Source organism: Armigeres subalbatus, chromosome 1, assembly GCF_024139115.2.
Source record: "Armigeres subalbatus isolate Guangzhou_Male chromosome 1, GZ_Asu_2, whole genome shotgun sequence".
NCBI lineage: Eukaryota > Metazoa > Arthropoda > Insecta > Diptera > Culicidae > Armigeres > Armigeres subalbatus.
The window spans coordinates 177,448,509-177,509,456 of record NC_085139.1 but is presented as its reverse complement, the minus strand read 5'-3'; the positions used below and the strand labels follow the sequence as shown (position 1 = coordinate 177,509,456).

The following is a 60,948-nucleotide window of genomic DNA, read 5'->3' as shown; positions in this document are numbered from 1 at the left end:
GTTTTACTCCTAATTGATCCAATTGTAGAAAATAAAATGTAGATTTCAAAATCTCACTCTCCGATGCCACACCACTGAGCCGGAGTGATTCTTTCCACTTTTACAAAACGGTATCATCAAATAAACACCTACCTGAAAATCGTCCTAGTGCTCGTTACAATCATTGCTTCAAGCTTTTAATCACAACACCATAATGCTCCACACACGCACTTCAATCTAATCACTAGAACGTATCACTAGAACTTATTTAAACATAATTAGAATACATTTAAAATGTATTCTCAAACCGAACAAAAAATCACCTCGGCCCAAAACTTCTAGCCGCACCGTGCTGCCAAAAGGCCAGGAGAATGAAAATGATCCTTCATCGTTGATAGGAAAACTGTTTAATATGTTGACGCTATCATGTTATTTATAATTTTCTCGATTTCAAAAGGTGAAAAATATTGTTTTAAGTATTTGGAAAAAAATTGGATGAGTAAATATATCTTCTCAACCAAATAAAATGATTATGAATGATACCATCTGGCATCTTGTTGTCGTGGAACGTGCATATTTTTGTTTACGTCGCATTTTCTACCGTCCCGAGAGATAATGAGAGAAATGTTGAGAGATTGAGTGAAATTTTGCTTAGGCCGGGAACTGGTTTTTGTGATATGCCGAATGGAAATCGCTATGACTGAAATGAGTGCTGCACCTCGTTAATTTAAATCAAATAAAAGCTTTCTTGAACGATATTTAGCACGAATAGCTATTTTTTAAGCAGAAGTGAACCCCAATGCAGTATTATACAGCCCACAAAATTCAGGAAAAGTTGCTTCCTGTCATAAATATCAATTGAATAATGCAGTCGTACGCATGTTAGGCCGGGAATGGGGTAAGAAACCCTATCTTCCTCCAAACACCGCGATATCTCGTGGAGATCTTTCGCACATCTGATCGGTTTAACCTGAGCCTCGGTTGCTCTTGGGAAATCTTTCCATTTGTTCAAGCTTCATTATCGTTGGACTGTACTTAAAAGGTGGTCCAAGATCCCATGGTGATCATTTTCCGATCGAAGTCTTGATTCCTAATGGACGTAATCAATCTTTTTCTATCTACCTCTCATATCACCTCATTGATGGCGTAATGTCCGTAGAACACTTCTCCCGCGAGAAGAATACGAATTCCTAACCCAGTTGATCCAGGACAGCGCTCTGCAGGCACAACGCCGGCCAGTGCCAGGAGCTTTGGTTCATAGGAAATTACGCAGTCTGTGGTGGGATGTCGAGTGTACACAACTTTATCGCGAGAAATCCGCCGCGTTTAAATAATTCCGGAAGCACGGTTCGATCGTACTCCACAAACGGTACATCGCGCTCGAGATCCAGTTCAAGAAGCTGGTCAAAGTAAATAAACATGGATATCGGCGCACTTTTGTTGACGGTTTATCGAGCGAGGCCTCAATGAAAACTCTGGGGACCGTCGGGAGAAGAATGCGCAAGGCGTCGCCCGTAAACAAAGGTCGTGAAAGTTCGTCGCGGTGGATACTCGACTACGCAAAGAAAGTTTTTTCCAGATTCTGTACCGGTGAAGCAAGAGTCACGTGATACTTTTGCTGACAGGGATGAGATGGATCGATCTTTTTCGATGATTGAATTCTCGCTTGCACTCCTTTCATATAATAATTCCGCTCAAGGGATGGATAGAATCAGATTCAATTTGCTCAAAAACATCCCTGACGTTGCGAAGAGGCGCTTATTGAGCTTGTTCAATCAGTTACTGGAGTGCAACATTGTTCAGGATGATTGGAGACAAGTGAGGGTTATAGCCATCCAGAAGCCCGGAAAACCCGCTTCGGATTATAATTCGTATCGTTCAATCGCGATGGTATCCTGTCTTCGGAGGCTATTGGAGAAGATAATTCTCTTCCGGATAGACAAATGGGTTGAATCGAATGATTTTTTGTCAGATACACAATTTGGTTTCCGCAGGGGCAAGGGAACGAATGGCTGTCTTGCGTTACTTTCTTCAGAAACTCAACTAATTTTCACTAAAAAAGAGCAAATGGTCTCAGTGTTTTTGGACATAAAAGGAGCTTTTGATTCAGTTTGCGTCGATGTCTTATCTGACAAACTCCACGCGTGTGGACTTTCACCAATTTTAAACAATTATTTGTACAATCTGTTGTCAGAGAAGCGTATGAGTTTTTCTCATGGTGACTCGACAACTTTACGAACTAGCTACATGGGTCTCCCCTAGGGCTCATGTTTAAGCCCCCTTCCCTTATTTACAATTTTTACGTCAGAGTCATTGATAAATGTTTTATGCCGCTTGCGGATGATTGTGTTGTATCCGTTTCGGGGCCAACCGCAGTTGATCTTCATGGGCCGTTGCAAGATACTCTGGACAATTTGTCTACTTGGACTTTAAAGCTGGGTATCGTATTCTCTCCGGAGAAAAATGAGATGGTTGTCTTTTCAAAACAACATAAACCGGAAAAGTTCCCGCTCCAACTCATAGCATTACTTCTAAACACCTCGGTGTCTTTTTTTTACAAGGGAGAATGCATTTACACACTAACCCAGCACACGTGCATTGTAGTTGCCAAACTACCACACGGAAGTGTGCTGGAGTGTCGGACTCGACCGTACCGGTAATACCGACTAAACTCCCTTGGGCTCCGCCATCGTTTCCCCCAGGAACTATTTCCCAGTACTACTTCTGGGGGATGGCAGTACCTAACGTACTCGCTCATTCTTGCTCACACAGGCACCCGTCCCATACGAGTCTTACTTGGGTGCTCACTCTATCGTACCCTCTAACACACCCTACATGCTCTGTTGCACCTCTATCATGCCGTGTGGGTCTGACTTGTGTGCCCATCCTTCTCATGCCATGTGGGTCTGACTTGTACGCCCACCTTTATCATACCATGTGAGTCTGACTTGTTGACCTCGGTGTCTGGTTCGACTCGAAATGCACCATTGGGAAGTTCATTGTGTATCTGACACAAAAATGCCAGTTAAGAATTAACTTCAGGCGAACGATAACGGGAACTTGGTGGGGAGCGCATCCAGAAGATCTTATCACGCTGTACCGAGCAACCATTCTGTCGGTTCTCGAATACGGTATTTTTTGCTTCCAGTTCGGGGCTAAAACACACATGCTGAAGCTTCAACGAATTCAGTACCGCTGTCTCCGTATCGCGTTAGGTTACATCAGCGGTTCTCAACCTTTTTCTTGACAGGTACCCCTTCAGACTTTTGCGTTAATTGAGGTACCCCCTATTTTTTGGTGTAAATGAAAACAAGCGTAGATAAGATATATGAAAAACGACGAAAACTAACGGGAGCTAATGAAGTTGGCTGAAATTTGCATTATTCCGTGCAAAATTCCAATACAAAGTAAATTTATACATCAAGCTTCATGCAAGACTTTTTTTGTCTATTGGAGACTCCTGAGCCTCTTGAAGGGAGGTTCCCAAGCCTATTATACGGAGGCTTCCGAACCTCTTGAAGGGAGACTTCAGAGCCTCTTAAAAGGCGGTTTTCAAACCCTTGAAATGGGGCTTCAGAGCCTCTTTATAGAAGGCTTCCGATCCTCTTGAAAGGAGGCTTCCGAGTATCTTGAACGGAAGCTTCAGGACCTCAGAGCCTCTTGAAAGCGGCTTTCGATCCACTTGAGAGTACGCTTCCAATCTTCTTTGAAGATAAATTTCGTGCCTCTTTAAAGGGGCTTCATAGCCTTTTGAGAGACGGCTTTCAAGCCACTTAAAAGAAAGCTTCTGAGATTTTTTAAAGTATTCTTCCAAGCCTCTTGAAATAATAATTCTTAGAAGCTTCAAGGGAAGCTTCCGAGCCTCTTGAAGGGAGGCTTCCAAGCTTCATGAACGGAGGCTTTCGGACCTCTTGAACGACGGCTTTCGAGCCCTTAAAAAGGGTCTTCAAAGCAGCTTTCAAGGAGGCTTCTGAGCATCTTGAAAGTACGTTTCCAAGATTCTCGGAAAAAGATTTTCTATTCCTCTCCTGAAGGAATGGTTCCGAGCCTTTTTTATTCCTTTATTTATTTGATAGGCACTCTGTGATACTTAACCGCTACTGTACCAATATCTACTGTGGTATTCTGCTGTACAGAATCACAGAATCACCACACAGAAATTATTTTTAGATTTTTACATTACTCATTTTATTGTTGTCGTTGCCAGTCCATCTCACCGTGGGTCCATTGTGTCCGTTTGTCCATGTCGTGTATCCAATGATCGTTCCATTGTTCGGTTGCCATTCATCCGGGTCACGTTGGAGGAATGCCTCCGAGAAGAACAAGTTGTCAGTCGTCATCAGGCAGCTGTGACGGTTAGGCGCGTACCCCAAAACGCCACCGTATGGGCTGCGGGATCTGGCGACTGACGAGAGTTTGGTGGAAGGGCTGTGAAGCCAACTACGCTACGGGATCCCCCTGGTTTCGAGCCTCTTGAAAGGAGCCACTTGAAGAGAAGCTTCCGAGCCTCTTGAAAAGCGGCTTTCGAGCCACTTTTTTCCTGTTCGGGTGTGCCACTGCGACCAGTTATTAGATCTATTGTAGCGATACCCGTATCCTTAGTGTTTAAGTGCATGTCGAATTGCTCCATTACTTTACCACTTAAAAGAGTATCTTGAATTGACGCCTCTGGGCTCTTGAAAGTATGCTTCCAGTTCATGTATGCTTCGAGCCTTCTGATAGGAGGCTGCCGAACCTCTAGGGAAAGTAGGGCCGCGCCTTTTAAAAAGAGGCTTTCAAGCCACTCTAAGAGAAGCTATCGGTGGCTTTCGAGCCGTTTAAAAGGAGGCATCTGAGCCTCTTGAAAGGAGGTTTACGAGCTTCTTTATAGGAGGCTTCCTAACCTCTTGAAAGAGGTTACCGAACCTCTTGAAAGGAGGTTTCCGAACCTCTTGAAAAGAGGCCTCCGAGCCACTTGAAAGGAGACTTCGAGCTGTTTGGATGGAGGCTTCCGAGAAGCGTAGAATGATGCTTTCAATTCTCTTGCAATGAAGCAAATGAGCTTTTCGGAAAAAAGCCTTCATGTCTCTCAAATGGAGGTTTCCGTACCTTCAGACTTTAATTTTAGTTCCGAAGCATGTTGTTAACATATTCTTCTTCTTATTGGCATTACATCCTCACACTCGGACATTGCCGCCTCGCAGCTTAGTGGTCATTAAGCACTTCCACAGTTATCAACTGCGATAGAAACCTCGCCAATTTACCATTTTTGCATTCGTATATCATAAGGCTAACATGATGATACTTTTATGCCCAGGGAAGTCTAGATAATTTCCAATCCGAAAATTGCCTAGACCAGCAGCGGGAATCGAACCCAGCCACCCTCAGCATGGTCTTGCTTGGTAGCTGCGCGTCTTACCGCACGGCTAAGGAGGGCCCTTATATTATTCATATTATTGTTATATTATTCATAATATCACATATCATTCAATAATTTGTTTCGAATAGGTAGATTGCATTGAAGATTTTTTAAATTTGTTCATTCAACGTTTTGTCCTTTTGATCTTTTGTCGCACAGCCCTTCATACACTGTGCTTGTTTTGGAGGGCAGGATTCAATAGGCTTTGATTTACAAATCGCCATGCATACCATTTTGACTCAAATCACGAACATGACTCATATTCCGAGCACAGGCATTTTAGCGCCCTAAAAATTAAACTTCCATCAGTTTTTCGCACTGAGGATCGAGATTACAAACAAATTCAAGATCCTATTGAGAAAATTAAACAAATAAAACCAAAATGGTCCACAATTGTTCGGAATATGAGTCATGTTCGGAATTTGAGTCAAAAAGGTATTATGTACAAGACAAAGTTTTGAAATAAAAAATTGCATAATTATCAAAACTTGATCAATAAGTTTTGATTGGAATTGTACTGCATCCGCCATTACGCATTTTTGTCCGAGGTACCCCCTGAGGCCAGCGAAGGTACCCCCAGGGGTACATGTACCCCAGGTTGAGAACCGCTGGGTTACATGAATTCGACTCATACGAATAGCCTGAAAGTACTTGCGGCCTCTGACAGATCGTTTCGCGGAACTATCGCTCCGATTCCTCATTCCGTTATGAGGTTCTCAATCCATTGGTCATTGACAACTTCAAGAAGCTGCTCGAACAAAACCCTCAATCTCGATTCATGAGTATTTTTCACTGGTATATGACGCTGGAGGTAAGCCCATCATCGGTTGACACTAATTGTGCTAACTTTATAGACTCTTACAGTTCCTCTGTTACTTTTGATCTGTCCATGAAGCAGGAGGTTCAAGGAATACCATACTTCCTTCGTGCGGATGTAATACCTCCATTATTTGCAAGCAAATACGGGCACGCCAGCGAGGAGAGAAGCTTTTTCACATACGGGTCAAAAATGGATGACTCCACTGGTTTCGGCGTTTTCAACGTTTTTCATAGTGCCTACTTTAAGCTCAAATAGCCCAGTTCCGCTGTACAATATTCTCTCGAGCAAATCGCATCTCTACCTCCTGACCACTTTTTCATCTTCACCTTCAGTCTAAGCTCAATGGCGGCTGTTCGGTCAATGAATCCGGTTAAGCACTCTGCGTATCTTCTGTATGGGATACGGAAAGCTTTGAGTGCCTTATCACAACGATCTTACACAATCCATGGCCTGAGTCCCTTCTTATTGCTCAATGCCGGGAAATGAGAAAGCGGACTCTTTGGCTCTGGTGGGCGCTATGAAAGGTGATGTTTACGATCGGAAAATCACCTTCGATGATTTTTTTACATTAGTTCGTCAGGAAGCCTTGAATAGTTGGCAACATAAATGGACAAATGGGGAGTTGGGTAGATGGCTGTATTCAATTCACCCGCAGGTGCTGAAGCGTCCAGAGTACCATGAAATCCCTCCTCTTCTTTCTATATTATTGTATTCCCTAACCTAGACCAAAGCACGAGTCTTTCGGTTTCCCAAAACTAACACTGTGTTTAAGAATCAAGAAATGTATCGTGGCTCCGTAACGCTTTACGGGCAAATGAGGTTTCCAAATAAACAAAGGATTATAAAAACCGATAATCTTGCTCTATTTTCCTTAATGTGTAACCAAAGGGCTTGAACATCAATAAAAGAGCCACTTGTCCGACTCAAGAGGAACGTTTTGGTAGTAAGAGTTATAGCAAATGAACTAGCAAGTTCTATCTAAAAACGTGTAAATCTTAACAAGGCTGGAGAAAATTTCTGGATTGTCTTCTACTCGCATTTTCAAGAACATCCTTAATACTTACTGCATTAACTGATAAGCATTTACAACAAGGCGAGGTAAGATTCTACATAAAGGTTTCAATGGTCGGTCATCACGAAATAAAATTGAAACCACTAAACTTTGTTGTTCAATTTAGATGTGTTTAATTTATTAAACATCTGTAGTACCTTCCAGTAAAGACAAATTGCATATTTCCTTCGTAGATAAATGTGTTTGTGTTAATTGCAAATGTTGCGTAGATTTTGGATAAATAAAACTATATTTTGATTATATACGTACGGGAGAAACAAAACCGTTGATTTCGGTGAGGTTTAAATACCCATTAGGATTTGCTTATTCAAGTTTAATCTTCAAAATAAGAAAGTTGTCGAGTGGAAAATAACCTAACAGTTTTGAGCTACTTTTCTAAAATTCTGCCATTTGAGTCTATTGTGTTGGTTGGTTCAGGATTCATATACGAATTCGAATGATCAGAAGATTCCAAAAACATTGATTGCGTTTTGTTTCTTCGCACATTGTTCCTTAATCACTACCTTAAAACTCTACTTTTGTAATATTTTTTTTACTTTCACATTTATGCATAAACTAAATCTACATTCAGTTTCATTTTATTAAATTTCTCATTTTACGTGGTAATAGTTGAACAAAAAATAAAACAAAAACGCGAACTACTATTTTAAAAAAATGTACTCTTTGTTGACATTGCTGTTTTCACCGGATCCAGATTCCATTTTTGAAATAATCATGTGAAAGTGTTGTCCATTGTTGGCTGAATTTCCATAATGTATTGTGATTTTCGTGATTTTGAGTCTCACGGGTCTATTATGAAAACAAAGATGATTGGCCGGATAGCTTGATCATCTCGACTTTTATAATAGGCCCTTGAGTTTTATCATATACAATGTAATCAAGGAGAGTGGGAGATGCTGATTATTACAGTAATTAGAGTAGACAGAGCAAAAGATGCCAATTGCTTAAGCACGTTCGCCTCGAATACGGCGGGCCAGCTGAATATCCTTGGGCATAATTGTGACGCGCTTGGCGTGGATGGCGCACAAGTTGGTGTCTTCGAAAAGACCTACCAGGTAGGCCTCACTGGCTTCCTGCAATGTTGAGTAAAGAATTTCAGTATTTGAACTGCACGTGCGTCGCAAGCGCTCCGTTATCTTACCTGCAGGGCACCGATGGCCGCCGACTGGAAACGGAGATCCGTCTTGAAATCTTGGGCAATTTCACGCACCAACCGCTGGAAGGGCAACTTGCGGATCAGCAGCTCGGTGGACTTCTGGTACCGACGGATTTCTCGCAGGGCGACTGTACCGGGACGGTAACGATGGGGCTTCTTGACGCCACCGGTCGACGGAGCGCTCTTACGGGCGGCCTTGGTCGCCAGCTGCTTACGGGGAGCTTTACCTCCGGTGGATTTACGGGCTGTCTGCTTGGTACGGGCCATGCTGGTTTGGAAGAATGTGGCTTAAAGCTGAAATTGATAGAATGAAGAGAATAATGAACTACTGCAGTTGAAGATGTTCTTTCGAATATTTTCGTAACCATGGAGTTTGCTAACTTCAGAAAAAAAATAAACCTAATACTGAGTATCCAAGAAGCGTAACTACTTTTCATTAGAAAATAAGTTCTTTTAGTGGAATGTCTTCACCTGTCATAGTTCCGCCACTTGTACTCTTTGCAGACACGTATTTCGTACTTCTCGTACTTGAATCGAAGATTCAAAAAATAAATAAAAAGTGAGAAAAAGTTAAAAGCTAGCAAGAACTTCGAGTGGAGACTCCGAAGGATTTCGCGTTCCAGAGAATTTCTGGTTGAAATATTATTTTTGAGCGGAAAACGGTCGCATGGCAGGAAGCCATTTGGCCGGAGGCCACAGGGCCGAAAGTTTTTTGATCGCTAATGTCATTTGCTCAACAGATACATACGGCAGAGCAGTTCCTTTGGCTGAAAATATCGGTTGCCTGAATAACTGAATTGGCGGAAAATGCCGGTTCGCATAAGGATCATTTGGTCGAAATGGACATTCGGCTGAAAGTGTCGTTTGTCTGCATTAGTTATTTTGCTAAAAACACAGCTATCAAAATCCGGCGGAACACTTTCCCGATTTTTAAGGCTAGGCAGAACAATCAACTTTAGGGTTCGTAATACAAAAAAAAATCACCACGTCGATGGCTCTACCACCGGTTAAAATTGTAAACCACCACCGCCGACCGAAATTCCGACAAACACCGCTGCCGACTTTGTGGCATGAGTTTATGGTTATTGGAATTCTCGTTAGGCAGTGTGTAATATGCATAATATCCATTGCCGATATTTTACGTCTTACGTGACACGCCATACGCAAATGCGCCAACGCGGCATAATTTGAATTGAGCGTCAGTAGGCCATGACTTACAACACGTTTGCAAAGCAACCAGTTTTTCCCCAGATTAGTTACGGACGACACATTAGTACTATTTTGTCCCCGACAATTACCTTACGTATTCGGCTGGTCCTTTTCCGATGGCACGAGGCCAAACATTTTACAATCCTTGCCGGGCATAATTTAGACTTTACGTGAATTTTTCGATTCACCAGATAACCTGGATGTATCCAAAACGCTAAAACGTTTTGAGCGCGAGTGGTGCTCGCAAAAGTGCTCAATGCGTGTGAAAAATCGCTAAAACATTTTGAGCGCGAATGGTGCTCGCAAAAGTGCTCAGTGCGTATCCAAAACGATAAAAAGTTCCGAACGCGAATGGTGCTCGCAAAAGAGCTCAGTGCGTGTGAAAAATCGCTAAAACATTTTGAGCGCAAGTGGTGCTCGCATAAGTGCTCAGTGCGTATTCAAATCGCTAAAACATTTTGAGCGCAAGTGGTGCTCGCAAAAGTGCTCAGTGCGTATCCAAATCGCTAAAACATTTTGAGTGCGAGTGGTGCTCGCAAAAGTGCTCAGTGCATATCCGAATTGCTAAAACCTTTTTGAGCGCGAATGGTGCTCGCAAAAGTGCTCAGCGCGTATTCAAAATCACTGAAATAGTTTGAGCAATGTTGCTTGCAAATGTGCTCAGTACGTGATGAAATCGCTAAAATGTTTTGAGCGCTAGTGGTGCTCACAAAAGTGCTCGATGCGTATCAAAATCGCTAAAACATTTTAAGCGAGAGTGGTGCTCTGTACGTATTAAAATCGAAAAAAAGTATCAACTTAAACAAAAATACAAACCCCTGTTTGAGCTTCATTGTACCTAGTTTCTGAGACTTGTGACGATGGATGCCAGAGGAAGACACCTCGTTGAAAATAAATTCAGTGGATAATGACACCATGGATGCCAGGGAATGTTTTCAAATGTCTTCACAGCCGAGTAAAAATGTAATCAAATGTCTTCAATATCAAAATTATAATTATAATTTCAAAGTTCAATATGTTTATAATTTCAATCATCTCCTTGTTTATCGTTTATTTTTTAACACTCAAATTGTTAGAATTCAAAAGGATATTTTTTATTCTTCAAGAGTAAGGGCAATCACTTTCCCATGGATTTTTTAAAATGAATTTCTTTAAGAAATTCGACACGGTTGTTTCATAAGGGCCAATGTCGCAAACGTGAACAATTCCTTTTCCTGCAAATTCCTCAACAACAAGGACCGTTCCCAGCTAACAACCACTTGGAACTAGTGGCGCTCCGTGCCTTATATCGAACGGAAGCGGAAAATACCGCCAGAAGTCTCTAATCTTCCTGAAATCAGCAGAAGAAGTCAATGTTTACGTTTGCGACTTTCGCCCTTTTGAAACAACAATGTCGAATTCTTCTGAATTTATTTTTAAAGAACTGTCAGATAAATTTCTGGAGGAACTTCCAGGTGAAATGCTTATGGAACTTCCGGAGGAATTACAGGAGGAATTCCTGAGGGATTTTCTGAAGGATTTTCCTGAAGAATTCCTGGAGGGTTTTCCTGAGCAATTACTGAAAGAGTTTGCAGTGAAGTTCCTGAAGAAATTTCTGAAAAAACTTTCGAAGGAACTTCTGGACAACTTTTTGGAGGAACTTCCTGAGGTATTGCTGCCGTTCCGAAAGAATTCCTGGAGGAAATATCAGAGAAATTCCAGAATATAGTTCCAGACGAGGGTTCCTAATTATTTAATGCTTTAAAAAATGCACAAATGCGCTTCAAATGCGAATGAAATTGTAATGCGTTTAAAAATGCATCAGTGCGTTAAGAAATGCTCGTGGTTCCTAATTATTTAATGCGTTAAAAAATGCCCAAATACGCTTCAAAGGCGAATGAAATCGTAATGCGTCTAAAAATGCATCAGTGCGTTAAGAAATGCTCGTTCGTATAAAAAACATAATGCCTTGTAACGCAACAATTCGTTAGAAAATACTTTTTTTACGAAGTGCGCTGAATCACTTGCTTGTAATAGTGATGCAATTGGTACGGAAAAATGCAGCAGCGAAAAATAAAATGTTGTTTACAACTGGGGTGGGTGGAAATGGGGTGTATGTCAGCTGATGCATAATGTTGCCAGACTTGACGAATTGTTTATTTTATATCATAAGACATGTTCATGGTGTATCAAATATATGGGTATTTATCGGTTTATTTTTTATACACCACTTGAAATGTAATAGAAGCTTACGTAACATATTTAAATATTTATTTTTGGCTTTATTGCAGCCCTGTCGTCGTAAAATATGGGGTACTTAGTCGCCTTTTTTTAAAGGGGGCGTTGACACAATAAGGCTATTTCAAGGGCGCATATTCGAAAACTAAGAATTTCTGTGGGACTAGGGATTGGAAGCTTGGTTCGTGGAACTGCAAATATCTCAATTTCATAAGGAGCATTAGGGCAGTTCACATTTTAAAAATGTTCGTAAATTCCAACTCCCATATGTCTATTAGCATCATTTTAATAATATAGGAGTCCTGGCAAAATTTCAGGCAATTCGGTGGCTATTTAGGGGTGGCGCGAAGTCAATTTATGTTTATATGGAAATTTGTATGGGAAAAACTAAAAATTTATTCAAGTTTCCCTACAACTGTCAAATTGTGATGAATTTAAATAAACATCCCCAACCTCCATTTTTGGGATCTATTTGAGCTCAATCAGTGGGTAACTCATTAATTTTGATTTATATTTCCACTGCTACGTTGAGGCTAATTACACAATTTTAGCCATTTATCTCCAATCCACTCATAACTAATGTGTTATCCGGAGGTCTCATTTATATAGATTCCAAAAAGGGAGGTTGGTGATGTTTATTTGAATTCATCACAATTTGACAGTTGTAGGGAAACTTGAATAAATTTTTAGTTTTTCCCATACAAATTTCCATATAAACATAAATTGACTTCGCGCCACCCCTAAATGGCCACCGAATCGCCTGAAATTTTGCCAGGTCTCCTATATTATCAAAATGATGCTAATAGACATATGGGAGTTGTAATTTTCGAACATTTTTGAAATTTGAACTGCCCTAGAGCACACGCGTACTCATCAATGTACTGAAATACGGTGGACTCGGCCTCGTAGCGCTGCCAACTACCAGGGCATACCATACCAGCTAAGAACAGTTTTCATAGTGATTGACGATATGCAAAGGTGCGCGATCGGGTGGTGGCCGATCATTGAGAGGATAATACCGGTTCCTCAACTTCAGTATAATCAACGTCCATTGCTCACACTCCGGAAGCATTGATGGTTATAAGGACGCACTCTACGCACAGCTGAAACGTGAGTACGAAAGCTGCCTTAGCCACGACGTCAAAATCATCATAGGAGCTTTGAACGCTCAGGATGGCCAGGAGGAGTTTAGGCCGCCTGCACCTGTTGGAAAGTTGCCTTGGTGCGACCTAGAGAAATGTCACCACTGCATACGCGTAGCATCTCAAAGCAGCGTCGCGGAAGAAGGTGAGCTCGATGGGACTCTCTCGAGTACAGTTGGGGCCTCTGTGGGAGAACAGCTAAAGCAGCCATTAGCGTCGCTGTGGAGAACAATGTCGAGTATGTGAGACGAAGTCGACAGAACGATTGGTTAAATGAAGAGTGCAGGTAGATTCTGGAGATGAAGGACTCATTACGGGCAGCCGCGCTATAGAACGTTATATGGAACGCTATAGACGGAAACGGAGACAAACAGACACTCCTCTTCCATAAGAAAAACCGCCTGGAAGAAACAGAGTGCGAGGAGATGAAGCAGCTACGCCGTTTTCAAGAAACTCGCAAGTGCTATCAGAAGCTTACCGCATCCCATAAAAGTTTTGTGTCGCGAGCCGAGATGTGCAGGGATCAGGATGGGGGCATCTGCACGGACGAAAGTGTGGTGATCGAAAGGTGGATGCGGGACAGCCTTAAACTTGAGGATAGTTGAGGATACCATCCATCCGCTCAATAGCATTGATGAAGATGGTAAGGATTATATTGGAGCTGAACTCACCAAGATGGTCCCGGAAAAACTGTCTATCTGTCTTCACAGACTGCTAGTCAGAATCTTGTAAACTGAACAACAACGGGAAAAATAATCTGAGACAAAAAAGGGTGAGAACATTTTAACGATCTAGGATGGTGTTGCCTGCAAAGTGATATCCAAGATCATCTTCCGCCATATGTCACTAATAGTGAATGTTTGGAAGAAGTTATCAAGCCGGCTTTATTGACGACCGCTCGACAATGAACCAGAACTCTACTGTATGCCAAACCCTTAGAAAATCCGCGAAGATCAGGTCCCAACATACCATCTGTTTATTCATTTCAAGGCGGTTGTCGACAACATAGACCGCGTAGAGCTGTGGAAAATAATGGACAAGATTTGTTTTCCCGGAAATTTTATAAGATTGACAAAAGCAACGCAAGATGGTATGCAAAATTGTGTGAAAATTTCTGACGAACACTCCAGCTCGGATCTGTTATTAAAAATTGCACTAAAAGGTATCATGCGGAGACCCGGGTGTAAGAGTTTTAGAACGGTTTCAGGGGAACAGATCCAGCATATTTGTTTGTTTCACGATTAATATGGACATTTGAAAAAGTGCAGTACTGTACACTCGTCTGAAACGTCTGAAACGCAACAAAAGTTCAGATGGTGGTGAATGCGGAATCGAGCGCGATTGGGCCGATTGATTTCGTCTACCTTGAATCCTAGCTTACGGCTGATAATAATTTTAGTCATGAAATATGAAGGCCCATCGTTCGTTGTGCCAGAAAATTGAGTAAGGCGGCGAAGGATGCACCACGGCGAACCCACTACTGGAAGGATATGATGGACAGGGTATGTTGCTAGAACAGCAAGCCTGTAAAGATTATGTTCAGTTCCGATCCAGCAGGTACAAGTATACGAGGAGCGCAGCGAGCTAGAAGGATGGACCATGTAAAACATCATTTGGCAAGTATTTTGCAAACCGAGCATAGAGAGATGTGGCCTCAAACCGTGTATTGTGTTATCTGTTCAGATGTCTAGGGAAGGAAAAAGAGATCATGGTTGAGCAGATAATAAAGAGGTGGTAAATTTGTATTTTACGATGAGTTACAAGATCATTAGAACGATAAGTAAATTAGAAACTTTATTTACCTACAACGAGCCTGCCCGATAGCTCTCGGGTTTTATTTTCGATCTTTTAATCATTTAATTAATTGCAGCGTCGCACTCTAGATCGATGTTAGTTCGAGCTTGATGGCATGGTTCAGAAATCATGAAATCGTTACATTTTGACAATTTTCCAACTTTCCCCGTTAAATTTGCAAACCTTTTGTATATGTAAACACAGCTGATCCCAAGACGATTCGATTAGCTAGGAAATCATGCAAATCGGTTCATCCGTTCGTTAGTTATATTGCCTCTAAGAAAATGCAAACTCATTTAAAATACGCATATTTTTATTCGTGTGGATAAAAAATATTTGAAAATAATATCATATAGGCAGATCAATGGAATAGGAATGATCTTTTCATCCCTTCAGTATCTGAGCTGGTTGGGAACAAGAGAACTGGGAGACTTCTTTACTAGAATTCCCACCGGCTGTGAAGTCCCAGCGAGTGCGTCTCTAATATCACTTATCAAACTCTTTCCAGAAGAATGGTGCGCGAACCGTACTGTGTCCCAGCTGTTACAATACTTCGCTACTTTTACTATACACTACTAGCTAAACGGACCCTGCCTAGCTAATTAATTGATATTATTCCATTATATTTAACCACTCCATTGTGACTTTACTGACACGTATTTAGATCTCAGTAGGAAGAATGACTTTAATGTATCATACTTGACTCGACTTAGATAGACTTGACTTGCCCTAGAACTTAGTCGAGTCAAGTATTAGACACTGTAGACAACCTTACTTTTGAATTCCAGAATTCAGATACAAATCTATAAAGTTACTAGTTGACCCGGCAGACGTTGTCCTGCATAGTAGGCGAAAATGCGCATTGTGAACTGCCCATGCAAAACGCCCATTCGAATCTTAATTTTAGTTTTTCACTATTTACTCAACATTACTCGTGATTTTACTTGAGAAAATATATAAACCCGTCTGAAACTATGATGAACATATCTGCAGAAGGAATGAAGAAAATCCATCCAGCCGTTTTCTAGTTATGCGGATACGAAAACAGACCAACTCATTTTTATTATATAGAATAAAATCAAGTGGTAAAATAAAATGGGATAGCACTAACTCGTATAACAAGAACAGAAAGCTCTAAAAAGTTTTCTATTTATGGTTTTCCCTTTCAGATGTCAACTATTTGCAGCACCGCATTCTTAACCAATTCATGTATGATTGCTTTTAAATTCAAACATTTCATTCAACTCTTCAAATGTTCACATATTCGTAAATTTCGAGCTATTCTATGCAAACTTTACATTCTCTTCTGTAATGAACATAAGGCGCATTGTATGAATAAGATTTTTTATAAATCGTGGTAAAGGAAACCATAACATTTTTTTTCATTTATTTAGATAATTCTCATTTACATATACAACTTATGGTCAATTTCTTCGCCTCTGCTTAACTCTTAAGCGGCTTTTGTTCATCTGCTTAAACCTGGTTTAAGACCTAAGCAAAGATGTTATTACAAGGCCCTAAACATTACGTCAATTGGCTTGTCGAAAGATGAACATGTTCAACTTGATGTTATTTAGGTTCAATTCGGGTTCAAATCGAGCGACTTTCGATTCCCTTGCCAAGCGCGTATATTCATACCCCTATGTCTCTAGCCAAGAGTTATAGAGATGGAGAGATGCACGTGGTGTTTTCGAAGCGCAACGCGTTTTGCTGTTGATGATGACAGTGATGCTGATATCCCACGCGGCGGCAAAGCTCTCTACCACTCACGCATTCGGTGTGTTGCGGCGTTGCGTCGATGGTAGGCTGCACTCACTCTCTCGTGTGTGTGTCGTTAATGGTGTTGGTGACGGCAGCGACGGCGGCGACGGACGCTCTTTTGCTTGGTTGGTAAGACGTCATGTCAGTGCAACTGTGGGTGCATTTACTCAGGGAGTTCGTTTTTTTTTAATTATCGTTAGGGTCGGTGTACCAGTAATGATGGTATTTAGTGACAGATCAAGGATATTCAAATAAACTATTGAGATACCAGTTTTTTCGCACTGACATGCGTGGAAAAAATACACATGACAAATAGTACTCATCCATTTGTTTTTGATAGGATGTAAAACAGTGAACGGTTGAAAGCAGCTATTGCAATATCATTATCTTTGCTTATTTGAAGGTATTATTCCAATTTAAAGAGCAATCTTTCTATTCAAAATTGTTATACTACTGCTATATCATTATTAACGGTACTGCCGTCTCACGCAGCTCTAAGGTTTTAACATTTTCCTTAGTTATTGGAACACGAGCTAATGATAATAGTGATTCTAGGATACAACATTTTGTAATATAATCTAAGGTTTTTGGTATAATCTATAGATTTGAGGCCGTACACTAACTACGTAAGCAATTTTTATTACGTAAGCAATTTTTAGCCCCCCTCCACCCATGTAAGATTTTTCCCATTCAAATATTTTTTTTATTTATATGGAGCGTAAGAAAATGGCAGGCCCTCCCTCCCCCAATAAGTGCTTACGTAATTAGTGTACGACCCCTTTGCTAAAAGTAGTAGCAAAGGGTAGGGACGAAAGTCTTATAGCTGGGTTAGGTATAACTTATTCCGTACTATTTTATGTACAAAACAGATATCTAGGTTAATACTACTGTTATTGGTACAATTACCCTAGTGCGTGTTTTGTTTTGCCCGTCAGTACGATTTTGAATGTCGCGTGCATGCGTTTATTTTTTTGCTCCGGAAAGCAAGAAAAATAATTCATTGTGCGTTTTGTGTGAGTTTTTCTCTTCGACGCGATATGAACAAGTTTGAAAACAATTGAAATGTAGTGCGAATCGCTTCAGTCGACGGTCGTGCGCGGAAACCACCGAGCTGCCACACGTCATTTAATCGTCGCGGGACGTTTAATAGGATAGTGAGTAGATTTGTGTGCCGATTAAAATGTCAGTGACGCACTATGGGGCCTCCCCATGCAAACTGGCGGACAAAAATATTTCCTTCCCTTTTTCGAGCTTATAAGATGTTTTTAATGTTGTAATAACAGGGAAATGTTGTTTAGTAACAATTCCAGTCATTTCGCGACTATTTTTTGAAAAGGGCTCAATATTTTGGCCCTTTAATAAAAAAAAATATATAAATTTCCAAACGACGTCAAATTTTTATTCACATAATATCCAGAACAAATACGTTCGTTTATTATAGCAGCATACGCAACAGAATTTTATGCGCCAAGTTCAGAAGGGTTATTCCTCTGTAATTGGCACACTCTAGTCTGTGCCCTTTCTTATAGATTGGGCATGTGAGGCTATCCAACCAGCCGACAGGCAATTTATCATCCTCCCATATTTTCTGGATAATGTGGCGGATCGATTGATGCAGCTGCTCACTTCCGTGTTTGAGAAGCTCGACCAAGCCGACGAAATTTGGAGCCTTCTTTACCTCGTCCAACGTTGATGGCTCCACAGCTTGACCGTTGCCGACTATGGTTATCCTGCTCCTTAATATACCTTCATTTTCACCGTTCAACAAATTTTTGAAGTGCACCTTCCCCCTGGCAGCCACCATAGTCTAGTCTGTCAGCGAATTCCCTTCTCGGTCATTGCACATGGTGGGCACTGGCGCAGTCTTATGCCGCGTGCATTGACAGCTGCGTAAAACCACCGGATATCATTGCTATCCACGTTCTCCAGCTATTCCACTCTCTTCGTGTTGCCTTTTTTTCTACGGTGGATTCGTTTCTCTTTTGCCCTTGCGTACTGCTCTTTGTTGAAACGGGTACGAGTCACTAGCATTCGACTCCAAGCAGCATTTTTCTCGTCCGTCACTCGTTGGCATTCCTCATCAAGCCAACCATTTCGTTGGTGTCGTTGTGCAGTGGCTAATACTTCCTGCACTGTTGTAGTCACATCTTCGTGGATATTTTCCCACAATCTGTTAACGTTGCCAGATCCGGTGGCATCTCCTAACCGCTTGTCCAGCTTCTGATGGTTCAGCAACTCCTCCAACTGACAAGCGTTGAATATTTAAACGCATCGTTCTGTTGTTTTGTGAATTCGTGTAGCTGGAAAGTCGCACCCGAATTTTTGAAACTACAAGGTAGTTACATCTATAACTTCCGAGAAATGTCGTCCGTCGATCAGCACGTGGTCTATCTGTGTGCAGGTGTGTTTGCGGATATTCTTACGTGCGAAGTAGGTAGTGCTGGTTGCCATCCTTCACGTCGTGAGGCTCATCGTTCGTTGGGGCATAGATGCTGAACAGGCTATAGTTGAAGAATTTGTTCTTCATTCTCAACAAGCAAATGCGGTCGCTTATTGGCTTCCACCGGATAACACGCTTCATCTGCTTCCCGATCACCATGAAACCAACTCCTCGTTCTGCTCTGTCACCGCCGCTATAGGGTGGGTGTACCAATTGTCGCCATACATAAGAACAACTATTTAAAAAAAAAATAAGTGAAAGGCATGTGGGTGAACTTTATATAACAAGCGAAAGGTTTTACTTCCTGCTCCTTAGAACAGTTGTAAAAACCACAATTAAACTTGTTATTATCCTCAAAATTGATTAATCCATAATAGGAACGCATGCACCAGCTGTGGCACTATTCTTTATTTTGGTTCCTTATTTGACAAATCCCAATATTTTCTTATGGGACTGGCCGAATAGGGACCACTAGTGCGACAACTGGTGCAAAGGACGACAAAAATTAAGCAAAATCAATTTTTACAATTATGATTTGCTTGCTTTAGAGGAAATCAAAGGTGTTATCGTATCATATGAATATGCTTTATCGATATGAACTTAGTTTGCGGTGATTTGATTGGCCATTTGGCATATAAAGCACTAGTGCGACAACTGGTGCTATAGCCACAACTGGTACATCTAGCCTAGTAGATGTGGTACTTGAATGAAGTGTTAGCTATGGGCCACCGCCCGGAATTCACGTTCTCCAGGTCTGGGCCACCGTATTTCTTGAACTGCGGTCACCCTCATGCCGACCTTCTACAGCTCACGAGCCTGGAGCCCAACATGTGCCGGTTCATTAAAAGTTCTCACGCTTCAAAATCCGACTTTCTAATCGTTGTCCTTTATTCCTTGACGGAAATGTTGCCGTTGAATCAATCCGTTTGCTCTACTTTGTAACTGTAGAATCTTTGCTGGCACTCGGACGATGGTCAGCCACCCCTAACATGTGGAACAGACGCTAGATCAGATTTGCACTTCCGGAGAGGAGCAAATCCCCCCTTCCCTGTCAGAATACGACCATAGTTCCTTCCGGGGTTGATTACCCGATCTTCCCTAAGGTTGCTTGTATCCCGATCAGCGTCACGAGGTGGAAGGGATAGGAGTTGCTGGGCAAGAGGTTAAGAACCGCGAAATGGGGTCTATTTTATTACTTCAGGTACGCATTACCCAGAATTTGCCTTTGAAATTCTTCCAAAAATTCCTTCTCGAATTCCACCAAAAAATCCCTAAGAAATTTCCCCTATTATTCTTCTAGAAATTTCATATGCAATTCCTTCTAACATTCATTCAGAATTTTCCTTAAAAAATCTTTTTGATTTTGTTTTAGGAAGTTATCCAGCGATTTCCATCCGTAAGAATTTTCAGGAGAGTTCCTTAAAAAAATCTAAATCATTTCCTAAATAATTTTATGAAGAAATTCCTGTAGAAATTGGCGAAGGAGTTTTTCGAGAAATTTTCAAAGTAATTGGTGGATAAATATCTGATGGAGCTATTTTTTATTTCAAGTAGAAAATCCCAATGGCATTCCCGGATTATTCCTTTAAACTACTGAAAAAACCCTTTTTTCCCGCAACATTAACGATAATTCACGTTGTATAAACTGACTGTACTAGCCAAAACTTACGTTTCATGGACATAATGGGTAAATTTATACAATTAGGGGCCGTACACTAATTATGTAAGCACTTATGGGGGAAGGAGGTTCTGTCATTTTCTTGCTCTACATATAAACAAAAAATAATTTGTATAGGAAGAATCTTACAAGGGGGAAAGGGGTCGGAAAAAAACAGAAAAAAATACTTACGTAATTAGTGTACGACCCCTTATGAGATTTCATTTATTTATGTTTGGCATCCCTATTCTTCCTCTCTTCCACTTGTGTGCACTCACATACTATTTCAGGACTAATTTTCAAAACGACTTATCTGCTTTTGTAAACAAAGAGTCAAACGTCGATTTGACGAATCTGATTGCACTTCGACGCAAACCGAAACGTTCACCTACCTATTGAAAGCGTTGGTTTGCGTGGGAGTACTATCAGTTTCGTCAAATCGAGGTTCGAAGCTTTGTTTACAAAAGCAGATGATTCGTTTTGCAAATTTTGTCTTGATTTCATGCTTGACACGCATTTGCGCGATGTAGGTAAACGACTTAAATTTATATTCGTCTGTTTGAAAAATAGGAAGAGTCGTTTTTCTATCCAGTTCGATCAAGTAGATACGGAAGTGTGGGAGAGTAATTTCGGTTTTGCGCAGCAGAAATATGATTTCCGGGGTGGCATCAATTTAAAGGCAGATTCGTTCGGTAGTGTCGCGAAATGTGAAAGAGTTGTTTTGTGTTTGCTGATTTTGGTTTCACTTTTTCGAGTGAATTTGCACGTTTCATTATTCAGGACTAACGTGATGAAACAAGTAGGTATTAATAATGAAGCAGATCGATAACCAAAAATGTGTTGGTGGTTGGCACACTAGTTCCGAATAATGCCGAAAATCTTACTGATGTGTTAAGCAAAATCGTGCAATCGACGTGTTCGGTACACAATTTCGATAAAGAAAGTTCCGAATAGCTAATAAGTGCTCATCAGAATCGTGCTACCGCCTGGCACCTCAGTTCAATGAAGAAGATCCGGAAGTGCATAAGTGCTTTATTTGGCAAAGAATATGTTCCCTTATAAGTGTGTAGAAACGTGCTATCGCTTCGCACGCCAGTTCGATCAAAAGAATTTCTTCCAAAGTTCGAAAGAATCATTTATGTTTTGTTTAGGAGCAATGTTTAAAGCGTGTTAATACGAGCAAGTGATTGGCACTCGTGATTGTCGAGAGTATTGCAAAGTGCAAAAAAGTGAAAATTTTCTATTTCGTCTAGCTGGATATCGCTTGAGACATCAATTCGCCTCAGATGATCATTTGTCAGTGGTGTGGCAGCATGGCAGCATCGTTGGAATTCTGGGACTGCAGTGGCTGATTGGCGTAAAGTTATCGTGAGTTATGTTTATAATATTAATGTCGTAATACATTCAACATTGATTTATGATTTTTATTTGGATTCTTGGATAATTCTACACGATATAGGTTCCACGCGAGCATGAAAATGCATGCATGCTCACCAAGGTGTTTGTATAGTGAATAAATTATCCTTTATTAAAATAATGCCCTGCGGATATGGTACCTTTCTCGTGTATGTAATAAGGAAACCACATTTGAGAAATCAAAGTAGCACTTTAGGGGATTAACTTTTTCTTCAATCGACATCTACCTATTTGCATTTATCTGAATGCATTGACAATTTGACAGTTCATTGATAATAATTGTTATTCTTTTGCGTAAGTCGTATCGCATCGCACGTCGCTTTTACTCTGATGGTCACCTAAGTAATTCATAAGCGTTCAATTATCGGCAGTTTTTGAGTTACCTAAAGTAGTAGAAAATATGATAAAAAATGAGAATCAAAAGAGACTATAGAGTTTGTTAATAGTTATAATGCGAAGTTGATTCATTGTAAATATCTTCGTCTAAAACACTACATGATAAGAAGCTGTTTTTATATTTATAGTAACGGGTGGCCACTAAATAGCGGGAATAGAAAGAATGGCTCGGGAATATGACTACATACAAAGAAGTACAGTTCAATCTGATATAATACGTTATATGTAGAGTTGACCTTAGTCTTCAAACTCAGATTAATGATTAATCTGAGTGTTATTTTCATACGATCTTTGCTTGATTGAAAGAATTGTAAAATGCGCGGCGCAGTACTTCTTGCTTTGACGGCATGTTTTACATAACTGAACATCTTAGAGCAAAAGTGTGTGGGCGACAATTTTCTGAATATTCTCAGGATTCATTCACATAAGGTAATATTACACAGAAAGCATTAATGTTCTCATAAAAAAAGTATTGAAGTATTTAAATTCCCGTTCTTTAGTGGCCACCCGTTACATAGAATCATTATGCAGTTCCTACATGTTAAAATTATAATCATTTTAATATTGCTAGTTTTCTACAGGTCACATTTGGTCGGGGTTCTGCCAAACCATACCAAGCGGCTTTTTGACTGACTTGTAATATTTTGTTCGCACAAGGAAAACGGGAATCATTTCATTTCAATTCATACGTATATTTGATGTATGATATCCTCAGTTATTTATTTATTTATTCATTTTATTTATTTTTTTATTTGTTTATTTCCAGTGACGTCATGTTTATCCTTTAAAATTGCCACATTTGGCGACTCATAGTTTTACAATTTAAAATAACAAAAAAAAAGATACATTGATTGTTTCAGTACAATATAGATTATAAACTACAAGATTACATTTGATTCCAAAAATTCGAACATTGTTTCTTAAAACAGAATTCAGATGCTTCCAGTTATAGAGTTGAGGGATATTCGGTATGATTTGCGATCAGTTAAATCCACTAAACGAAAGCTTAGGCAGAAAAATAGACAATTTTTTGTTGGCGATTGGTGTGTTTTGGCAGAACACCGATTTGTGTCATGTATAATATAAGTAAGCTCCTATTTCCTCTGTTCTATATCATCTCGCTTACTAGATATTTTCAACTAGGTATACATATTGAGAGTAATATTTAATGACGAGCTCTTGCGAAAAACGCAAGTTATGAGCGATGAGTATAATAGACGACACCGAGTTAGCGTGCATCTCACTCTCTTGAGATCATGTTAGCTCGCTCTCCGTAGAGCAATGGAGAGCGAAAAAGCATAACCCTTTGGGGGAGTTGATAGTAACCAATTTTAAGAGACTGTGAAAGTGTGCGGCCGTATCGCACACTATTTTTTGTACACACATTAACGCTCCCGTCGACGCAAATCGCTCAAATAGACGAGAAAAAAATTTTGCATTTGAAAAAAGCTTCTTGGTTGTAGACTAAGCTTGACTAAGCAGGACGGTAGGGCTGAATAACTCAAGTATCACAAAAAATAAAATGTTTTCAGGTGATAGTAAATTGAGATTTTAGGGGAACAATTAGACATTTGTCATGCGTAACCGAGACCCCTCTGAGCGCTGATATAGCAAATCTCCACCTGCGAGAGTGCAAAATATTGGCTTTGGGGGAGTTGATAGTGACCACCAGTGCCCAACTGAGAGTTAAGGGGGCGCAAGCAGTGCGAGTCCGCACCTGCGGGAGCCCACAATGCTGGCTTTGGGGAGTTGATAGTAACCACCAATGCCCAACTGAGAGTTAAGGGGCGCAAGCAGTGCGAGTCCGCACCTGCGGGAGCGCAAAATGTTGGCTTTGGGGAGTTGATAGTAACCACCAATGCCCAACTGAGAGTTAGGGGGCGCAAGCAGTGCGAGTCCGCACCTGCGGGAGCGCAAAATGTTGGCTTTGGGGGAGTTGATAGTGACCACCAGTGCCCAACTGAGAGTTAAGGGGGCGCAAGCAGTGCGAGTCCGCACCTGCGGGAGCGCAAAATGTTGGCTTTGGGGGAGTTGATAGTAACCACCAGTGCCCAACTGAGAGTTAAGGGGGCGCAAGCAGTGCGAGTCCGCACCTGCGGGAGCGCAAAATGTTGGCTTTGGGGGAGTTGATAGTGACCACCAGTGCCCAACTGAGAGTTAAGGGGGCGCAAGCAGTGCGAGTCCGCACCTGCGGGAGCGCAAAATGTTGGCTTTGGGGGAGTTGATAGTGACCATAGATTTTAAGAGACTGTGAAAGTGTGCGGCCGTATCGCACACTATTTTGTACACATTAACTCTCCCGTCGACGCAAATCGCTCAAACAGACGAGAAATAAAATTTGCATTTGAAAAAGCTTCTTGGTTGTAGACTAAGCTTGACTAAGCACGACCGTAGGGCTGCTTTATTGTTCAATCCAACAAACAGCAATGATTTTTGTATTGATACCAATAAATAAATCTGGCAACGGAGAAGAGATGATTATTTTCTTGTGTATGCACACGTTTGTTTGCGTGTTGGCTGGCGTATTCGTTGTATTGTTCGGATTGAATGAATTTGCATCGCGTAGATTTTGTACTCACCATTTCACTTATTGAATTAGAGTCTTCCGCATTTTATTGCATTCACAATATGGTCGTCAAATTTGTCTCTCATTTCGATTTTTGCAAAGCAGTTTTCAACAGTTTTTGGGCGTGAAGTGAATTAATTGGTAGTCAAGGTTGACGAAAATGTGAAACTCAGTTAGTGAATATGTTTTGAGTGATAAAATCAAAGAAACTAAGGGAAAAGATCCAGTGAAAAATCAAGTGAGTGTGTATGTGTTCGATCCGAACGTTCGAACGTTAGTATGCGTTCGATGAAGAAACGAATATCTACCTAGGAAAAAGGCAGTTTTCAGCGTTTTCCCAGCAATTCCTCAGTAATTGCTAGTTTTGATAAGTGAAAAATTTATATGGAAATGCCATGAATATATTATGATAGAGGGTAAGTCTGTAAATAGCCCCAAAATATTGAATTTAGTTCAAAACTTTATTAGTATTAGTGCGGATTTGAATAGAATCATTGTCATTATCGGATTGATTACGGTTTATAGAGCCTTAACTGATTTGACAGAAGTGGGCGCCATATTTTGATATTGTTATTTTGTAGCGGCGATAGTCATAAACATTGACTTGTGCTACTAATTTCATGAAAATTAGATCTTTTCGATGATGTTTTCACCGCCATTTCGTAGAAGACGCTGTATTTTACTTGTTCCTGGTGGTAGTTGGCAGAGAGCGTTCCTAACTATTGACGAATTTGCGAAAATATCTCGGAATGCATGTTCGTTAGGGACATGGCCACTTTAAGATCAGTTTTGTAACCAGGAATAAAACGCCACAAACTTCATGTTTTTGCAAAATGGCATGTTTTCTGGTGGTATTTGGTTCATGTGGTCTCATTCTGGAACATCTAAATATGATGGTTTGCCAATTAAAGCGAACACTTTTAAGTCAAATCTAAATCCTGGCATATTCATCAGTTTCTGGTGATAGCTAACAAAGAACGTTGTTATTTACAGATTGTGACAAACGTCAAAACTTACATTTGCCTTTCTGACTTTTAACCTTTCCAAATATTAATGTCTACATATATCCATCATTTAAAAAATCGATGCAAGCCTATATCTTTAATCGATGTGCTGGAAAACCTGCGTGAAGAAAAATCGAGAATTCCGTTTCGGGAGTAGGTGCGACAGTCACCAATCAAAACGATCTGCGTTTCCTGTATGAGAATCATCCGGATTTTTCGGGTTCTGATCTAACAGCCAAGGCTATTTCGCATGCTAATTTTGATTTGATAAACATTCTGCATGATGAGCAGTATATTAAAATGTTCAACTCATTCCCAGCGGAAAGTGTGTTGACATCAACAAGCTCCGTGCTAGATGTTCTGGATAAGATATCCGGTGCTTTGGTCATCACGTAATTCAATCGATCACGAAAACAATCATTCAGTAGCACGGGCCTAAAACAGCGCATTTGTTGTCGGCGCTGGCAACTTTAATAGAAAATCTAAACCGATTCCGGACGTCAAAGCTTGGTCGCCAATCCGAAACGTTCACCTGACGCTTCAGTTCAGTTTGAGATTATTTGAATTACAAAAAATATCCGTAATCCAAGAAAAGAAAAACTATTTACAACAACAAGTTTACGTCAGAATTGAAATACAAAACCGAAACGAAAGCTGTTTTTATTATTAATGCATTGTAAAATATTCAAATGCGTATATTTATGCATCAATGCATTGTGAAATGCATCAATGTGTACTCCATTACATCAATACTCAAATGCATTTCAAAAATGCTCAAAAATACGCAAATGCGTTCATCAATACTTGCGACTGCTTCGAAAATGCGTGAGTGATCCGCCCCTCGGTTCCAGAGGTACTATTGGAGAATCTTTCGGCAACATTCTTGGAGCATCATCAAGAGGAATTCCTGGAGAAACTTACGAAGGGATTCTTGGAGAAAATTCTGAACGAATGCCTGCAGGAGCTTCGAGAGGAATTCCTGGAAGAACTACTGGAGAAAGTCGTGGAAGAAACAAACTAAGGAATTTCTGGAGGAACGACTGGAGGACTTTCCGACGGAAATCTTGAAGGATCCTACGGAGAAATTTCTGGACGAACTTATGGAGGAGCTCCTAGATGTACTTCCAAAGGAAATTCTGGAGAAATTTTCTGAAAAATCTCTGAGGGAATTGCTGGACGAATTCCTGGAGGAACTTCAAGAGGAATTTCAAAAAGAATTCCAGAATGGATTTACTGGAGAAATTCATAGAGGAATTTCCAGTTAAAATACTGGAAGAGTGCCCAAAGATATTTCTTGAAAAAATACCAAAGGAATTCAAGGAAGAATTCAACAAGAAAGTGTAACGAGTTTCTACTGAGTCTTTAATAAAAACTCTGGCGGATTTGTTTATGAAATTCTTCTAATTTTTTTCAAAAGATTTTCCTGTACAAATTAAAAATAATTTACCGTGGCTATTATAAGAAATATCCATTTAAAACCAGAACAATTTCAATTTCTTGTCGACATTCGTAAGAATTTTCTATGGAAACTAAAGAAAATTTTCTGAGAAAATTGAAAATAATTTCCTGTGGAAATTTAGAACTTTCCGTAAAAATTTTGGTACATGGAAATTCCGAAGAGACTTCCCTAAAATTTCAAATACAAATCCGGAGTACATCGCACGAAAATTCAAGACAAATTTCTTGTGGAAATGAAAATGCATTCTTTGTGGGAGTTTAGATGATTTTCCCGCAAGAACTTAGAAATTTGTTAGTAGAAATAAAGATGAATTTCCCGTTTCAATTTTGGGGGAACCCCTTTATTTGCCCATACTGAAATTGTTATAAATTTCAATTCTCTTGAATTTTCATGAAAAATTCCTCAAAATTTTCATGGTTAATTCTCCTTTTTACACGAATTAATTTTTTAAAACGAATTTTCACTGAAAATTATTTCTAAAATCCACGGAAAATTTATCAGAATTTATTCTTATTCTCGACGGATATTTTGGAAATACCGAGAAGATCAGATGAATTATAAAGAAATTTAAAAAATTGGTTCTAGCCAAAAAGTCATAATAGAATTATGTTTTTTTTGCCGTTTGAAATGAATTAGATCGGTCATTGCGTTCTGTTACAATGATCGAAATACCTTTTAACCAGACACTTCGAAAACTCCATGCTACCAAGGAAAATTTAAACGAATGCTGCCATCGGGAATTCAGCAGCATATAGCTAAAAAGTGTACGTTTGACGTCTAAAATGTGTTGCATTTAACAACCTTATCAACCGGCTAGTGTAAATGTGATTTTACGTTAGTCTTTATTATCTTTATTATTAGTCTATTATGTATAACTTTTGTAATATTTATATTATCTCCATTAAGAAGTCGCAACATTTATAAGTTAGTAATCAAATTATATTTTCTATTCGCTGGTAAGTCTTCAAATATTTTGAAAAGTCTTCAAAATGTCTTCATCAAATAAATGTCTTCACAGAGATTCAAATGTCGTCAAATTGAAGACATGTCTTCAAATCTGGCATCCCTGAATGACACCAACAAAAGAAATACACGAAAATGAAAGTTTACTCAAAATTGAGTTGTTCTCACTCACTTAGCACTAAGTAGTTTGGCTTAAACCACGGGACAAGCGAGCGTGTTCGGACTCTTTCGCCGATAAAGAAGATAGAGAGCTGCAGCAACCAGAGGCATTCGTCCCCTCTACGATAACTTACGACGCTTAAACGTGGCGAAGACGAATGTAACGATGCCTGCGAAAGTCTCGAATGGTCAGCTACTGACCGACCCAACTGACCAGCGAGCACTTCGAACAGCTTTTTCAAGTGCCAGCTAAGTCGCTACCCCTCAGCATAATCTGCCTAGGATCCGAAAGAATCTATCACAGTGTTAAGAGAAATTTTATACAATTTTCTCATCTGTAAGTATTTTTAACTTACATTTTGGATTAATTTATGTGCGTAAGGAAATCATATAGGGGAAACAGCTAAATGTTGAACAGCTAATTTTGTCGCCCATTGTTGAACACCCATATAAAACGCACGTGCGTTCAACAATAGGCGAAGGAATTAGACGTTCAACATTTGGCGAATTACCCTAATAATTTGGCAAAGAAATCAAATAAAAATTTTCTATTTTAACAAGTTTTGAACCGTGAAAATTTTTGAAGGCACAGGATTATTTTTTTTTTCGAGTAGAGGGAAAATGTGTGCCATGAGTTTCTAGTTATATGAATTCTCGTTAGGCAGTGTGTAATATGCATAATATCCATTGCCGATATCATACGTCTCACGTGACTCGCCATCCAGTTTTCCGCGAGCGGTAATGGCCGCCAGCTTGCCTGCGGGTTAGTCTCTGATTTGACGTTTGTGGAGGTCAACTGCACCCACCGTTCCGAGCATTCTGACCAATGTGGCATATAAGAAGGTGCTGATGAAGTGATTTTAAGCCATTTATATACCACATTGATCAAAATTCTCGGAACCGTCGGTGCACAAACGTCAAATCAGAGACTGACCCGCAGGCAAGCTGCCCGAGCAAAGCTTGAGAGCAAATCGATAACTAATTTTGTTGTTGTGAAATCGCCTAATTTTGATTACTCAGGTTGATATCCTTTTGGTCGTTTTAACGGTTAAAAGATCAAAATCTATAGCAGAAAAATCTTGCTGTGACATCAAATCGAAAACTATTCCTGCTATCGATGAGAGCAAATCGAAAACTAATTTTGATATTGGTTCCGATAACAAAATAAGTACACAGTTTGATGTCAGATCATACAATTTAGAAATCAACAGCAAAATGAGATCAAAAAATGTAATGAATCATGATGATTCATATTTGAAAACAAATTATGATTTTAATTTGATATCAATATCTAAATATGTTTTCTATATGCTCTCATTATGTTTTCAGACTTTGCTCGGGTGCGGCCATTACCGCTCGCGGAAAACTGGAAAAAATCCTTTTTCGCCAAAAGAACTCTAGGCCAACATTTGAAAAGGGCGTAACAAACAAAACTTATTCCTTCTGATTCTTCGTCCATATATAAAGCTACTTATATATGTGGACGAAAAATCAGAAGGAATAAATTTTAGGCTATTACGTGCTTTTCAAATGTTGCTCTAGAACTGTCAAACGTGTCTCCTAACGAGCTTGGGGTTACGATTTGAATAACAGGTGTGATGTCATTTTCGTCTGGTACACGGTCAAAAAAACATACCCAACCTTGATTTCGCTCATCTATAGATTCCACTATCTATAGTAGCCACCATTTCCGCTGGACTGAGTGATTTTTGCTTGAAAATGGGAAAAATTGGAATAGCGTGTAGCGTCGCTCATCTCAATAACAAGAAGTTGAATTATACACCAAAGCGTCGCAAAATAGACGGAATAACGTTTCAGCTGCTTTATCAGACTGATGGAACCGATAACTGACCTATCCCGTTAAAATTTTGTTTCGCCCAATCGAGTCTTCAATTTAGTAAAGTTCAACTTTCCCAAAAACCCATATTTGAGGTTATGGCTTTCAGTCTTCTCAAAAACGGGTTTTACGTTTTTATCCGACGTTTCGGTTACATATATTGTACCTTTATCAAGAAGTTAACTAAGTAGACAGAATCGCCATCACAACACAGTTCGATACAAACAGAATAGAAGTGGCGCCAAAAAGTACTACACAATAGTTCCTGGTGTCCGGATAAATTCAAATTTCGCAGTTCCTACCGAAAAATAGAGGGGGCGGTTGTTTCTCGTTCTTTGCAGTATACATAAAGTTGTGACAAAACGTTCTATGCTAAGACAATGTAACAATAAACGGGACTTAGTTAACACCTTGATAAAAGTACAATATATGTAACCGAAACGTCGGATAAAAACGTAAAACCCGTTTTTGAGCATAAGAAGACTGAAAGCCATAACCTCAAACATCAGTATCACAGTCAATCTCTCCAAGAAAGTTCAACATGGCAAGTTACTTTCAACGACTGGACAATGAATACGAAATCAGGCAGGTGCACAAGTGTAGTACCTTTTTATTAGTTTTTGTTTTTGATTTTTGAAACAGTAAGAGGCTGTGTCCTTTTGGAAAGTTGTCCTTAAATAATCCAAAGAATCACCTGAGTTAATAAAACGAGATATTTTTATTGATGGGAAATGTCGATTATTGTCAGATCCAAAAACAATATTAATTTTTTAATTATTAAATAGCACTTAACAATGTTTTTCAGAAACAGCAGTGTTGCATATTCATATTGGCGATTTTATTGTTGAGAAATCAGTCTTCAGTAAACTGATTTTAATCAGCGTATGCTGAATGGATGTGAAAGGAAACAAACCCAGTGAGGGTTTGTTCTTAGTTATTTTTTGAAATTATTCGTGTTTATAAAATGGTGCCACTTAAGAAGCGTACAAATATGAATTTTGCAAATTTTTATGGTGATGAAAACTCCCGACATTATTACGAAACAAAAAATGCGTAGTTTCAAATATGAAAGTTGTAGAACCTGGGGTTTATCAATGGGCGAAATATGTAGTATTGGAAATACTTCAGTCAATTCTGAATTATGGTAGTTGTTTTAAAGGTGTTTATCGACGGAGAACTGAATCAATGTTGATCATAATTGAATTTGGTTACGGTTATCCATATTTACTCAAATACCAGACACCACTGTATTTTGCATTGAAACAATGAGCTTTATCATAATGTGAATCCAAGCAAAAAAATCCCGATTTGCGATTAGCGGCAAAACGATTGTAGCTAATCTCTAAAGATAGGAAATAAGCATATACATAACAAAAATGAAATCAAATATAAACTGTCAATCATGAATGTCAAATTTTGCCTTTATTTTACATAGCTGGGAACACAGTATGAAATTAAATTCATTAATGTTCAATCTTCTTAAGTCCTTAAAAATTTGAATCTCAACTCAGCCGTTTACAATAATTGCAATAAACATTGGCGTCGGTGTCACTCATAAAGCAATTAACCGTTCCTGTTAGCCAACAGAACACTTCAATCGACATGCGCTCAACATTCTTCTTGGCTGCATCAAAAATCGATAACCTGCTTCGCACAAGTGCAAAACCTAACCTGCTCTAGCCGCCGCCAACCAGTACGAACTATCGGAACAAAAACAAAACTACTTTCCCGCCGAAATGGAGTGCTTTCCATTGCCCTCACTCCAACGAAGTTTATTGACCGGCCGCTGCTGGAGGGAAGTGGGATACTAATTAACGTCATCCATTAGTCTGCGACCAACATTATTCACAGCCTTGCGACCAACATTATACACCACTACCATCACATGGTCGTCCGTGCAGACAGCAATCGGAAGGAATAAAGAAGAAACATTTAACGAAGGGGGTCTCGCACCGTGTCTATCGCCGTGAGGCTCGGCCTGCGCCCCAATTCCCATCATTCATTCTAATCTTGCTTCTGAGCGTAGAATAAATCCACCTTAAATTCCACTTAAATGTTGAATTTCTTTTAAAAACTCGCATATTCGGTATATGTTTACGATTTCAATCGCATTCAACACAATAATCGATGAGTAATCCAAAATACATGAATGTTCATGAACAGAGCGAGAAAATATTGAAAACAATGCAACAAAATGGCGTCGTACTGAAGTATTGAAGAGGAGCCGATTCAGAGCTAGCGAAAAACACTCGCTTAGATCAAATCCTTCCATTGGTCACGACCGCCAGACTTAATCCCGAAGTAATATTCATCTCGTGTCAGCACGTTCATCTTCCAACTTTAAGCACTTTTAGTTGGACCCAATTGTTGCGCATAGCTTAATCGATACGTTTCTCGTTGAAATTCTCACAAAACTCACCTTTTTGCAAACAAATTACTAATCCAAACTTGGCGACGAAAATTTTCACTTCCACTTGTGCAGCGTTCACTTCACTCAATGACGAAATCGAGCTTTTCGAAGCACCATCAACAGCAGCAGACGGCCAAAAATCGATCGATTTTCAGCGCTCTCGCGCGACCGGTGGGCTCTTTCCTTCCTCCGTCAGTGGGTGCACTGTGTTGTGCTTGCTTTCCCGTTCAGCCGCATGCATAGTCATCCAGCGCGCGCTTTTGTCGCTCCATGGATGTGTGTGGGAGTCGACGTGTATGCGTGCGATGCTTTCGAACACTGCGTGAGCTTTATCGAGCTTACATCGAAGACGAGGTCGAAAATGGGCATGGAAGACGTTGTGCAGTGGGGGCATTCGAAGCATTTATTTCATTTCACCAACAGATGGCGTAAGATAGTCGGAATGTTTCGAAAATTGAGACGTAGGGTTACTGCTGCTTCAATTCATCACATGTACCCATATCAAAAACGATCAAAAACAAAGAATTGCGGCGCAATTTGCTTTGCTTATCATGTTTGTAATTATTTCCATCAGTAAGCACGCATAATAGCACAACAAATTGTCTCTTTCACAATTATTATTGATATAAGAGCATGTTATTAATGATGGGGCAAATACCTTTAAATCACGTTCACTTTAATTCACATTCTGATCAAGGAAATCATATGACTGAACTGGTAATTGGCCTTACAGGTGAAATATATTTATAGTTTATAATCTTAAATTGAAAATAAAGATGTTTGTGCCATCTTCAAAATCGACTCTGACTCAAGTCTCTTTCAGCTTCTGTAATGAGTTGTTGGTTAAAAAAAGAAGTAGAAAGCAGAAAAATAAAAGGAGTACGGAAAAAGGAAGAAAAAAACAAAGAGAAGGATATGGAAAAAGAAATAAGGAAGAAGAAAGAACACAGAGAAAGAAGAAATAAATAAGAAGCAAATTGACAGAAGAAAGAAAAAAAGAAGAAGAAAATTTAAAGAAGAAATAAAAAAAAGAAAAAAGTATAGAGTAAAAAGATGGAAAAATAAAGAAGAAAGAAGAGGGAAAAACAAAAGAAGTACGAAGAAAGAAGAAAGAAGAAGAACGGAGAAGAAATAAGACAGAAGAAAGAAGGAGAAGAAAAGAAAGAAGTAATGAAACTGAGGAAAAAAGAAGGAATTGGAAAAAAGAAAAAAGAAAGAAGAAAGTAAAAAGAAAAATGAATGGAGATGAAAGATGTGCGAGACTGAACAGCCCTGCATCAAAATCACCGTCGCTACTACAGCTGACCAGTAAGGCTGATGGGCAAAGGCTGTTGTCTGGATTTTCGTTTACATTTCGCGGTAAATTTTACATCTGCATGGATCACAACGCAACAACACAAGCATTGCACCCACCCACCCATGGACCAACTGCCTTGCGAGATTCCTGACGCTCGTGGGCTAGAACTGTTCCCGAACTGCTAATACTATCTGTTGTTGACTGGCGTAGAAGTATTTGCGATGGTAGTACTCTACAACAATTCTTGTGAAGGGATGTCGGTGGTCGAGGATGTACGGATGCCTCCGACTACCTGATAAGGCTGCATTATTCAACTGGCCGCCAACGCACAATATACCGTCGACAAGTTGCGGATTAAATCCAGAAATTCTGGAACAGTCTTGCACCTGGCCGTCTCTGGCCATATTTGCTTACTCCTGTGAGAAACTTTCTATCTATCTGTTTCACCAGTTCTTTGAGAGCATCGTCGTATTCTTGGAAAGTTATGTTGCCGACCTTTTTGTTAGACCGATTTGCAGGCGACGCATTCGACTTGAATCGATTGATGTGAACTGTCAATCGTATTAGATCTACTAGCGACGAACGAAGGCGGAATATCTCGCTTGATGAAATGTATGGATGGACAGCGTAGTTAGGTTAACAAATTAAAAAAAACACCAGTAGTTAGGTTAACAAATTAAAAAAAACACACCAGCGCCTCCTAAAGGCCGTCATATTAACAGTATATCATATAAACACTTAAATAACAATGTAAACATAAAAATTTAAAATTGAAGTTGGAGGGCCAAGCCGGCCGAACACTGTATATGTAGAAAAATAATAATTGTAGAACAGAAAATTATTAAATGAAGAAGAATTTTACTACTACTTACTCTGGATGGACAGCGACGACAACCTTTTCTTCCAAATCCATCTTGTCGATGCGGGCTTCGTCGATTCGCTTGGAATCAGGCAAGCATTTCCGATCCAGTATCAGCCAATTCGATCTATGGAACCAGCGCGATCCGTACTGCAGTTGTGTCAGCGACATGCCACGGGAAATGGTGTCCGCAGGGTTGTCTTCTCCAGCAATGTGGTTTCAGTCACTCCCTTTCGTAACGTACTGGATTTCGGAGACGCGATTTGCTACGAACTGCTCCCATCTGGATGGCGACGATCACAGCCAACACACCACGGTAGTGGAATCGGTCCAAAAGTAACATTTGGAGTGTACATCAATATTTTTGATGACAGAAGCAGTGAGGTCATCGGGTGTACGCTTCCGTCTGCATATAGATGCAGTATATAGATGCACGCACCGCCGGTAGCCTTAATTGAAGCGTCCCACAAGCCATGAAACTCCACCAATTCGTTGTTGCAACTAGTTCCCCCACCATGGAACAGCTATGTCTACCAGACCGACCGAATTCCGCCGGTACTCACGCCACTGCTCTCGTAATTATGGGTTCAGTGAATCGTTCCACGCGCAGTCTTGTTTCCACAGCTCTTGTAGGAAAATTTTCGCCTGGGCGAGGCCCACTAGCCCTATCGGATCGAACAGTCGAGAGGCATCTGATAGAACACATCGCTTCGTAATTACTGCAGACTAGGGTGGTCGGTATTGGTCATTTTTGAAAAATACCGCTATTCGGTATTTGGTGGAGCCAATACCGGTAAAATACCGGTATTCTTGAAAAATTCAGAAAAAAAAACTTTTGATTTAAACTTTTGGGTGAGAAACAATATTTATTAACAAACTTCAAATGTTAAAACCATTGATTGTCGAGCTGGTCTTAGATTTTATTGGCAAGGTTGCCAACTACTAAGAATGCCCTCTCTGGTTCAATTGAAGTTAGAAGAATGGTTTCAAAAGCGTCAAAAACCAGTGTCAAGTACTAGCCCTTAATCCCTTCAGACTCATAGTAAGATAATTCTTTACGGATTGCTTGAGAAGATCCTGGCGTCAAAGTAGTTTCTTCGGCAAAGCAAGTGTTTTGTTCTGTTGCAGTCTATTCACGAGACTGACCGATGTTTAACCGATTAGTGTCAGGTATCTTTAGTTTTTCGTAGTCTCAGCTTCGATAATCGCATCAGAAATGATTAATGATCTCTCCTGCTAGCTTAATCAAAAAAGCTCTGGTTGTCTTGAAGAAAATTCCAAAATCGTTTCTGATGGATTGCTTTACGCCAGGATTATTTAAAAAACACACAGAAGCATACCCGAGCAGGACAAATTGGCTCAATAACACCTAATTCTGTTATTGATACCATACTCTGTTATGAACTAGCCCTGCATAAGAAGTAAAATACCAAAAAAATAATACCAAAAACTAATATGGACAATATTTAAGCAATAACATACTTAGTTATTAAATCGAATTTCAATACCAAATGCATAATCAATTATTATTCATTTGGTATTGAAATACCTAAGCATGTTATACCTAAACTATTCTGCATATAAGTTTTTGTTATTACAGGTCGGACTCGATTATTCGGAAACTCGATTATCCGGAATTCTAGATTCGATTACCCGAAGTATTTCTTTTTCTTCGATTTTTTTTTATTTTTTGTTTTTATTTTCAATGTTATATTATACAATATGATTATTTTAACAATATGGGACGTATCTAGGGCGTGGGCGTGGGAGGGGTTGAAAAGGGGGTTGTTTTGTATATAGAAATTTGATTATAGGCTAGGCTTGTATATCAAATTTATGAATTCAAATGAATATATTACTATTATATTAATATGATTATTTGAAGAAACATGAACGCAGCTGGATTGGCACGGCAAATGCTGGGTAAAGCGTACCATTGGTACTTCGCGTACCTGAAGGAATAAAATAGACCCCATCTCGTGGTCCTTAGCCTCTTACCCAGCAACTCCTATCCCTACCTCTCCGTGGCGCTGGCCGGGATACGAGCAACCTTAGGGAAGATCGGGTAATCAATCCCAGGGGAAACTATGGTCGTATGCTGACAGGGAAGGGGGGTTTGCTCCTCTCCGGAGGTGCAAATCTTACTGAGCGTCTGTTCTCCATGTCAGGCTCGGCTCACAACAGCGTCTGTTCTCCATGTTAGGGGCGGCTGATCATCGTCCGAGTGCCAGCGAGGGACTCTAAAGTGAAACTGTGTATCATGGTCCCCCGGAAATAAAGAGGAATGGTCCTACGGAAATTTAGAGAATTGGTGTCAGGCCTTGCAAGTCAGCCAAAAAGAAACTCACGCAACGAACAATCAACAAGAGAGTACGGACCGGAACCATCGGCGAAGACCACTGCGACGAAAAGAGACTAGCGATTGGAAACTCGGTTCGTGGAACTGCAAATCTCTCAACTTCATCGGGATTGGGAGGGACTGGAGTAGAGGTGTTCTAAATACTTAATCTCAGTTCCATGAATCAATTATTTTCTCAAGAACATGCCCACAAACTTCTCGCTTCAAAAACTTTCCCATGGTAATCCGTTTCCTCTCTTTTTCTTTCATGCAATTACTTGATCGTTTGTCAATTAAGCTGTTGCATTTAAGACAAAATCATCAGATTTTCTATTTATATCAATCCATGTGATTCAAAAACTGACAAAGCAGTCGCTCATTCGACAGATGAAAACGTAGCCTCGCCACCATAGAACGATGTGTTTGGGTGCATAACAAGTAGTGCAGATTTCGCTCTTAATTAATAATTACCAACGATGGACGAGAAAGCTTTTTGGTCATAACAAGACCTGAACAAAATGCTCGCCACCTGATACAAATGAGAAAAAGGGGCAGATAAATAAACGTTGTGATAAAACGCTTCGTCTAGTACAATTGCCACTGAGGAACATATGTAAAACAAGTCCAAATTTGTCATCAGCACCGTTGTTCAACCAATTGGAGGTTTTCTTGCAGAATATCCTCCTGAGTCTATAATCCATTAATTTCGTAACGCAAAAATCCACCATTTTCAACCCTGGTTGGGCGGACCGTTGCTTATTTTTTTTATTCTTTTTTATATTTCTCGGACAAGAAGTTTACCTTATAGAACCATAGTATTATATACCGCCCGTCTATGGTCGGCGAATTGAAGTCATGTCTGTCTGTTGGAGTGCGCAAAATCTAACCCATTTCAAAAATGGAAATCCTATCCGAACACAAGTGACGCGTCGCGATTCTATTACTTGGCAAATGCGATTCTGTCGCCGTTGGTCGCCGATAGAGTCCCGGCGACTACTATTCGGCGCTACGGCGATGCAATCGCTTAGATCTGGAGGAGCCTTTACATTGTTGCCTATTGAAAGTTTTATGGATCGAACAATGGACTCAAAAGTTTCATTGCTTTTTGTTGAAAATTGACTAGATCAAACTTTGGGTTCAGAAATAATGGCCTCAATACTATGTTTTGTACAAAAAGCGCGTAAATAGTCCAGTCATTTTTTACAAGTATTCTCAACCAACATTCAAACACGAATCCTGTCTTATCATTTCATATTGAAAATTGGCTGGATCGCACTATGGACTCAAAAGTTATGGCAAAAATACTATTTTTCTATAATACACCAGAAAGTCACCGATGCCGCTAGGTGGATTATTCAGGGTTTTCCTAAATAATTTCTGACTACACCACTGCAAGTAAAATAAAACAGTTTTTCGTTATTTAATTGCAGATTTGATTTTCATGGTGATTCGATTATTTGGAGGATTCGATTATCCGTAATGAAAGTAAAATCGATACTCCAGATAATCGAGTCCGACCTGTATTTTTTGGTATTTTACCTCTTATGCAAGGCTAGTTCATACCAATGAATCGCCTGCTTTGAGCGTGCTTACAGCGGCTCACTAGGAGTTAACTTTCTGAAATCAGTATGGCGAAAGATATCTAAGGTTCAATTTCTCAAAATTAAGCACCTTCAACGATAAAATATTTGGTAGGCGTAGTAGTGGACAGCTTCCTACATAATCGGTTCCAAATAGTTTTTCATGAAATGTTTCTAATTTTTAGAAAACCCGCGTTAGATGTCTTTCGCCATTAAAATTTCTGGCGGTCAACTAATGCTGGCTATTTTGCGCATATACTGGATGTGACAGAAAGTAAAAAATCAGCCACTGCCAATAATTCATTTTGTTTTAGTAGCATACCAACGCAAAATGAACTCGCCGAAGAAATTATGACGTTGGATGGCTGTGAGAATGAAACAACAAAACTGTCGAGAATCCAAAAACTATTTACCTCGCATATTCAGATTCACCAATCTCAACAAAGAAACAACGAATACCCGTCATGTTTTTATTTTGGCTTTGCAGCGTCGCAGCAAGCATATAGAATAAAAAGATTATAGCTGCTAGCAGTATTGATAGTGATGCCCTTGAAAACGCGAGGTGGAAAATATTTTGCGATAGTCTATTGTTGTAAGTGTTTGTTGCACGATGAGCCTTTAGCTAATATAGTAGGTGAACACTATTCAAGATTTTTTATACTCACAACAAAATTTGAAATACGGAAAATACCGGTATTTTCCGCCTTTATTACCGGTATATTCGGTAGTCAAATTGGCTGCAGGCAACCTGAGTGGTTGCAGTCGAAACTGCGTTCTAATACTCCACCGCTTGGCACTCTCTCTAGATAAGAGTATCCGGGGTTGTGTCCCGACCGCAAATGTCTAGCATAGCTCTTCTTTCGACGTCGAAACGAGGGCATACGAACAGTATGTGCTCTGCAGTTTCATCAACACCTGGGCAGACAGAGCAGACGGGGCTCTCCGCGTGCCCAAACCTATGAGGGTACTGCCAGAAGCAGCCATGCCGGATAGAAATCGTGTCAGATGGCACATAGCTCGAAACACTCCTCGTCTTCCCAGATGACCAGCCCAACTGGCATCATGCTCGCAATCACGCAGGCTGCATCGTGTGATATCGAATACCTCACCTTTTCTGTTGGATTGTTATCTCGGCGGTCTTTACCACCGAGTCAATAGCGTTCAACGTGGACTTACCCTTGCAAAAACCGAACTGATTGCTTGACAGGCCGTTCGTACGCTTTGAGTACGGGGTCAGCCTGTTGAGGATGATCCTCTCTAGCAACTTGCCCGTCGTGTCTATAAGACAGATTGGTCTATGCGCCGATGGGCCGCCCGGTCTTCGGGAACAACACCTGTCTTTTGCATCTTTTGGGGAATCTACACACTTAATTTTTTTTACCGGGATCTCAGCAAAATGGTCAACTTTTACCGAGATTCGCACAGCCGTGCCCCAGCAAACATGTTTTTTGCCGAGATTTCTGTCAAAATAGCTGGAAATCAGCAAATAATTTGCCGAAAATCACCTAACAAACATCATTTTTGCCGGAATATCAGTTTATTATTTTGCTGGCGCACAGCTGTGCGGATTTTTGCTGAGCTGCAGAAATAAAAACTAAGTGTGTACAGTCATCTAGGCATCTTTGCATAGCTAGCCTGAACATGTTCGGGTTTGCTATGATTGCTGCCTTGAGAGCGCTGTTCGGAACTCCATCATGCCCTGGAGCTTTGTTCGTCACCGGAGCCACAATTTCGGCCGCACCCTATTGCCTTGTGGTGCAGGAGGCCAGGGACTTGTGGCTCAAGACGGGAATAGTACCTCGATAATCATCGCTAACCTATCCGGGGACCGTTCGGGGGGTAAGAGCTCCCTTTGGTCTTGGCCATCACTATCCTGTAGGCGTCACCCCACGAATTCGCGTTGGCTCCTTCGCATAGGTTGTCGGTACACGCTCTCTTACTGCTCTTGATGGCCTTGTTAAAGGCCAGTTTCGCAGCTCGAAACACTTCACGGCGGTCTGCTCTATCATCCTCGGTGCGGGCTCGTTGCATCCTTCGTCTAGCCTTGAGGCAGGTTGATCTAGACTGTTCAGTGTGCAACAGTGAAGTGATGCTTCTGACGACACTGACGACCCTTTTCTTTCTCGCAAGTTCCGGCAAAATGACCAGGATGTAAACAATTCCGACAGAGTTTGTTCCTGTTGGTGGCCTTAATTCTGTCTGACACGCTCATACGCTAGAAACTGACACACTGGAATATGAAATGGCACGGCTCGTTTCAAAGTCAGTATTTCGCTGTTGTGTGGCAAATTGCCGGACGTGACGGTCGTTGCTGTTTGGAACTGATAGGATTGATTGGCGCCACAGACTGCAAGTCTTTGTACTTCAGCACTTCCTTGCTGTTGGGGTGGGTTTCTCACTGTTGTAAAGTCGCCAAGTCCGATCTGGTACACTCCATGTAAGCCAGAATGGTGTTCCAATCCGACAGCTTTTCTCCGATCTTCTGAAGCATCTGCAGGTTCTTCTCGAAGTCGCCTATTAGTTGGATGAGTCCCACATAGCTCTCCTTCTTAAGACTTTCCACCGCAAAGAGAGCATCGAGATGCGCCGTGACAATTAGCTTCTTGTTTTCGTAGCGACTCTCGAGCGATTTCCGTGTTACCGCATACTTTTCCGCAGACAAGTCAATGGAACTCACTTCCTGCACTTATTTCTCTTATAGTTTATCCTGCTCAACACACATTGAATCATTATTCATTTTGGCCGTGGCACAACCCATTTTTTATGAAGCGTGGTAGAATTGAACCAAATCTTTTACCCGCCAAAATGTAGGCAATCGACATTGAATTTATTAAACTTATTGGAATTCAACAAATTGAATCGAGAAAGGTATCATCACCACTGGTGGATAAATTTGGGTTTTTATAGGGAATAATGCTTCGTGCACTGATCCAGTACATTTGTTGAGTAGCTGCCAAACTACCACACGCCAGTGTACCAGAGTGTGGGAATCCTCCAGTCGTAACTGGCTACCCACTAAACCCTCCTTGGGCTCCAACCCCATAATTCCCCCACGGGTGGCCTTTCAATATTACTTCTGGGGGATAGGCAGTACTTAACGTATACTACCAACCCTGATAACACCCAAGTGCTTTCATAATTTGTGTTATGCTTCGTTAACGAATCCTGAAAAGTATTTCAAAGTGTAGTTTAAGTATTTTCTGTGTTACGCATTTTATTTCGCTGGGTAGACAACTTTGCGTGGTGTGTTACGGTCTAAGATCTACCATGGTCACATTATCAGCTACAGGCGAATCCTGACCCAACGAATACCTTCCCCAATATCCATCTCCGTGGTACTTATGAGGGTGTCGCTGAGTCGGGGGCCTCTCATTGAGTAAGTGTCACATCAACACTTCCTTCCTCTCCCAAGTGAAGCTGGGCGTGGTCATAACCCGAGTAGAAGAAAATATCTCAATAATATCAAATGTTGATAAGATAGCAAAATGAGATATGGACATGATTGATATAAGAGATAAAAGATCAGACGACAATATCAATATTTTGCACTAAAATATCACGAGGAAATCAAGTTATGCTATTTGTAATAAGTGATCAATATCATGTGTCATTGATTTGTTCTTATCCATAGCATATCTTGATATTTAAATGATATTTCGGTGCAAATTTTTGATATTGTTGCCTGTTCTTTTATCTCTTATATCAATCAAGTCCATATCATGTTTTGTTATTCTGTTCATGGCTTCTGCCCGGGAAGTAGTAATCCTCATGCTTTTGTAATTTTTATCAAAGAGGTCAAGGACCACACCCACCTTGATTTCTGATAGCAATCTGAATACGGATTTTAAAAGAAAAACCATGAGTAACATCAGTGTCCAATCTACGAAGTACACCGTAACTATGCTATGCTGTTTTATGCATATTATATTATTCTTCTTTAATGTGGCCGAAAGGTCCATTGGTTAGGCCTTGGAGTGGTCTCGACCCCTTTCCTCTATTGCTTAGGAGCCCTGGCTCCTGAAATATTCATTTGACCAGTGAAAACTGACTTCCTGCAGTGCTAGCAGTGTCGACATGTTCTCTTCGGATCCAGTTTGCTAAAGATTTTGGATTCATAATTAATATTGGATTCATTCATAAATCAGATTGACCATCTGAAACTCCTGAGTCTAGCGCGGCTTTTAAGCAAGAACACGCTGCGGGTGGCTGGGTTCGATTCCCGGTGCCGGTCTAGGCAATTTTCGGTTTGGAAATTGTCTCGACTTCCATAGGCATAAGGGGTCGTTAAAAATGATGTCACAGGTTTTAGGAGGAAGGCGGTCTAAGATTTTGTGACAGTACATGTACTAGGTATACAAAAAAGCGTGACAGAGGGGGGGAGGGTGTCTAGAAATCCCAAAAAGTGGTGGACGTCATATTTGAATCGCCCCTAAAAGTATCATCGTGATAGCCATCGTGTTGGAATTAGAAAGCATCGATCGCACTCTATGCTTGAGAGCAACAGTCTCAGATTGAAACGTTAGGTGAAAATCGGCATTTCTGAAATGGACAAGAGATAAAACGCAATAAAAAATCTTTTCCAACGTGATCGCGGCAACATTAATCCGACTTTTTATAAAATATAGAAAATGCCTTCATCAAAATTGCAGCTGCTGCACCCGGCGCTTTCTGTCCTCCCGATGGCCCGGAAGTTGCGTGGTTTATTCCGTTTCTCGAATTGGATATTATTATCCTTCCTATTTTCCGCATCAATACGCCTTCTTAGAGCAGGAAAAAAACGCAGATTGAACGCCGATCGAACATGCAACACAATCCGGCATGCCTCCAGGAAAAGGATACATTTATTAAGACATTATACGTTGGACAATCGTTCAACCTTGCGTTTGCTTCGGTTTTATTTTCTTTCGCCTTTCACGAAGGTGAAATCGAGGAAGCAAAAATTGTTGTAATAATCGCCTCTAATAAATTCAGGAAACACATTATGGGTGAGCACACAAAAGTTTACAGCTGAAGCCTTCCAACCGTGTCGAGAAGGGCTTCAAATGAGGTATTACTAATTTGCTAATAATCAAGTGAATGGGTAAGTTTTCTTCCTTTCGTTTTGTCTCCGATTGAGAGCATAAGAAAGCGATACCTACGCCGCATATATGAGGAACGGCAACGGACGACGGGCATTATGAATGGTTTCACCCTTGGCTTTTCATTGAATGCGTTTTGGTTTTGGTTGTAGGTTTCGAGGCGGTCCAGGAAAGAAATTGATATCCTAACCAAAAAGGGGTTAAACGAACAGTCGATTTTATGGTCAGCGCCATTTGAGGTGGAACTAGTTTTTCTTCCGGGGCGCGGTAGGATTTGGTTTCTTTTTAAAACAGATGTAAAAAAATATCAACTTGAAAACTGGTTGAAAACGACATTGATTCGAGCACAGTCTTCTTGAGCTTATGGTTCTAGTAAGACATCGCGCATTTTATGTGGAACTAAAAACAATACACGGAGTGCTATCGTCTTTTCCCACAAGCTCCAAAGCTAACATTTTATTTTCGTGAAACCTCAGTAATAAGAATCGTGGGTTCAAACCCCATCAAAAGAAAGTATTTATCTCCAATACATTTTCAATACAAGAAAAAGAAGAAAATCATTGTATCCCGCTATCATTACCTTTGATCAAATGGTCGTAGAAAAAATAACTGAGATCAAGCCATTTAAAGTTGTCAAGGTTCTACTCGATGCAATCGATGGAACCTAATCAGCATTTGTTATTCGTGTGTAATATTAAAGGACTCAAACCCTTAATTTGTTTAACCAGTTTTATTCCATGATGTTGCAATTTTGAGGCGTATTAACAGCGTGACCACCAGTTTGGTTTACAATCTTGGCATTCCTCCAGGAGACGGTTTCTTTCATATGCGAGGAACGAGCGAGACATACTCGTCGGCATAATCCTTTCGTTTTGTTACACCGCCATTATTATGCAAATCGTCAACCGGTTCCGTTTATTCTTTCTTGGATGTGACGTTCGCCTTTCTTGGGTAGCCCGCTTGCAAGTCGGTTACATGAGAGGGGAGCCGGTTTCCGAGAGTGAGACATTCAAAAAGAAATATTATTCCTTGTCGTGAAAATTGCCGTCAATAGTGGCCAAAGATGAATGCCCGCCATTGTTTGCGAGGCCCTTGAATATGTGGATATGTGCGGTATATCTGTGTGTTTTGGAAATCAAAAGGTCTACAATTTTGCCCAGCGTGTGAGGAGGGCCGGTCCTACTCCAAGGGATGCCATCATTATCAATTACTAGGCGATATAAACAACCACGAATTAGTCATTTTTCTCTTATTGGATCGTTCGAGTATTTTCGAAAGAACGTTTTTTAAGCTTGCTTGGTGGAATGTCTTTACCTGTCATAAGACGAAATGGTACTATTCGACATAAATACGGGAACACAAAAAGGAGGAGGTGGATGGTCTGATGTGATGACTCTCACAGCTACTATACTGTGTCTAAAAGGCGCCCACAGATTTTCGTGGTTCAGACGAACGAAAGCTTTTCGTAGTCAATGAATACCAAATAGAGGAACTTTTGGAATTCGTTGACCTGCTCCAGGATGTTACGGAACGTGACAATATGGTACACAAACGACCTTCCAGAACAGAATTCTGCCTCCTGCCGTCAGGGATTTGTGTACATTTTCTTCGGTATTCGATTCAGGTTAACTTTGCACAGAACTTTGAGCAATCTTCTTTTTGGGACCTTTACTAAGGCGTCCTGCATCCAGTTGGCCGGAAAACCTCACTTTTCCCAGATATTGTAGAATAGTTACTGCCATTGGCGTAACTTAGGAAAAATTTTAGGGGGGCTAACTTTTTTCTATTCTTACAGTCAAACACAAAAAGTTATTGTTTTTGTTCAGCTGTCCGCAAGTGTGCCTACCAAACAGCTATTTCAATACATCCAGTGATGACTTGAACAGCTCTGACATAAAAATCTAGAAATGTCATGGGATTCCCAATAACTTTGATACGTAAAAATCATAAGAGCTTTACTAGATACATAAGACTTTCGAGTTTTACATGTCTATAAGAAATAATTTCAAGTTATTGTGAGCTTCATGCCGGGCGGTTAGCGACGTCAATCGTCTAGACCAGCGGTTCTCAACCTGGGGTACATGTACCCCTGGGGGTACCTTCGCTGGCCCTAGGGGGTACCTCGGACAAAAATGCATAATGGCGGATGTATAGAAATTTCAATAAAAACTTTTTGATAAAGTAAATCAAAGAATTTCAATCCAGTTTATCCCAAGTAAGTGTGAAGGGCTGTGGGACAAAAGTTCAAAAGGGCAAAACGGCGAATGAACAAATTTTAAAAATCTTCAATGTATTCTACCTGATCTAGACAACATGTTGAACAATCTGTTGAGAATATATTTCTGAGCTAAAATCAAGACTTGTCATAAGACGAGTTTGTAAAATCCCATTGAATTCCACCACTTAATTGTATCTTGACAGATACGTATTTCGACCTCAACAGTAAGGCCGTCTTCAGTGTCTCGTACTTGACTTGACTTAAGTCAAGACAAGACAAGTGAAGACATTCCACTAAAAAGCGCAAATAATTTTCTTAATAAAATCAAGAATCTAAAAGCAAAAGCCTCCATATAAAAGACATGAAGGCCTTTTTTGGAAAGCTTTGCAAGTTTCATTGCAAGATTCTTACAAGCCTCTTTTCAAGAGGCTTGGAAGCCTCCTTTCAAGTAGCTCGGAAGACTCCTTTCAAGAGGCTCGGAAGCCTCCCTTCAAGAGGCTCGGAAGCCTCCTTTCAAGAGGCTCGGAAGCCTCCTTTCAAGAGGCTCGGAAGCCTCCTCTCAAGAGGCTCGGAAGCCTCCTTTCAAGAGGCTCGGAAGCCTCCTTTCAAGAGGCCCGGAAGCCTCCTTTCAAGAGGCTCGGAGCCTCCTTTCAAGAGCTCAGGAAGCCTCCTTTCAAGAGGCTCAGAAGCCTCCTTTCAAGAGGCTCAGAAGCCTCCTTTCAAGAGGCTCAGAAGCCTCCTTTCAAGAGGCTCAGAGCCTCCTTTCAAGAGGCTCAGAAGCCTCCTTTCAAGAGGCTCAGAAGCCTCCTTTCAAGAGGCTCAGAAGCCTCCTTTCAAGAGGCTCAGAAGCCTCCTTTCAAGAGGCTCAGAAGCCTCCTTTCAAGAGGCTCAGGCCTCCTTTCAAGAGGCTCAGGAAGCCTCCTTTCAAGAGGCTCAGAAGCCTCCTTTCAAGAGGCTCAGAAGCCTCCTTTCAAGAGGCTCAGAGCCTCCTTTCAAGAGGCTCAGAGCCTCCTTTCAAGAGGCTCGGAAGCCTCCTTTCAAGAGGCTCAGAAGCCTCCTTTCAAGAGGCTCAGAAGCCTCCTTTCAAGAGGCTCAGAAGCCTCCTTTCAAGAGGCTCAGAAGCCTCCTTTCAAGAGGCTCGAAGCCTCCTTTCAAGAGGCTCAGGCCTCCTTTCAAGAGGCTCAGAAGCCTCCTTTCAAGAGGCTCAGAAGCCTCCTTTCAAGAGGCTCAGAAGCCTCCTTTCAAGAGGCTCAGAGCCTCCTTTCAAGAGGCTCAGAGCCTCCTTTCAAGAGGCTCAGAGCCTCCTTTCAAGAGGCTCAGAAGCCTCCTTTCAAGAGGCTCAGAAGCCTCCTTTCAAGAGGCTCAGGCCTCCTTTCAAGAGGCTCAGAAGCCTCCTTTCAAGAGGCTCAGAGCCTCCTTTCAAGAGGCTCGGAAGCCTCCTTCAAGAGGCTCGGAAGCCTCCTTTCAAGAGGCTCGGAAGCCTCCCTTTCAAGAGGCTCAGGCCTCCTTTCAAGAGGCCTGGAAGCCTCCTTTCAAGAGGCTCAGAGCCTCCTTTCAAGAGGCTCAGGCCTCCTTTCAAGAGGCTCAGAGCCTCCTTTCAAGAGGCTCAGAAGCCTCCTTTCAAGAGGCTCAGAAGCCTCCTTTCAAGAGGCTCAGAAGCCTCCTTTCAAGAGGCTCAGAAGCCTCCTTTCAAGAGGCTCAGAAGCCTCCTTTCAAGAGGCTCAGCCTCCTTTCAAGAGGCTCAAGCCTCCTTTCAAGAGGCTCAGAAGCCTCCTTTCAAGAGGCTCAGAAGCCTCCTTTCAAGAGGCTCAGAAGCCTCCTTTCAAGAGGCTCAGAAGCCTCCTTTCAAGAGGCTCAGAAGCCTCCTTTCAAGAGGCTCAGAAGCCTCCTTTCAAGAGGCTCAGGCCTCCTTTCAAGAGGCTCAGAAGCCTCCTTTCAAGAGGCTCGGGAAGCCTCCTTTCAAGAGGCTCGGAAGCCTCCTTTCAAGAGGCTCGGAAGCCTCCTTTCAAGAGGCTTGGAAGCCTCCTTTCAAGAGGCTTGGAAGCCTCCTTTCAAGAGGCTTGGAAGCCTCCTTTCAAGAGGCTTGGAAGCCTCCTTTCAAGAGGCTTGGAAGCCTCCTTTCAAGAGGCTAGGAAGCCTCTTTTAAAAGGGGCTCGGAAGCCTTCTTTTAAGAGGCTCAGAAGCCTCCTTTCAAGAGGCTCAGAAGCCTCATTTCAAGAGGCTCGGAAGCCTTCTTTTAAGAGGCTCAGAAGCCTCCTTTCAAGAGGCTCAGAAGCCTCCTTTCAAGAGGCTCGGAAGCCTCCTTTCAAGAGGCTCGGAAGCCTCCTTTCAAGAGGCTCAGAAGCCTCGTTTCAAGAGGCTCAGAAGCCTCCTTTCAAGAGGCTCAGAAGCCTCCTTTCAAGAGGCTCGGAAGCCTCCTTTCAAGAGGCTCGGAAGCCTCCTTTCAAGAGGCTCGGAAGCCTCCTTTCAAGAGGCTCGGAAGCCTCCTTTCAAGAGGCTCGGAAGCCTCCTTTCAAGAGGCTCGGAAGCCTCCTTTCAAGAGGCTCGGAAGCCTCCTTTCAAGATTCTTGGAAGCCTTCTTTCGAGAAGCTCGGAAGCCTCCTTTCAAGAGGCTCGGAAGCCTCCTTTTAATAGTCTCGGAAGCCTTCTTTCTAGTGGCTCGGAAACCTTTTCTCAAAAGACTTAGAAGTCTTATTTCAAGAAGCAAGAAAGCCTTCTTTCTTGGAAACCTTCTTTCAAGAGTATCGGAATAATTCTTTCAAGAGGCTTGAAACCCTTCTTTCAAGGGGTCAAGAAGCGTTTTCGACATGCTCGGAAGTCATCTTTTAAGGCTCAAAAAGTCCTCAACGTCTTGTAAGAAGCTTGATGTGTAAACGTAATTTGAATTGGAAAGTTTCACGGAATAATGAACATTTCATACAACTTTTTGGAGATCCATCTTCTTCTTCTTCTTATTGGCATTACATCCCCACACTGGGACAGAGCCGCCTCGCAGCTTAGTGTTCATTAAGCACTTCCACAGTTATTAACTGCGAGGTTTCTAAGCCAGGTTACCATTTTTGCATTCGTATATCATGATGCTAGCACGATGATACTTTTATGCTCACCGGGAATCAGAACCCAGCCACATGCTAATAGGTGTGAAAAATGCGATTTCTAATATTGCGGGACTTCTTCATGCGGAATCACTCATGCAGTCTCGGTAAAACTAGTGCATTTTCGCAGGTGTTTTTTTTTTCAACGGGGCGTCTCCTCGAATGCCTCAATCGTTTTCTGAGCATAATTTTAAAATTATATATTGCTTTCAACATATTGGACCTAAATACAGTTGTTTTGTTTAATAATAATTGTAAGACTTGTTTGTTTTACGATGTATAAAAAATGTTTGTGAAAATATTTATTTTAATCATATTAATTTTACATTTTATTTTTTTTTTTTTTTTTTTTTTTATTTTTTATTTTTTTTTTTTTTTTTTAACTAATTTTATTTGCTAATTATCTAATACATGCATTCATCTCTTAGACTAGGTGTTCCGTGTTTTCTTAACATTATCATCCTTATTTGCTATGTTATGCTTTTAGTTATTATTAATACATTTCAATTGCCTCTGGCAGTTGGAATTTTTTCCTCTGGTTGAATTGAACCATGTAGGAATTACAATGTTTTCAACTTAAACTAAACTTAACCTATTTTATACTAAGGGTACAAGGAGTTAATCGTTGCAATAGAAGATTGCAACGATTTTTTATCTAAAATTGAAATTATTTTGTTGGACATTTGTTGCAATGTCTCAATATTAGAAATTCTATGAAGTTCATTGGTACTATACCACGGAGGCAACTTCAGAATCATTTTCAAAATTTTATTTTGAATCCTCTGGAGTACCTTCTTTCTGGTATTGCAGCAACTAGCCCATATTGGCACAGCATACAACATGGCAGGTCTAAAAATTTGTTTGTAAATCAAAAGTTTGTTCTTAAGACAAAGTTTTGATTTTCTGTTTATAAGTGGATATAGGCACTTAATATATTTGTTACATTTGGCTTGAAGGCCTTCAATGTGATTTTTAAAAGTTAATTTTGATCTAGCAGAAGTCCTAAATATTTAGCTTCGCTAGACCAATTAATTTGAACCCCATTCATAGTGACAATATGTCTGCTAGAAGGTTTCAAATAAGAAGCTCTCGGCTTATGTGGGAAAATTATAAGCTGAGTTTTGGAAGCATTCAGGGAAATTTTCCATTTTGCAAGTAAGTGGAGAAAATATCCAAACTTTTGCAATCTACTACAAATGACACGAAGGCTTCGCCCTTTGGCTGAGAGGCCCGTGTCATCTGCAAACAAAGATTTTTGACACCCTGGTGGTAAATCAGGTAAGTCAGAAGTAAAAATGTTATACAATATGGGCCCCAGTATGCTGCCTTGGGGACACCAGCCCTTACAGGTAATCTATCAGATTTAGTATTCTGATAGTTCACCTGCAGCGAGCGATCTGATAAATAATTTTGGATCAGTTTAATGATGTACAGAGGAAAATTAAAATTCATCAATTTTACAATCAAACCTTCATGCCAAACACTGTCAAATGCTTTCTCTATATCAAGAAGAGCAACTCAGTCGAATATCCTTCAGATTTGTTGAGCCGAATTAAGTTCGTAACTCTTAATAACTGATGAGTGGTTGAATGCCCATGGCGAAAACCAAATTGCTCATCAGCAAAATAGAATTGTCATTAATATGAACCATCATTCTATTTAAAATAATCTTTTCAAACAGTTTGCTTATGGAAGAAAGCAAACTGATTGAGCGATAACTAGAAGCCTCAGCTGGATTTTGTCCGGCTTCAAAATTGGAACAACTCTGGCGTTTTGCAATTTATCTGGAAAGTATGCCAATTGAAAACATTTGTTAAATAAATTAACCAAAACGGACAAAGTGCCCTCAGGAGCCTTTTTGATAAGTATGTAGAAACTACCATCATCACCCGGGGCTTTCATATTTTTAAATTTTTCTAGTAATAGATCTCACTTCATCCAAATTAGTTCCCAACGAAGGATCAAAAACATTATCTTGATTGAGAATGTCTTCGAAGCTCCGTGTAACCTGATCCTCAATTGGACTAGTGAGACCTAGACTAAAATTATGGGCACTCTCGAACTGCTGAGCAAGTTTTTGAGCCTTTTCGCCATTTGTTAATAAAATTTTATTTCCCTCTTTAAGCGCTGGAATTGGCTTTTGAGGTTTTTAAGAATTTTTGTTAATTTCCAAAAGGGTTTCGAACTGGGATCCAACCTCGAGACATTATTCTCAAAGTTGGTATTTCTCAGAATAGCGAAACGTTTTTAATTTCATTTTGCAAATCTCGCCAAATAACTTTCAACGCGGGATCGCGAGTTCTTTGGTATTGCCTTCTTCTCACATTTTTAAGACGGATCAGTAGCTGAAGATCGTCGTCAATAATAATGGAGTTGAATTTAACTTCACATTTCGGAATTGCAATGCCTCTGGCTTCGACAATTAAATTTGTCAAAGATACGAGAGCATTATCAATATCACTTTTGGTATCGAGAGGAATATCAACATCAAAATTCCTATCGATATACGTTCTATATAAATCCCAATCAGCTCTATGATAATTAAAAGTAGAGCTGATTGGATTATAAATGGCTTCTTGTGAGATTTCAAACGTCACAGGAAGGTGATCAGAGTCAAAGTCAGCATGAGTTACCAATCGGCCACACAGCTGACTTGAATCCGTTAAAACTAAATCAATTGTAGAAGGATTTCGACTGGAAGAAAAACAAGTTGGTCCATTGGGATATTGAATAGTATAATATCCCGCAGAACAATCTTCAAATAAAATTTTACCATTGGAATTGCTTTGAGCATTATTCCATGAACGGTGTTTGGCATTGAAGTCACCAATTACGAAGAATTTTGATTTGTTGCGAGTCAGAATTTGAAGATCAGCTTTCAACAAATTCTTTTGCTGCCCATTGCATTGAAAAGGCAAGTAGGCTGCAATGAAGGAAAATTGTCCAAAATTTGTTTCAACAGAAACTCCCAAGGTTTCAAAAACTTTGGTTTCAAACGATGAAAATAATTTATGTTTGATACGTCTATTAATGACAATGGCGACCCCACCACAGGCGCTGTCAAGACGATCATTTCTGTAGATAAAATAATTTGGATCTCGTTTAATGGAGAGTCCTGGTTTTAAATAGGTTTCAGTTATAATGGCAATATGCACATTATGAACTGTTAGGAAGTTGAATAATTCATCTTCCTTACCCTTTAGAGAGCGGGCATTCCAATTTAGAACTTTCACACAATTATTTAGATCCATTAAAACGGAGTCCGATAACAATTTTTTGTGTGTACTTTATACCAACCTGAACAGCTTCAGGAATGGTATTTGCTTTGAACATTGCATCAATCATGTGATGCAATTGTTCAGTTAAAAATCAAAATCGGAAGCAGTCATGCTACCTGAATCGGCAACATGACCATTATTTTCCGTTGGGACATGGGTATAAACCTCATTTTGAGAAGAGAAATTTGGTCTACCAGCAGCGATGTTTGCATACGTAGGTACATTGGAAAAATTGGAATTTACTGAAGTGCTTGCTACCCGTTGACGAGCGGCAAAATTTGTTTGTGAATTGTGGTGGGTATGAATTGCTCGACCGGTAACCGGTTTCGAAATTTGAGCGTTTGAAAAATTTCTACCCGTCGAATCTGGGATCCGATTGGAATTTCCGTCATCAATTTTGCACGGGAATTCAAAACTTTTTGCGTGAAGGGCATTCCCATTAATTGGATTTATGATTGTCCACACAGTTTGCGCACCTAAATTTATGGTTATCTTCTCTCACAGGACATGCGTCCTTGGCGTGAGAGGTTCCACCACAAATCATGCATTTAGCATCCATGTGACAATGTTTGGTTCCATGACCCCACTTTTGGCACTTACGGCACTGGGTAGGGTTTTGAAATTTCCCCAGGCCGGCGGAAACGTCCCCATGCAACACGGACATGAGACATAATACAGGCCTTCTCCAAACTTTTCATATTATTTAGTTCACTTTTGTTAAAATGAACTTTTAATTTTATTGGCATATCGGTCTCGATGCTGCTCGTATAGAGGAAGGGAGCAGCGTGTGTGCGAAAGCAGATGGGAAAGAAACGGAGTCCAAATGTTATCGCTAGGCAGCGACAAGTGTGAAAATGGTTGAAAGGTGTTGAAGTATGCGAGGGCCATTTGAGAATAATTAAATTATCGAAGCGTCCGTCTTTGCCGTACATCCTTTCTGGGGATGGCTCGGGCTCGGGAGAGACTCGGTGCAATGTGTACAAACCATACACGACCATCGATGATTCTCCAAATGATGAACATCGATCGCTAGAACTAATTAAGTATTAGCCGAATAATAAATATGCGTATCGTTGCCTCCGTTTTTGCCAGTCTCGGTAACAGTGACTTTCATTCACTGCCCGAGCCATCCCCAGAAAGGATGTACGGCAAAGACGGACGCTTCGATAATTTAATTATTCTCAAATGGCCCTCGCATACTTCAACACCTTTCAACCATTTTCACACTTGTCGCTGGACTCCGTTTCTTTCCCATCTGCTTTCGCACACACGCTGCTCCCTTCCTCTATACGAGCAGCATCGAGACCGATATGCCAATAAAATTAAATTTAAACTGATCACGGTCGTACAGCTTCTGTCTAATAAGAAATGATTTGGCGCGTAAATAAGAATTGTGGTTCCAATAGCATCATATGGTGGCATCAGGAGAGACTCGGTGCAATGTGTACAAACCATACACGACCATCGATGATTCTCCAAATGATGAACATCGATCGCTAGAACTAATTAAGTATTAGCCGAATAATAAATATGCGTAGCGTTGCTTCCGTTTTGCCAGTCTCGGTAACAGTGACTTTCATTCACTGCCCGAGCCATCCCCAGAAAGGATGTACGGCAAAGACGGACGCTTCGATAATTTAATTATTCTCAAATGGCCCTCGCATACTTCAACACCTTTCAACCATTTTCACACTTGTCGCTGCCTAGCGATAACATTTGGACTCCGTTTCTTTCCCATCTGCTTTCGCACACACGCTGCTCCCTTCCTCTATACGAGCAGCATCGAGACCGATATGCCAATAAAATTAAATTTAAACTGATCACGGTCGTACAGCTTCTGTCTAGTTAAAATGAACTAAATAAAATTCTTGAGAAATGCCCCTCTGGGAAGTACCAGAGTGAGATTTCTTTTTCATCTTAATTACTTGGACTGGTGAAAATCCAAGTAATTGAGAAATTTCAATTTTAATCTCATCCAGTGATTTATCATCACTGGGGAGACCTTTCAAGACGACTTTGAACAATCGCTCAGTTTTGTCGTGGTATGTGAAGAATTTATGGCGCTTCTCAGTTAAATAGTGAAGAAGACGTTTGCGATCGTCAAAGGATCCCGGCAAAACGCGGCAGTCACCCTTCCTAGCAATCTGAAATGAAACCTTGATCCCCTGAAGGTTACTCAAAATCTCATTCCGGAAGCCAGAAAACTCGGCAACAGATACCACAATTGGTGGAATCCTTTGCTTTTTCGCATGAATCGAATCACCTGGGCTAGAGGTAGATTCGATTTGCTCAATATCATCATTAATCAAATCGAACTGATTGCTCAGTTCGATTGGAGAAGAATTATTTCCGATATTAGAGTTAGAAGGAATATCTGAATTCTCCAGCTTCCTTCTATTTTTTCCGCGCTTGGGCAGGACGGTCTTGAAACCTTGTTTCTTTGAAGGAAGTGGAGAATTCAGAGACTCCCCCTTCCTCTTGTTTTTGTTAATACTCATTGCTGAGCGTGGAGACGTGACCTTCTAAGAGGTTTTCCCCAGAACGGTGTCCCTGCAGGATTACCACCGCTTGTCGAAATTTTACTTCCGCAAACGGGTCCAACGTAAAACGAAGGCACGGGTCCTTGCAAAGATCGTAACGGGATCAGTGGGTACAAATAGCGCTAAGAAGCACCGTTGAAATTAAAATAGCTTCGGGTAGTATTAAAACTTCCTTCCGCAAAGAGAGAAAGAACCGCACAGCACGAAAGCACGATGCGGTCTGAATTTTATATTTATTTTAATCTAAACGCTTATGTTATTATGTATGATACTGCCATCCGTCGTTTTATTTCATCTTTTCAGAAATCAAGAAGTCTATTTTTCGATCATTGAACTAGAATGAAGCATATTCCTTGATTCAAACCAGGCAATTTCTTGACGAACTATTTCCTTTCCATCTCTGAAGACAGCATACATCTAACGAGCTGGTCCCTCCTCATCCAGGACATGTGAATTGAAACTTGGTGAGAGAATTCCATTATATATATACCTTTTTGACAAATTATATTGAAACTATATGACTATATACCATAAAAAAAACCACCAGGGCACCCGATTGAAGCGATTTGGATAGGAAGAGTGGAATCGCCAACTTCCTATTGTTAACATCTCGTGGATAAAGGGCGGGCTCTTCTCCCCATCTATTGGGCCAATCTGGGAAACGAGGGCTAGATTATATTATTGTATGTACGAACTTTCTTCTGGAAGGAGATTCTCTATTCATCCCGTGGATTCGCATAAGTGTCTCTGCTTATGGAACCACCCACCCATTTTTGGCCCTTCATACAGGAGTTTGATGAAATACAAACAATAGTATAATCATGATAAAATCGGTTATCAGATATGGCTAGTGCTATCGGCAGGTGCCTTGCTACAATAGATGGTAGTGTCATCATCATCATCACCGGGAATCGAACCCTCAGCATGGTCTTGCTTTGTAGCCGCGCGTCTTACCACACGGCTAAGGAGGGCCCCTTTTGGAGAGCCATATATCCCGTTAGTTTTCAGGTCCGTTTTGCATATATCTTGAGGGTTATTTTTTATTTACAGGCTAATTTTTATTTACAGTGAAAAAATAATAGGGGGTACCTCAATAAATGTAGAAGTTCGAAGGGGTACCTCTCAATAAAAAGGTTGAGAACCGCTGGTCTAGACGCACGTGCTAAGAAGTATGGGTTCGATTCCCGCCGGTAAGGAGGAAACTTTTCGTGATCGAAAAATTCTCCGTCCTGTCCGTTGTCTCATGATAAGTGTTAAGTGCTCAGTCTGTACGACCTTTGGTCGAAGACGGTGTTCCTGTCTTTTTACATTTTAGTTACCTTTCCTTGAAATTTCAGGGTTTACCGAGTTTTTTTCGAATTTCAAGAATTATGGATTTTTTTTTCTGATTATCAAGATTATTGGAAATTCAAAGTTTTCGGGAAATAGCAGCAACATCGCTAGAATACTTTACTAGAGAAATCTGCAGAAATAAATTCATTCAAAATGTCTGCTATTACAGGCATACGATACGTTGTACTCAGCTATCAGCTATCACAATATCGAAAGGTTTCTCTTGACAATCCTTTCAGCAATGCCATGCATCTTTAAGGGTTATGTTGGAAAGCTAAAAGTCATATGAACACTTTAGAAAAATATACTCGCTTAAAAATACTTGGCTTAGAAACCTCGCAGTTAACTGTGGAAGAGCTTAAGTGAACACTAAGCTGCGAGGCGGTTCAGTCCCAGTGTGGGGATGTAATGCCAATAAGAAGAAGAAGAAGAAGTAGTCTGTTACTTCTATTAAGTTTATTCAATCAGCATTGGATCAGCATGAAAATACTGGGTCAACTCCAACATTTCTCTCGACAGAGTCCCAAAATGACGGTAACCATGCCCGTCCTATCTCTCGCCTTGGCTCATTTCTTATTTTGGCAGCACAAATGTCAATGCATAGGTGATTTAAAAACATTTAATAAAACGAGTTGTGTATTGGCGTTATGTGCCTTCGAAAGTGTAATTTCTTTAGAAATTACTAAATTAGAGTCGAGTGCGGTTAGTAAGTAAGGTTCCGGCGGGAATAGGGGGTGCTGCTCAAATGGTTCTCTACCCTATACCGGTCTTTGTGATTGATCTGCTCGTGCTGAGGCAGGAGTGTCGTAGCGTAATATCTGTAGGCCCAGGCAGTTACCGCTATTGACACCTCGAGGCATGGCAGCGGAGCGCCAGGAGAGCATCCAAGTAAGACTCAAATGGAGTGAATGGTGTGCGAGCACCCAAGTCAGTCTCGCATGGGACGGGTGCCTGTGTGAGCGATAATGAGCGAGTACGTTTAGTACTGCCATCCCTCAGAAGTAGTACTGGGAGGTAGTTCCTGGGGGAAACGATGGTGGAGCCCAAGGGAGTTTAGTCGGTATTACCGGTATGGTCGAGTCCGACACTCCAGTACACTTCCGTGTGGTAGTTTGGCAACTACAATGCACGTGTACTGGGTTAGTGTGTAAATGCGTTCTCCCTTGTAAAAAAAAAAAAAAACCGGTCTTATAACATGCCACTGCCAGAGCAATTATCACTTGAAGCTGTTAGGAAAACGGGGAAGGGTCATTTGGCCGAAACCCATTCAGCCGAAAGCCATTTGGCCGAATGCTACTAGGCCGAAAGTTGTTTGGCCGAATATATCATTTGGCCGAACAGAACATTTGGCCGAAAGTCATTTGGTCGAATGGGTTGTTTGGCCGAAAGGGTTGTTTGGCCGAAAGGGTCATTTGGCCGAATGGGTCGTTTGGACGAAAGGGTCATATGGCCGAAAGGGTCGTTTGGCCGAAAGGGTCATTTGGCCGAAAGGGTCGTTTGGCCGAATGGGTCATTTGGTTGAATGGGTCATTCGGCCGAAAGGGTCGTTTGGCCGAATGGGTTATTTGGCCGAAAGCCTAATTTGACTGAAAGGGTCTTTAGGCCAAATGGGTCATTTGGCCTAATGGTCAATTGGCCGAAAGGGTCGTTTGGTCGAACGGATCGTTCCACTGACAGGGTCGTTTGGACGTATGGGTCATTTGGCCGAATAGGTCATTTATCCGAATAGTTTATTGAAAACTGAGAAATAGCGAATGAGAAGAGATACGTCTCACTATAGAATGTGCATATTTAGTTCTGGAATATGTTGAGATCATGTTTATTCCCTATTTCCAAAAAGAGCTTCATGTCATCTGAATAGATTAACACTTTAATTTTGTCAAGAATAAGGGTAATGTCGTTCACATATATTATGAATAATAGGGGCCCCAAATGAGAGCCCTGTGGGACACCGGAAGTGGCTTGAATGGGTTTTAATCTATTGTTGTTAAATTTTATAATAAATTGGTGATTGGGCAAGTAGGATTCATGCCATTTGAGTAGTCCCAGCTCAATTCCAGTTTACATCTAAGGCGAAGACTCGGATACAGGGTGACAAACGAAAATTTCCAAATTCGAGACCGTCACGAAATCATGTAAGATTTTGAACTTTAATAGCACCTTTATCTTCCGATTGATTCAGGAAGTTTGAATGTACTTAAGATATTTTCATAATACGTGGGTGCAAACATGCTGCACTTATTGTACACGACAAAAGCTTCGGAACGCATACGTTCTTCAAACGGATGAGTTACAATTGAGCTAGGGTTAAGGTAGGCATATTCATCTTTTCGTCATAGTCTCGAAAACCAATAAAAAAGACATTTTTTTCTGACAAACTCATCCGTACCAAAGCGTAAGCTCAGGAAAAACATATAGTGGAGCTCTAGCAAATGGACGTTGCTTTCGTTGATTTTAGCCCCTACGACGATGGACGACGAAATACCTGCCGTGCCCCTATCACCTTCTTGCTCTCTGATTCAAAAGTCTTGCAATGATATTAATAAAATGGTTGCACGAATATTTTATCCATAGTGACAATCAGTGTTGGTAGAATCATACTCAAATCTGAATCATCGAGGTTTCATGCACGAGTTAACTCGCCTGCGATTCTGTAGGAATCGCATCGCTTCGCTCACTCACCGAAAATGATTCCGTTCTAAAAAGCGTCAAAACGCAATCGAGGCGTATGTTTTGTTTATATATGCAATTATTAACAATTGTTTTAGACGAAAAACAGTTAATTCATTGCATTCAACAATGAAGAACACGTAAATATCATGCAATGATGTAAATTGCGATTCGAATCATGAGCAAATCTCTGGACCATGATTCTGATGGGATTTGATTCACGCGTGGTTTGAATCGCCGATGAGATTTGAGATTTTGAGATTTTACCAACACTGGTGACACTGCCAGACAGTGGGAGTTAGATTGTAATAACACACACACCCTCTTTTCCCGTCCGCAACGTTTACTACTCGCGCCCATCACAACCAAATTAATTGGTTTTTGGTACATGATTGACATTTTATGATTTCTAGTGATGCACGAAAAACAAGATATGCCTATGATTGGAATGTTTTTGAATAACAAATGTTGTAAACGGAAAAGAGGATGCTCCCCTAGGGCTTCTTCTATTGAAATATTTCATCAAATGCTTCAAAACCCAAATGTAGGCAATTCGGATCTAAGGAAGGCATCATTACCACTGAGGAATAAATTTGGGTTTTAATAGTAATTTTTTTTAAATAATTGTCGTAGGTATCCAACAATTTTAATATCTTAAGATACGCTAGTTTTGTTCGACACCAGTGACATAAGTAATCAAATGAATTTTTATAAAAATATTCATGCATGATGGCACTACAATCCTTAATGAACAAAACTGCCTTACGTAGTTTACATTGGGCGGTTGTGTCTTGTACATAACCCTTCTGATTTTTTAAATTTAAATAGAAGCATGGATATATCTATGCGATCAAATGCTTTACTAAAGTCAGTATAAAGAGCTTCTACGTGGTTTCCTTCATCCATTGCATTCAGGGTATAGTCAACAAAGTCAAGAAGATTAGTTGAACTTGAACGCCCTTTAAAAAAGCCATGCTGTGCGTCTGTAATTCGGTGTTTTACTTGTTTGAATGATTTTTCGTTTGCTATGGCCAAAAATTTTTTTGGAATGCAAGAGATAATGGCTATTCCACGATAATGAATCGCCTGCTTTGAGCTTGCTTACAGCGGCACACTAGGAGTTAACTTTCTGAAATCAGTATGGCGAAAGGCATCTAAGGCTCGATTTCACAAAATTAAGCAAAATTTGGTAGGCGTAGTAGCGGACACCTTCCTACATTACCGATACCAAATAGTTTTTCATGAAAAGTTCCTAGTTTTGAGAAAACCCGCGTTAGATGTCTTTCGCCATACATATTTCTGGTGGTTAACTCATGCTGGCTATTTTGCGCATACATATACTATAGCGCCTGGATGTGACAGCGGCGTATGTTTGATTTTTTTCCAGATTTGAAAATGGGTATCAAAAATGAGTTTTTCCATATATTTGGGAATTAACCTGATTCTAGTGGCATATTAATTTTCAATATTTTGCTTTTTCGCCATATATGGAATTAGTGACTCAAACTAAATGTGTTCACAAGGCTGAAGTGTCATTTTAAGACCAATGAATTATTGGCAGTGACTGATTTTCTACCCGCCGCGTCCACATCCAGGCGCTATCGTATATGCGCAAATAGCCAGCATGAGATTTGCTGGACAGGACAGAAAGTGTGGAAAAGCGGGCATCGGGCGGCTACCTTCTACCAAAGCTGTGGCAACGAGCTGGGAACCGGATTCATAGTGCTGGGTAAGATGCGCCAACGCGTGATTGGGTGGCAGCCAATCAACGCAAGGATGTACAAGCTGAGGATTAAAGGCCGTTTCTT

The 60,948-nt window shown here is 40.6% G+C and overlaps 1 protein-coding gene across 1 annotated transcript; it reads right to left on the bottom strand.

The window, feature by feature from the left end:
• Positions 1–7,358: 7,358 nt before the first annotated feature.
• LOC134205561 (histone H3.3A) lies at positions 7,359–33,024 on the bottom strand. Its single transcript, XM_062680892.1, has 3 exons — positions 32,865–33,024; positions 8,411–8,719; positions 7,359–8,342 (listed from the first exon to the last, which is right to left on the bottom strand). Exons 2-3 carry the CDS (start codon positions 8,690–8,692, stop codon positions 8,214–8,216), a joined length of 411 nt encoding a protein of 136 aa, XP_062536876.1. The 5' UTR covers positions 8,693–8,719; positions 32,865–33,024; the 3' UTR covers positions 7,359–8,213.
• Between the last annotated feature and the right edge of the window lie 27,924 nt (positions 33,025–60,948).

What these genes read in the sequence shown, in the direction of transcription:
- LOC134205561 (XM_062680892.1), bottom strand. Translation starts at nt 8,692, where the DNA reads ATGGCCCGTACCAAGCAGACAGCCCGTAAATCCACCGGAGGTAAAGCT. An exon ending in CGGCCATCGGTGCCCTGCAG is followed by an intron (nt 8,343 to 8,410) that starts GTAAGATAACGG and finishes TCAACATTGCAG; the next exon opens with GAAGCCAGTGAGGCCTACCT.